This window comes from Taudactylus pleione, unplaced genomic scaffold (genome assembly GCF_031769625.1).
Source record: "Taudactylus pleione unplaced genomic scaffold, aTauple2 ptg000085l, whole genome shotgun sequence".
Lineage (NCBI taxonomy): Eukaryota > Metazoa > Chordata > Amphibia > Anura > Myobatrachidae > Taudactylus > Taudactylus pleione.
Window position 1 is genome coordinate 10,756,245 of NW_028284487.1, and position 52,142 is coordinate 10,808,386.

The 52,142-nt window shown below is 35.7% G+C and overlaps 5 non-coding genes across 5 annotated transcripts; all 5 read left to right on the top strand.

Annotated features, from left to right (window-relative positions):
• Positions 1-35,747: 35,747 nt before the first annotated feature.
• On the top strand, positions 35,748-35,821 carry TRNAI-AAU (transfer RNA isoleucine (anticodon AAU)). The gene has a single exon. It is a non-coding gene; the product is annotated as a tRNA-Ile (tRNA).
• A 1,688-nt stretch (positions 35,822-37,509) lies between these two features.
• Positions 37,510-37,583, top strand: TRNAI-AAU (transfer RNA isoleucine (anticodon AAU)). The gene has a single exon. It is a non-coding gene; the product is annotated as a tRNA-Ile (tRNA).
• A 7,828-nt stretch (positions 37,584-45,411) lies between these two features.
• Positions 45,412-45,486, top strand: TRNAI-UAU (transfer RNA isoleucine (anticodon UAU)). The gene has a single exon. It is a non-coding gene; the product is annotated as a tRNA-Ile (tRNA).
• Positions 45,487-48,938: 3,452 nt separating this feature from the next.
• TRNAN-AUU (transfer RNA asparagine (anticodon AUU)) lies at positions 48,939-49,012 on the top strand. Its single transcript has one exon. It is a non-coding gene; the product is annotated as a tRNA-Asn (tRNA).
• A 1,689-nt stretch (positions 49,013-50,701) lies between these two features.
• Positions 50,702-50,775, top strand: TRNAI-AAU (transfer RNA isoleucine (anticodon AAU)). The gene has a single exon. It is a non-coding gene; the product is annotated as a tRNA-Ile (tRNA).
• Positions 50,776-52,142: the final 1,367 nt, after the last annotated feature.

Here is a 52,142-nt window from a genome sequence, read left to right on the forward strand (position 1 = left end):
GTTTTAAGAAGAGAAGAAGAACAGACCTTTACTCTCATTAGTGCACACTGAAGAAGAAAATTCTTAAAACCAGAAAATCTTAAAACCATAGCACAAGTGATGGATCACTGCAAACTTATTGCAACTTTTCCTATTTTCAAATGTTTGACAAACATCTCTCCAGTTGAATACTGATTTGAAACAGCTTCAAAATTAGTTTGGAGTAAAGAAACCACTGAAGATGATGGGATTCATACAAAGTTTAAATATAGATAAGCTATCCTAAAATTCAACTTTAAGGAAATTGAACAAAGTTAGGTCCCACCAAGATTTGAAATCAGATTACTGGATTCAAAGTTCAAAGGGCTCACCATTACACCATGGAACCCATTATTAGAGAGTCTTCCTCTACTCAATATTGCTGATCTTTGAAATACTGAATGTTCTCCTGTTTTAGGTACATTTGGCATTTTTGTGTTTGCTGATGCTTTTATATTTGGCCGGTTAGCTCAGTTGGTTAGAGCGTGGTGCTAATAACGCCAAGGTCATGGGTTTGATCCCCATACGGGCAATGTGCTTTTTCTTGTTGTCCTACAAGAAATGTCAAGAAGGGATTTTATCCAGCGGCAAAGTGCATGAAGTGTGGGATGAATGCATTGGCTACAGTAAGCAGCCCTTGAAACTTGCTAGAGAACATCATAGACACATACCAAACAGAGAATTTTTAAATCCATGTTAGGAATAAACAAAAATGTCATCCTTTGGCTGATGCAGCATTTCTCTATATGGCATACATAGAAAACTTTTTCTCAAATATAGCAATATGGCAAATCTAAGAAATGCTAAGGCAAATTAATCAATCAGGACATTTATTTGGTGATTGAATCTAATATGGGGGACTAAGTTTTAAGAAGAGAAGAAGAACAGACCTTTACTCTCATTAGTGCACACTGAAGAAGAAAATTCTTAAAACCAGAATATCTTAAAACCATAGCACAAGTGATGGATCACTGCATTCTTATTGCAACTTTTCCTATTTTCAAATGTTTGACAAACATCTCTCCAGTTGAAAACTGATTTGAAACAGCTTCAAAATTAGTTTGGAGTAAAGAAACCACTGAAGATGATGGGATTTATACAAAGTTTAAAAATAGATAAGCTATCCTAAAATTCAACTTTAAGGAAATTGAACAAAGTAAGGTCCCACCAAGATTTGAAATCAGATTACTGGATTCAAAGTCCAAAGTGCTCACCATTACACCATGGAACCCATTATTAGAGAGTCTTCCTCTACTCAATATTGCTGATCTTTGAAATACTGAATGTTCTCCTGTTTTAGGTACATTTGGCATTTTTGTGTTTGCTGATGCTTTTATGTTTGGCAGGTTAGCTCAGTTGGTTAGAGCGTGGTGCTAATAACGCCAAGGTCATGTGTTCGATCCCCATACGGGCAATGTGCTTTTTCTTGTTGTCCTACAAGAAATGCCAAGAAGGGATTTTATCCAGCGGCAAAGTGCATGAAGTGTGGGATGAATGCATTGGCTACAGTTAGCAGCCCTTGAAACTTGCTAGAGAACATCATAGACACATACAAAACAGAGAATTTTTAAATCCATGTTAGGAATAAACAAAAATGTCATCCTTTGGCTGATGCAGCATTTCTCTATATGGCATACATAGAAAACTTTTTCTCAAATATAGCAATATGGCAAATCTAAGAAATGCTAAGGCAAATTAATCAATCAGGACATTTATTTGGTGATTGAATCTACTATGGGGGACTAAGTTTTAAGAAGAGAAGAAGAACAGACCTTTACTCTCATTAGTGCACACTGAAGAAGAAAATTCTTAAAACCAGAATATCTTAAAACCATAGCACAAGTGATGGATCACTGCAAACTTATTGCAACTTTTCCTATTTTCAAATGTTTGACAAACATCTCTCCAGTTGAAAACTGATATAAAATAGCTTCAAAATTAGTTTGGAGTAAAGAAACCACTGAAGATGATGGGATTTATACAAAGTTTAAATATAGATAAGCTATCCTAAAATTCAACTTTAAGGAAATTGAACAAAGTTAGGTCCCACCAAGATTTGAAATCAGATTATTGGATTCAAAGTTCAAAGGGCTCACCATTACACCATGGAACCCATTATTAGAGAGTCTTCCTCTACTCAATATTGCTGATCTTTGAAATACTGAATGTTCTCCTGTTTTAGGTACATTTGGCATTTTTGTGTTTGCTGATGCTTTTATGTTTGGCCGGTTAGCTCAGTTGGTTAGAGCGTGGTGCTAATAATGCCAAGGTCATGTGTTTGATCCCCATGCGGGCAATGTGCTTTTTCTTGTTGTCCTACAAGAAATGCCAAGAAGGGATTTTATCCAGCGGCAAAGTGCATGAAGTGTGGGATGAATGCATTGGCTACAGTTAGCAGCCCTTGAAACTTGCTAGAGAACATCATAGACACATACAAAACAGAGAATTTTTAAATCCATGTTAGGAATAAACAAAAATGTCATCCTTTGGCTGATGCAGCATTTCTCTATATGGCATACATAGAAAACTTTTTCTCAAATATAGCAATATGGCAAATCTAAGAAATGCTAAGGCAAATTAATCAATCAGGACATTTATTTGGTGATTGAATCTACTATGGGGGACTAAGTTTTAAGAAGAGAAGAAGAACAGACCTTTACTCTCATTAGTGCACACTGAAGAAGAAAATTCTTAAAACCAGAATATCTTAAAACCATAGCACAAGTGATGGATCACTGCAAACTTATTGCAACTTTTCCTATTTTCAAATGTTTGACAAACATCTCTCCAGTTGAAAACTGATATAAAACAGCTTCAAAATTAGTTTGGAGTAAAGAAACCACTGAAGATGATGGGATTTATACAAAGTTTAAATATAGATAAGCTATCCTAAAATTCAACTTTAAGGAAATTGAACAAAGTTAGGTCCCACCAAGATTTGAAATCAGATTATTGGATTCAAAGTTCAAAGGGCTCACCATTACACCATGGAACCCATTATTAGAGAGTCTTCCTCTACTCAATATTGCTGATCTTTGAAATACTGAATGTTCTCCTGTTTTAGGTACATTTGGCATTTTTGTGTTTGCTGATGCTTTTATGTTTGGCCGGTTAGCTCAGTTGGTTAGAGCGTGGTGCTAATAATGCCAAGGTCATGTGTTTGATCCCCATGCGGGCAATGTGCTTTTTCTTGTTGTCCTACAAGAAATGCCAAGAAGGGATTTTATCCAGCGGCAAAGTGCATGAAGTGTGGGATGAATGCATTGGCTACAGTTAGCAGCCCTTGAAACTTGCTAGAGAACATCATAGACACATACAAAACAGAGAATTTTTAAATCCATGTTAGGAATAAACAAAAATGTCATCCTTTGGCTGATGCAGCATTTCTCTATATGGCATACATAGAAAACTTTTTCTCAAATATAGCAATATGGCAAATCTAAGAAATGCTAAGGCAAATTAATCAATCAGGACATTTATTTGGTGATTGAATCTACTATGGGGGACTAAGTTTTAAGAAGAGAAGAAGAACAGACCTTTACTCTCATTAGTGCACACTGAAGAAGAAAATTCTTAAAACCAGAATATCTTAAAACCATAGCACAAGTGATGGATCACTGCAAACTTATTGCAACTTTTCCTATTTTCAAATGTTTGACAAACATCTCTCCAGTTGAAAACTGATATAAAACAGCTTCAAAATTAGTTTGGAGTAAAGAAACCACTGAAGATGATGGGATTTATACAAAGTTTAAATATAGATAAGCTATCCTAAAATTCAACTTTAAGGAAATTGAACAAAGTTAGGTCCCACCAAGATTTGAAATCAGATTATTGGATTCAAAGTTCAAAGGGCTCACCATTACACCATGGAACCCATTATTAGAGAGTCTTCCTCTACTCAATATTGCTGATCTTTGAAATACTGAATGTTCTCCTGTTTTAGGTACATTTGGCATTTTTGTGTTTGCTGATGCTTTTATGTTTGGCCGGTTAGCTCAGTTGGTTAGAGCGTGGTGCTAATAATGCCAAGGTCATGTGTTTTTTCTTGTTGTCCTACAAGAAATGCCAAGAAGGGATTTTATCGAGCGGCAAAGTGCATGAAGTGTGGGATGAATGCATTGGCTACAGTAAGCAGCCCTTGAAACTTGCTAGAGAACATCATAGACACATACAAAACAGAGAATTTTTAAATCCATGTTAGGAATAAACAAAAATGTCATCCTTTGGCTGATGCAGCATTTCTCTATATGGCATACATAGAAAACTTTTTCTCAAATATAGCAATATGGCAAATCTAAGAAATGCTAAGGCAAATTAATCAATCAGGACATTTTTTTGGTGATTGAATCTACTATGGGGGACTAAGTTTTAAGAAGAGAAGAAGAACAGACCTTTACTCTCATTAGTGCACACTGAAGAAGAAAATTCTTAAAACCAGAATATCTTAAAACCATAGCACAAGTGATGGATCACTGCATTCTTATTGCAACTTTTCCTATTTCCAAATGTTTGATAAACATCTCTCCAGTTGAAAACTGATTTGAAACAGTTTCAAAATTAGTTTGGAATAAAGAAACCACTGAAGATGATGGGATTTATACAAAGTTTAAATATAGATAAGCTATCCTAAAATTCAACTTTAAGGAAATTGAACAAAGTTAGGTCCCACCAAGATTTGAAATCAGATTACTGGATTCAAAGTCCAAAGTGCTCACCATTACACCATGGAACCCATTATTAGAGAGTCTTCCTCTACTCAATATTGCTGATCTTTGAAATACTGAACGTTCTCCTGTTTTAGGTACATTTGGCATTTTTGAGTTTGCTGATGCTTTTATGTTTGGCCGGTTAGCTCAGTTTGTTAGAGCGTGGTGCTTATAAAGCCAAGGTCATGTGTTTGATCCATGTGCTTTTTCTTGTTGTCCTACAAGAAATGCCAAGAAGGGATTTTATCCAGCGGCAAAGTGCATGAAGTGTGGGATGAATGCATTGGCTACAGTTAGCAGCCCTTGAAACTTGTTAGAGAACATCATAGACACATACAAAACAGAGAATTTTTAAATCCATGTTAGGAATAATCAAAAATGTCATCCTTTGGCTGATGCAGCATTTCTCTATATGGCATACATAGAAAACTTTTTCTCAAATATAGCTATATGGCAAATCTAAGAAATGCTAAGGCAAATTAATCAATCAGGACATTTATTTGGTGATTGAATCTACTATGGGGGACTAAGTTTTAAGAAGAGAAGAAGAATAGACCTTTACTCTCATTAGTGCACACTGAAGAAGAAAATGCTTAAAACCAGAATATCTTAAAACCATAGCACAAGTGATGGATCACTGCATTCTTATTGCAACTTTTCCTATTTTCAAATGTTTGACAAACATCTCTCCAGTTGAAAACTGATTTGAAACAGCTTCAAAATTAGTTTGGAGTAAAGAAACCACTGAAGATGATGGGATTTATACAAAGTTTAAATATAGATAAGCTATCCTAAAATTCAACTTTAAGGAAATTGAACAAAGTTAGGTCCCACCAAGATTTGAAATCAGATTACTGGATTCAAAGTCCAAAGTGCTCACCATTACACCATGGAACCCATTATTAGAGAGTCTTCCTCTACTCAATATTGCTGATCTTTGAAATACTGAACGTTCTCCTGTTTTAGGTACATTTGGCATTTTTGAGTTTGCTGATGCTTTTATGTTTGGCCGGTTAGCTCAGTTTGTTAGAGCGTGGTGCTTATAAAGCCAAGGTCATGTGTTCGATCCCCATACGGGCCATGTGCTTTTTCTTGTTGTCCTACAAGAAATGCCAAGAAGGGATTTTATCCAGCGGCAAAGTGCATGAAGTGTGGGATGAATGCATTGGCTACAGTTAGCAGCCCTTGAAACTTGCTAGAGAACATCATAGACACATACAAAACAGAGAATTTTTAAATCCATGTTAGGAATAATCAAAAATGTCATCCTTTGGCTGATGCAGCATTTCTCTATATGGCATACATAGAAAACTTTTTCTCAAATATAGCAATATGGCAAATCTAAGAAATGCTAAGGCAAATTAATCAATCAGGACATTTATTTGGTGATTGAATCTACTATGGGTGACTAAGTTTTAAGAAGAGAAGAAGAATAGACCTTTACTCTCATTAGTGCACACTGAAGAAGAAAATTCTTAAAACCAGAATATCTTAAAACCATAGCACAAGTGATGGATCACTGCATTCTTATTGCAACTTTTCCTATTTTCAAATGTTTGACAAACATCTCTCCAGTTGAAAACTGATTTGAAACAGCTTCAAAATTAGTTTGGAGTAAAGAAACCACTGAAGATGATGGGATTTATACAAAGTTTAAATATAGATAAGCTATCCTAAAATTCAACTTTAAGGAAATTGAACAAAGTTAGGTCCCACCAAGATTTGAAATCAGATTATTGGATTCAAAGTTCAAAGGGCTCACCATTACACCATGGAACCCATTATTAGAGAGTCTTCCTCTACTCAATATTGCTGATCTTTGAAATACTGAATGTTCTCCTGTTTTAGGTACATTTGGCATTTTTGTGTTTGCTGATGCTTTTATGTTTGGCCGGTTAGCTCAGTTGGTTAGAGCGTGGTGCTAATAATGCCAAGGTCATGTGTTCGATCCCCATGCGGGCAATGTGCTTTTTCTTGTTGTCCTACAAGAAATGCCAAGAAGGGATTTTATCCAGCGGCAAAGTGCATGAAGTGTGGGATGAATGCATTGGCTACAGTAAGCAGCCCTTGAAACTTGCTAGAGAACATCATAGACACATACAAAACAGAGAATTTTTAAATCCATGTTAGGAATAAACAAAAATGTCATCCTTTGGCTGATGCAGCATTTCTCTATATGGCATACATAGAAAACTTTTTCTCAAATATAGCAATATGGCAAATCTAAGAAATGCTAAGGCAAATTAATCAATCAGGACATTTTTTTGGTGATTGAATCTACTATGGGGGACTAAGTTTTAAGAAGAGAAGAAGAACAGACCTTTACTCTCATTAGTGCACACTGAAGAAGAAAATTCTTAAAACCAGAATATCTTAAAACCATAGCACAAGTGATGGATCACTGCATTCTTATTGCAACTTTTCCTATTTCCAAATGTTTGATAAACATCTCTCCAGTTGAAAACTGATTTGAAACAGTTTCAAAATTAGTTTGGAGTAAAGAAACCACTGAAGATGATGGGATTTATACAAAGTTTAAATATAGATAAGCTATCCTAAAATTCAACTTTAAGGAAATTGAACAAAGTTAGGTCCCACCAAGATTTGAAATCAGATTACTGGATTCAAAGTCCAAAGTGCTCACCATTACACCATGGAACCCATTATTAGAGAGTCTTCCTCTACTCAATATTGCTGATCTTTGAAATACTGAACGTTCTCCTGTTTTAGGTACATTTGGCATTTTTGAGTTTGCTGATGCTTTTATGTTTGGCCGGTTAGCTCAGTTTGTTAGAGCGTGGTGCTTATAAAGCCAAGGTCATGTGTTCGATCCCCATACGGGCCATGTGCTTTTTCTTGTTGTCCTACAAGAAATGCCAAGAAGGGATTTTATCCAGCGGCAAAGTGCATGAAGTGTGGGATGAATGCATTGGCTACAGTTAGCAGCCCTTGAAACTTGTTAGAGAACATCATAGACACATACAAAACAGAGAATTTTTAAATCCATGTTAGGAATAATCAAAAATGTCATCCTTTGGCTGATGCAGCATTTCTCTATATGGCATACATAGAAAACTTTTTCTCAAATATAGCTATATGGCAAATCTAAGAAATGCTAAGGCAAATTAATCAATCAGGACATTTATTTGGTGATTGAATCTACTATGGGGGACTAAGTTTTAAGAAGAGAAGAAGAATAGACCTTTACTCTCATTAGTGCACACTGAAGAAGAAAATTCTTAAAACCAGAATATCTTAAAACCATAGCACAAGTGATGGATCACTGCATTCTTATTGCAACTTTTCCTATTTTCAAATGTTTGACAAACATCTCTCCAGTTGAAAACTGATTTGAAACAGTTTCAAAATTAGTTTGGAGTAAAGAAACCACTGAAGATGATGGGATTTATACAAAGTTTAAATATAGATAAGCTATCCTAAAATTCAACTTTAAGGAAATTGAACAAAGTTAGGTCCCACCAAGATTTGAAATCAGATTACTGGATTCAAAGTCCAAAGTGCTCACCATTACACCATGGAACCCATTATTAGAGAGTCTTCCTCTACTCAATATTGCTGATCTTTGAAATACTGAACGTTCTCCTGTTTTAGGTACATTTGGCATTTTTGAGTTTGCTGATGCTTTTATGTTTGGCCGGTTAGCTCAGTTTGTTAGAGCGTGGTGCTTATAAAGCCAAGGTCATGTGTTCGATCCCCATACGGGCCATGTGCTTTTTCTTGTTGTCCTACAAGAAATGCCAAGAAGGGATTTTATCCAGCGGCAAAGTGCATGAAGTGTGGGATGAATGCATTGGCTACAGTTAGCAGCCCTTGAAACTTGTTAGAGAACATCATAGACACATACAAAACAGAGAATTTGTAAATCCATGTTAGGAATAATCAAAAATGTCATCCTTTGGCTGATGCAGCATTTCTCTATATGGCATACATAGAAAACTTTTTCTCAAATATAGCAATATGGCAAATCTAAGAAATGCTAAGGCAAATTAATCAATCAGGACATTTATTTGGTGATTGAATCTACTATGGGGGACTAAGTTTTAAGAAGAGAAGAAGAATAGACCTTTACTCTCATTAGTGCACACTGAAGAAGAAAATTCTTAAAACCAGAATATCTTAAAACCATAGCACAAGTGATGGATCACTGCATTCTTATTGCAACTTTTCCTATTTTCAAATGTTTGACAAACATCTCTCCAGTTGAAAACTGATTTGAAACAGCTTCAAAATTAGTTTGGAGTAAAGAAACCACTGAAGATGATGGGATTTATACAAAGTTTAAATATAGATAAGCTATCCTAAAATTCAACTTTAAGGAAATTGAACAAAGTTAGGTCCCACCAAGATTTGAAATCAGATTACTGGATTCAAAGTTCAAAGGGCTCACCATTACACCATGGAACCCATTATTAGAGAGTCTTCCTCTACTCAATATTGCTGATCTTTGAAATACTGAATGTTCTCCTGTTTTAGGTACATTTGGCATTTTTGTGTTTGCTGATGCTTTTATGTTTGGCCGGTTAGCTCAGTTGGTTAGAGCGTGGTGCTAATAATGCCAAGGTCATGTGTTTGATCCCCATACGGGCAATGTGCTTTTTCTTGTTGTCCTACAAGAAATGCCAAGAAGGGATTTTATCCAGCGGCAAAGTGCATGAAGTGTGGGATGAATGCATTGGCTACAGTAAGCAGCCCTTGAAACTTGCTAGAGAACATCATAGACACATACAAAACAGAGAATTTTTAAATCCATGTTAGGAATAAACAAAAATGTCATCCTTTGGCTGATGCAGCATTTCTCTATATGGCATACATAGAAAACTTTTTCTCAAATATAGCAATATGGCAAATCTAAGAAATGCTAAGGCAAATTAATCAATCAGGACATTTTTTTGGTGATTGAATCTACTATGGGGGACTAAGTTTTAAGAAGAGAAGAAGAACAGACCTTTACTCTCATTAGTGCACACTGAAGAAGAAAATTCTTAAAACCAGAATATCTTAAAACCATAGCACAAGTGATGGATCACTGCAAACTTATTGCAACTTTTCCTATTTTCAAATGTTTGACAAACATCTCTCCAGTTGAAAACTGATTTGAAACAGCTTCAAAATTAGTTTGGAGTAAAGAAACCACTGAAGATGATGGGATTTATACAAAGTTTAAATATAGATAAGCTATCCTAAAATTCAACTTTAAGGAAATTGAACAAAGTTAGGTCCCACCAAGATTTGAAATCAGATTACTGGATTCAAAGTCCAAAGTGCTCACCATTACACCATGGAACCCATTGTTCCAAAGTCTTCCTCTACTCAATATTGCTGATCTTTGAAATACTGAATGTTCTCCTGTTTTAGGTACATTTGGCATTTTTGAGTCTGCTGATGCTTTTATGTTTGGCCGGTTAGCTCAGTTTGTTAGAGCGTGGTGCTAATAAAGCCAAGGTCATGTGTTCGATCCCCATACGGGCCATGTGCTTTTTCTTGTTGTCCTACAAGAAATGCCAAGAAGGGATTTTATCCAGCGGCAAAGTGCATGAAGTGTGGGATGAATGCATTGGCTACAGTTAGCAGCCCTTGAAACTTGCTAGAGAACATCATAGACACATACAAAACAGAGAATTTTTAAATCCATGTTAGGAATAAACAAAAATGTCATCCTTTGGCTGATGCAGCATTTCTCTATATGGCATACATAGAAAACTTTTTCTCAAATATAGCAATATGGCAAATCTAAGAAATGCTAAGGCAAATTAATCAATCAGGACATTTATTTGGTGATTGAATCTACTATGGGGGACTAAGTTTTAAGAAGAGAAGAAGAACAGACCTTTACTCTCATTAGTGCACACTGAAGAAGAAAATTCTTAAAACCAGAATATCTTAAAACCATAGCACAAGTGATGGATCACTGCAAACTTATTGCAACTTTTCCTATTTTCAAATGTTTGACAAACATCTCTCTAGTTGAAAACTGATTTGAAACAGCTTCAAAATTAGTTTGGAGTAAAGAAACCACTGAAGATGATGGGATTCATACAAAGTTTAAATATAGATAAGCTATCCTAAAATTCAACTTTAAGGAAATTGAACAAAGTTAGGTCCCACCAAGATTTGAAATCAGATTACTGGATTCAAAGTTCAAAGGGCTCACCATTACACCATGGAACCCATTATTAGAGAGTCTTCCTCTACTCAATATTGCTGATCTTTGAAATACTGAATGTTCTCCTGTTTTAGGTACATTTGGCATTTTTGTGTTTGCTGATGCTTTTATGTTTGGCCGGTTAGCTCAGTTGGTTAGAGCGTGGTGCTAATAACGCCAAGGTCATGGGTTTGATCCCCATACGGGCAATGTGCTTTTTCTTGTTGTCCTACAAGAAATGCCAAGAAGGGATTTTATCCAGCGGCAAAGTGCATGAAGTGTGGGATGAATGCATTGGCTACAGTAAGCAGCCCTTGAAACTTGCTAGAGAACATCATAGACACATACAAAACAGAGAATTTTTAAATCCATGTTAGGAATAAACAAAAATGTCATCCTTTGGCTGATGCAGCATTTCTCTATATGGCATACATAGAAAACTTTTTCTCAAATATAGCAATATGGCAAATCTAAGAAATGCTAAGGCAAATTAATCAATCAGGACATTTTTTTGGTGATTGAATCTACTATGGGGGACTAAGTTTTAAGAAGAGAAGAAGAACAGACCTTTACTCTCATTAGTGCACACTGAAGAAGAAAATTCTTAAAACCAGAATATCTTAAAACCATAGCACAAGTGATGGATCACTGCATTCTTATTGCAACTTTTCCTATTTCCAAATGTTTGATAAACATCTCTCCAGTTGAAAACTGATTTGAAACAGTTTCAAAATTAGTTTGGAGTAAAGAAACCACTGAAGATGATGGGATTTATACAAAGTTTAAATATAGATAAGCTATCCTAAAATTCAACTTTAAGGAAATTGAACAAAGTTAGGTCCCACCAAGATTTGAAATCAGATTACTGGATTCAAAGTCCAAAGTGCTCACCATTACACCATGGAACCCATTATTAGAGAGTCTTCCTCTACTCAATATTGCTGATCTTTGAAATACTGAACGTTCTCCTGTTTTAGGTACATTTGGCATTTTTGAGTTTGCTGATGCTTTTATGTTTGGCCGGTTAGCTCAGTTTGTTAGAGCGTGGTGCTTATAAAGCCAAGGTCATGTGTTCGATCCCCATACGGGCCATGTGCTTTTTCTTGTTGTCCTACAAGAAATGCCAAGAAGGGATTTTATCCAGCGGCAAAGTGCATGAAGTGTGGGATGAATGCATTGGCTACAGTTAGCAGCCCTTGAAACTTGTTAGAGAACATCATAGACACATACAAAACAGAGAATTTTTAAATCCATGTTAGGAATAATCAAAAATGTCATCCTTTGGCTGATGCAGCATTTCTCTATATGGCATACATAGAAAACTTTTTCTCAAATATAGCTATATGGCAAATCTAAGAAATGCTAAGGCAAATTAATCAATCAGGACATTTATTTGGTGATTGAATCTACTATGGGGGACTAAGTTTTAAGAAGAGAAGAAGAATAGACCTTTACTCTCATTAGTGCACACTGAAGAAGAAAATTCTTAAAACCAGAATATCTTAAAACCATAGCACAAGTGATGCATCACTGCATTCTTATTGCAACTTTTCCTATTTTCAAATGTTTGACAAACATCTCTCCAGTTGAAAACTGATTTGAAACAGTTTCAAAATTAGTTTGGAGTAAAGAAACCACTGAAGATGATGGGATTTATACAAAGTTTAAATATAGATAAGCTATCCTAAAATTCAACTTTAAGGAAATTGAACAAAGTTAGGTCCCACCAAGATTTGAAATCAGATTACTGGATTCAAAGTCCAAAGTGCTCACCATTACACCATGGAACCCATTATTAGAGAGTCTTCCTCTACTCAATATTGCTGATCTTTGAAATACTGAACGTTCTCCTGTTTTAGGTACATTTGGCATTTTTGAGTTTGCTGATGCTTTTATGTTTGGCCGGTTAGCTCAGTTTGTTAGAGCGTGGTGCTTATAAAGCCAAGGTCATGTGTTCGATCCCCATACGGGCCATGTGCTTTTTCTTGTTGTCCTACAAGAAATGCCAAGAAGGGATTTTATCCAGCGGCAAAGTGCATGAAGTGTGGGATGAATGCATTGGCTACAGTTAGCAGCCCTTGAAACTTGTTAGAGAACATCATAGACACATACAAAACAGAGAATTTGTAAATGCATGTTAGGAATAATCAAAAATGTCATCCTTTGGCTGATGCAGCATTTCTCTATATGGCATACATAGAAAACTTTTTCTCAAATATAGCAATATGGCAAATCTAAGAAATGCTAAGGCAAATTAATCAATCAGGACATTTATTTGGTGATTGAATCTACTATGGGGGACTAAGTTTTAAGAAGAGAAGAAGAATAGACCTTTACTCTCATTAGTGCACACTGAAGAAGAAAATTCTTAAAACCAGAATATCTTAAAACCATAGCACAAGTGATGGATCACTGCATTCTTATTGCAACTTTTCCTATTTTCAAATGTTTGACAAACATCTCTCCAGTTGAAAACTGATTTGAAACAGCTTCAAAATTAGTTTGGAGTAAAGAAACCACTGAAGATGATGGGATTTATACAAAGTTTAAATATAGATAAGCTATCCTAAAATTCAACTTTAAGGAAATTGAACAAAGTTAGGTCCCACCAAGATTTGAAATCAGATTACTGGATTCAAAGTTCAAAGGGCTCACCATTACACCATGGAACCCATTATTAGAGAGTCTTCCTCTACTCAATATTGCTGATCTTTGAAATACTGAATGTTCTCCTGTTTTAGGTACATTTGGCATTTTTGTGTTTGCTGATGCTTTTATGTTTGGCCGGTTAGCTCAGTTGGTTAGAGCGTGGTGCTAATAATGCCAAGGTCATGTGTTTGATCCCCATACGGGCAATGTGCTTTTTCTTGTTGTCCTACAAGAAATGCCAAGAAGGGATTTTATCCAGCGGCAAAGTGCATGAAGTGTGGGATGAATGCATTGGCTACAGTAAGCAGCCCTTGAAACTTGCTAGAGAACATCATAGACACATACAAAACAGAGAATTTTTAAATCCATGTTAGGAATAAACAAAAATGTCATCCTTTGGCTGATGCAGCATTTCTCTATATGGCATACATAGAAAACTTTTTCTCAAATATAGCAATATGGCAAATCTAAGAAATGCTAAGGCAAATTAATCAATCAGGACATTTTTTTGGTGATTGAATCTACTATGGGGGACTAAGTTTTAAGAAGAGAAGAAGAACAGACCTTTACTCTCATTAGTGCACACTGAAGAAGAAAATCCTTAAAACCAGAATATCTTAAAACCATAGCACAAGTGATGGATCACTGCATTCTTATTGCCTTTTCCTATTTCCAAATGTTTGACAAACATCTCTCCAGTTGAAAACTGATTTGAAACAGCTTCAAAATTAGTTTGGAGTAAAGAAACCACTGAAGATGATGGGATTTATACAAAGTTTAAAAATAGATAAGCTATCCTAAAATTCAACTTTAAGGAAATTGAACAAAGTTAGGTCCCACCAAGATTTGAAATCAGATTACTGGATTCAAAGTCCAAAGTGCTCACCATTACAACATGGAACCCATTATTAGAGAGTCTTCCTCTACTCAATATTGCTGATCTTTGAAATACTGAATGTTGTCCTGTTTTAGGTACATTTGGCATTTTTGTGTTTGCTGATGCTTTTATGTTTGGCAGGTTAGCTCAGTTGGTTAGAGCGTGGTGCTAATAACACCAAGGTCATGTGTTCGATCCCCATTCGGGCAATGTGCTTTTTCTTGTTGTCCTACAAGAAATGCCAAGAAGGGATTTTATCCAGCGGAAAAGTGCATGAAGTGTGGGATGAATGCATTGGCTACAGTAAGCAGCCCTTGAAACTTGCTAGAGAACATCATAGACACATACAAAACAGAGAATTTTTAAATCCATGTTAGGAATAAACAAAAATGTCATCCTTTGTCTGATGCAGCATTTCTCTATATGGCATACATAGAAAACTTTTTCTCAAATATAGCAATATGGCAAATCTAAGAAATGCTAAGGCAAATTAATCAATCAGGACATTTATTTGGTGATTGAATCTACTATGGGGGACTAAGTTTTAAGAAGAGAAGAAGAACAGACCTTTACTCTCATTAGTGCACACTGAAGAAGAAAATTCTTAAAACCAGAATATCTTAAAACCATAGCACAAGTGATGGATCACTGCATTCTTATTGCAACTTTTCCTATTTCCAACTGTTTGACAAACATCTCTCCAGTTGAAAACTGATTTGAAACAGTTTCAAAATTAGTTTGGAGTAAAGAAACCACTGAAGATGATGGGATTTATACAAAGTTTAAATATAGATAAGCTATCCTAAAATTCAACTTTAAGGAAATTGAACAAAGTTAGGTCCCACCAAGATTTGAAATCAGATTACTGGATTCAAAGTCCAAAGTGCTCACCATTACACCATGGAACCCATTGTTCGAGAGTCTTCCTCTACTCAATATTGCTGATCTTTGAAATACTGAATGTTCTCCTGTTTTAGGTACATTTGGCATTTTTGAGTTTGCTGATGCTTTTATGTTTGGCCGGTTAGCTCAGTTTGTTAGAGCGTGGTGCTAATAACGCCAAGGTCATGTGTTCGATCCCCATACGGGCCACGTGCTTTTTCTTGTTGTCCTACAAGAAATGCCAAGAAGGGATTTTATCCAGCGGCAAAGTGCATGAAGTGTGGGATGAATGCATTGGCTACAGTTAGCAGCCCTTGAAACTTGCTAGAGAACATCATAGACACATACAAAACAGAGAATTTTTAAATCCATGTTAGGAATAAACAAAAATGTCATCCTTTGTCTGATGCAGCATTTCTCTATATGGCATACATAGAAAACTTTTTCTCAAATATAGCAATATGGCAAATCTAAGAAATGCTAAGGCAAATTAATCAATCAGGACATTTATTTGGTGATTGAATCTACTATGGGGGACTAAGTTTTAAGAAGAGAAGAACAGACCTTTACTCTCATTAGTGCACACTGAAGAAGAAAATTCTTAAAACCAGAATATCTTAAAACCATAGCACAAGTGATGGATCACTGCATTCTTATTGCAACTTTTCCTATTTCCAAATGTTTGACAAACATCTCTCCAGTTGAATACTGATTTGAAACAGTTTCAAAATTAGTTTGGAGTAAAGAAAGCACTGAAGATGATGGGATTTATACAAAGTTTAAATATAGATAAGCTATCCTAAAATTCAACTTTAAGGAAATTGAACAAAGTTAGGTCCCACCAAGATTTGAAATCAGATTACTGGATTCAAAGTCCAAAGTGCACACCATTACACCATGGAACCCATTGTTCCAGAGTCTTCCTCTACTCAATATTGCTGATCTTTGAAATACTGAATGTTCTCCTGTTTTAGGTACATTTGGCATTTTTGAGTCTGCTGATGCTTTTATGTTTGGCCGGTTAGCTCAGTTTGTTAGAGCGTGGTGCTAATAAAGCCAAGGTCATGTGTTCGATCCCCATACGGGCCATGTGCTTTTTCTTGTTGTCCTACAAGAAATGCCAAGAAGGGATTTTATCCAGCGGCAAAGTGCATGAAGTGTGGGATGAATGCATTGGCTACAGTTAGCAGCCCTTGAAACTTGTTAGAGAACATCATAGACACATACAAAACAGAGAATTTTTAAATCCATGTTAGGAATAATCAAAAATGTCATCCTTTGGCTGATGCAGCATTTCTCTATATGGCATACATAGAAAACTTTTTCTCAAATATAGCTATATGGCAAATCTAAGAAATGCTAAGGCAAATTAATCAATCAGGACATTTATTTGGTGATTGAATCTACTATGGGGGACTAAGTTTTAAGAAGAGAAGAAGAATAGACCTTTACTCTCATTAGTGCACACTGAAGAAGAAAATTCTTAAAACCAGAATATCTTAAAACCATAGCACAAGTGATGGATCACTGCATTCTTATTGCAACTTTTCCTATTTTCAAATGTTTGACAAACATCTCTCCAGTTGAAAACTGATTTGAAACAGTTTCAAAATTAGTTTGGAGTAAAGAAAGCACTGAAGATGATGGGATTTATACAAAGTTTAAATATAGATAAGCTATCCTAAAATTCAACTTTAAGGAAATTGAACAAAGTTAGGTCCCACCAAGATTTGAAATCAGATTACTGGATTCAAAGTCCAAAGTGCACACCATTACACCATGGAACCCATTGTTCCAGAGTCTTCCTCTACTCAATATTGCTGATCTTTGAAATACTGAATGTTCTCCTGTTTTAGGTACATTTGGCATTTTTGAGTCTGCTGATGCTTTTATGTTTGGCCGGTTAGCTCAGTTTGTTAGAGCGTGGTGCTAATAAAGCCAAGGTCATGTGTTCGATCCCCATACGGGCCATGTGCTTTTTCTTGTTGTCCTACAAGAAATGCCAAGAAGGGATTTTATCCAGCGGCAAAGTGCATGAAGTGTGGGATGAATGCATTGGCTACAGTTAGCAGCCCTTGAAACTTGTTAGAGAACATCATAGACACATACAAAACAGAGAATTTGTAAATCCATGTTAGGAATAATCAAAAATGTCATCCTTTGGCTGATGCAGCATTTCTCTATATGGCATACATAGAAAACTTTTTCTCAAATATAGCTATATGGCAAATCTAAGAAATGCTAAGGCAAATTAATCAATCAGGACATTTATTTGGTGATTGAATCTACTATGGGGGACTAAGTTTTAAGAAGAGAAGAAGAATAGACCTTTACTCTCATTAGTGCACACTGAAGAAGAAAATTCTTAAAACCAGAATATCTTAAAACCATAGCACAAGTGATGGATCACTGCATTCTTATTGCAACTTTTCCTATTTTCAAATGTTTGACAAACATCTCTCCAGTTGAAAACTGATTTGAAACAGTTTCAAAATTAGTTTGGAGTAAAGAAACCACTGAAGATGATGGGATTTATACAAAGTTTAAATATAGATAAGCTATCCTAAAATTCAACTTTAAGGAAATTGAACAAAGTTAGGTCCCACCAAGATTTGAAATCAGATTACTGGATTCAAAGTCCAAAGTGCTCACCATTACACCATGGAACCCATTATTAGAGAGTCTTCCTCTACTCAATATTGCTGATCTTTGAAATACTGAACGTTCTCCTGTTTTAGGTACATTTGGCATTTTTGAGTTTGCTGATGCTTTTATGTTTGGCCGGTTAGCTCAGTTTGTTAGAGTGTGGTGCTTATAAAGCCAAGGTCATGTGTTCGATCCCCATACGGGCCATGTGCTTTTTCTTGTTGTCCTACAAGAAATGCCAAGAAGGGATTTTATCCAGCGGCAAAGTGCATGAAGTGTGGGATGAATGCATTGGCTACAGTTAGCAGCCCTTGAAACTTGTTAGAGAACATCATAGACACATACAAAACAGAGAATTTGTAAATCCATGTTAGGAATAATCAAAAATGTCATCCTTTGGCTGATGCAGCATTTCTCTATATGGCATACATAGAAAACTTTTTCTCAAATATAGCAATATGGCAAATCTAAGAAATGCTAAGGCAAATTAATCAATCAGGACATTTATTTGGTGATTGAATCTACTATGGGGGACTAAGTTTTAAGAAGAGAAGAAGAATAGACCTTTACTCTCATTAGTGCACACTGAAGAAGAAAATTCTTAAAACCAGAATATCTTAAAACCATAGCACAAGTGATGGATCACTGCATTCTTATTGCAACTTTTCCTATTTTCAAATGTTTGACAAACATCTCTCCAGTTGAAAACTGATTTGAAACAGCTTCAAAATTAGTTTGGAGTAAAGAAACCACTGAAGATGATGGGATTTATACAAAGTTTAAATATAGATAAGCTATCCTAAAATTCAACTTTAAGGAAATTGAACAAAGTTAGGTCCCACCAAGATTTGAAATCAGATTACTGGATTCAAAGTTCAAAGGGCTCACCATTACACCATGGAACCCATTATTAGAGAGTCTTCCTCTACTCAATATTGCTGATCTTTGAAATACTGAATGTTCTCCTGTTTTAGGTACATTTGGCATTTTTGTGTTTGCTGATGCTTTTATGTTTGGCTGGTTAGCTCAGTTGGTTAGAGCGTGGTGCTAATAATGCCAAGGTCATGTGTTTGATCCCCATACGGGCAATGTGCTTTTTCTTGTTGTCCTACAAGAAATGCCAAGAAGGGATTTTATCCAGCGGCAAAGTGCATGAAGTGTGGGATGAATGCATTGGCTACAGTAAGCAGCCCTTGAAACTTGCTAGAGAACATCATAGACACATACAAAACAGAGAATTTTTAAATCCATGTTAGGAATAAACAAAAATGTCATCCTTTGGCTGATGCAGCATTTCTCTATATGGCATACATAGAAAACTTTTTCTCAAATATAGCAATATGGCAAATCTAAGAAATGCTAAGGCAAATTAATCAATCAGGACATTTTTTTGGTGATTGAATCTACTATGGGGGACTAAGTTTTAAGAAGAGAAGAAGAACAGACCTTTACTCTCATTAGTGCACACTGAAGAAGAAAATTCTTAAAACCAGAATATCTTAAAACCATAGCACAAGTGATGGATCACTGCAAACTTATTGCAACTTTTCCTATTTTCAAATGTTTGACAAACATCTCTCCAGTTGAAAACTGATTTGAAACAGCTTCAAAATTAGTTTGGAGTAAAGAAACCACTGAAGATGATGGGATTTATACAAAGTTTAAATATAGATAAGCTATCCTAAAATTCAACTTTAAGGAAATTGAACAAAGTTAGGTCCCACCAAGATTTGAAATCAGATTACTGGATTCAAAGTCCAAAGTGCTCACCATTACACCATGGAACCCATTGTTCGAGAGTCTTCCTCTACTCAATATTGCTGATCTTTGAAATACTGAATGTTCTCCTGTTTTAGGTACATTTGGCATTTTTGTGTTTGCTGATGCTTTTATGTTTGGCCGGTTAGCTCAGTTGGTTAGCGCGTGGTGCTAATAACGCCAAGGTCATGGGTTCGATCCCCATATGGGCAATGTGCTTTTTCTTGTTGTCCTACAAGAAATGCCAAGAAGGGATTTTATCCAGCGGCAAAGTGCATGAAGTGTGGGATGAATGCATTGGCTACAGTAAGCAGCCCTTGAAACTTGCTAGAGAACATCATAGACACATACAAAACAGAGAATTTTTAAATCCATGTTAGGAATAAACAAAAATGTCATCCTTTGGCTGATGCAGCATTTCTCTATATGGCATACATAGAAAACTTTTTCTCAAATATAGCAATATGGCAAATCTAAGAAATGCTAAGGCAAATTAATCAATCAGGACATTTTTTTGGTGATTGAATCTACTATGGGGGACTAAGTTTTAAGAAGAGAAGAAGAACAGACCTTTACTCTCATTAGTGCACACTGAAGAAGAAAATCCTTAAAACCAGAATATCTTAAAACCATAGCACAAGTGATGGATCACTGCATTCTTATTGCCTTTTCCTATTTCCAAATGTTTGACAAACATCTCTCCAGTTGAAAACTGATTTGAAACAGCTTCAAAATTAGTTTGGAGTAAAGAAACCACTGAAGATGATGGGATTTATACAAAGTTTAAAAATAGATAAGCTATCCTAAAATTCAACTTTAAGGAAATTGAACAAAGTTAGGTCCCACCAAGATTTGAAATCAGATTACTGGATTCAAAGTCCAAAGTGCTCACCATTACAACATGGAACCCATTATTAGAGAGTCTTCCTCTACTCAATATTGCTGATCTTTGAAATACTGAATGTTGTCCTGTTTTAGGTACATTTGGCATTTTTGTGTTTGCTGATGCTTTTATGTTTGGCAGGTTAGCTCAGTTGGTTAGAGCGTGGTGCTAATAACACCAAGGTCATGTGTTCGATCCCCATTCGGGCAATGTGCTTTTTCTTGTTGTCCTACAAGAAATACCAAGAAGGGATTTTATCCAGCGGAAAAGTGCATGAAGTGTGGGATGAATGCATTGGCTACAGTAAGCAGCCCTTGAAACTTGCTAGAGAACATCATAGACACATACAAAACAGAGAATTTTTAAATCCATGTTAGGAATAAACAAAAATGTCATCCTTTGTCTGATGCAGCATTTCTCTATATGGCATACATAGAAAACTTTTTCTCAAATATAGCAATATGGCAAATCTAAGAAATGCTAAGGCAAATTAATCAATCAGGACATTTATTTGGTGATTGAATCTACTATGGGGGACTAAGTTTTAAGAAGAGAAGAAGAACAGACCTTTACTCTCATTAGTGCACACTGAAGAAGAAAATTCTTAAAACCAGAATATCTTAAAACCATAGCACAAGTGATGGATCACTGCATTCTTATTGCAACTTTTCCTATTTCCAACTGTTTGACAAACATCTCTCCAGTTGTAAACTGATTTGAAACAGTTTCAAAATTAGTTTGGAGTAAAGAAACCACTGAAGATGATGGGATTTATACAAAGTTTAAATATAGATAAGCTATCCTAAAATTCAACTTTAAGGAAATTGAACAAAGTTAGGTCCCACCAAGATTTGAAATCAGATTACTGGATTCAAAGTCCAAAGTGCTCACCATTACACCATGGAACCCATTGTTCGAGAGTCTTCCTCTACTCAATATTGCTGATCTTTGAAATACTGAATGTTCTCCTGTTTTAGGTACATTTGGCATTTTTGAGTTTGCTGATGCTTTTATGTTTGGCCGGTTAGCTCAGTTTGTTAGAGCGTGGTGCTAATAACGCCAAGGTCATGTGTTCGATCCCCATACGGGCCACGTGCTTTTTCTTGTTGTCCTACAAGAAATGCCAAGAAGGGATTTTATCCAGCGGCAAAGTGCATGAAGTGTGGGATGAATGCATTGGCTACAGTTAGCAGCCCTTGAAACTTGCTAGAGAACATCATAGACACATACAAAACAGAGAATTTTTAAATCCATGTTAGGAATAAACAAAAATGTCATCCTTTGTCTGATGCAGCATTTCTCTATATGGCATACATAGAAAACTTTTTCTCAAATATAGCAATATGGCAAATCTAAGAAATGCTAAGGCAAATTAATCAATCAGGACATTTATTTGGTGATTGAATCTACTATGGGGGACTAAGTTTTAAGAAGAGAAGAACAGACCTTTACTCTCATTAGTGCACACTGAAGAAGAAAATTCTTAAAACCAGAATATCTTAAAACCATAGCACAAGTGATGGATCACTGCATTCTTATTGCAACTTTTCCTATTTCCAAATGTTTGACAAACATCTCTCCAGTTGAAAACTGATTTGAAACAGTTTCAAAATTAGTTTGGAGTAAAGAAAGCACTGAAGATGATGGGATTTATACAAAGTTTAAATATAGATAAGCTATCCTAAAATTCAACTTTAAGGAAATTGAACAAAGTTAGGTCCCACCAAGATTTGAAATCAGATTACTGGATTCAAAGTCCAAAGTGCACACCATTACACCATGGAACCCATTGTTCCAGAGTCTTCCTCTACTCAATATTGCTGATCTTTGAAATACTGAATGTTCTCCTGTTTTAGGTACATTTGGCATTTTTGAGTCTGCTGATGCTTTTATGTTTGGCCGGTTAGCTCAGTTTGTTAGAGCGTGGTGCTAATAAAGCCAAGGTCATGTGTTCGATCCCCATACGGGCCATGTGCTTTTTCTTGTTGTCCTACAAGAAATGCCAAGAAGGGATTTTATCCAGCGGCAAAGTGCATGAAGTGTGGGATGAATGCATTGGCTACAGTTAGCAGCCCTTGAAACTTGCTAGAGAACATCATAGACACATACAAAACAGAGAATTTTTAAATCCATGTTAGGAATAAACAAAAATGTCATCCTTTGGCTGATGCAGCATTTCTCTATATGGCATACATAGAAAACTTTTTCTCAAATATAGCAATATGGCAAATCTAAGAAATGCTAAGGCAAATTAATCAATCAGGACATTTATTTGGTGATTGCATCTACTATGGGGGACTAAGTTTTAAGAAGAGAAGAAGAACAGACCTTTACTCTCATTAGTGCACACTGAAGAAGAAAATTCTTAAAACCAGAATATCTTAAAACCATAGCACAAGTGATGGATCACTGCAAACTTATTGCAACTTTTCCTATTTTCAAATGTTTGACAAACATCTCTCTAGTTGAAAACTGATTTGAAACAGCTTCAAAATTAGTTTGGAGTAAAGAAACCACTGAAGATGATGGGATTCATACAAAGTTTAAATATAGATAAGCTATCCTAAAATTCAACTTTAAGGAAATTGAACAAAGTTAGGTCCCACCAAGATTTGAAATCAGATTACTGGATTCAAAGTTCAAAGGGCTCACCATTACACCATGGAACCCATTATTAGAGAGTCTTCCTCTACTCAATATTGCTGATCTTTGAAATACTGAATGTTCTCCTGTTTTAGGTACATTTGGCATTTTTGTGTTTGCTGATGCTTTTATGTTTGGCCGGTTAGCTCAGTTGGTTAGAGCGTGGTGCTAATAACGCCAAGGTCATGGGTTTGATCCCCATACGGGCAATGTGCTTTTTCTTGTTGTCCTACAAGAAATGCCAAGAAGGGATTTTATCCAGCGGCAAAGTGCATGAAGTGTGGGATGAATGCATTGGCTACAGTTAGCAGCCCTTGAAACTTGCTAGAGAACATCATAGACACATACAAAACAGAGAATTTTTAAATCCATGTTAGGAATAAACAAAAATGTCATCCTTTGGCTGATGCAGCATTTCTCTATATGGCATACATAGAAAACTTTTTCTCAAATATAGCAATATGGCAAATCTAAGAAATGCTAAGGCAAATTAATCAATCAGGACATTTATTTGGTGATTGAATCTACTATGGGGGACTAAGTTTTAAGAAGAGAAGAAGAACAGACCTTTACTCTCATTAGTGCACACTGAAGAAGAAAATTCTTAAAACCAGAATATCTTAAAACCATAGCACAAGTGATGGATCACTGCAAACTTATTGCAACTTTTCCTATTTTCAAATGTTTGACAAACATCTCTCCAGTTGAAAACTGATTTGAAACAGCTTCAAAATTAGTTTGGAGTAAAGAAACCACTGAAGATGATGGGATTCATACAAAGTTTAAATATAGATAAGCTATCCTAAAATTCAACTTTAAGGAAATTGAACAAAGTTAGGTCCCACCAAGATTTGAAATCAGATTACTGGATTCAAAGTTCAAAGGGCTCACCATTACACCATGGAACCCATTATTAGAGAGTCTTCCTCTACTCAATATTGCTGATCTTTGAAATACTGAATGTTCTCCTGTTTTAGGTACATTTGGCATTTTTGTGTTTGCTGATGCTTTTATGTTTGGCCGGTTAGCTCAGTTGGTTAGAGCGTGGAGCTAATAAAGCCAAGGTCATGTGTTCGATCCCCATACGGGCCATGTGCTTTTTCTTGTTGTCCTACAAGAAATGCCAAGAAGGGATTTTATCCAGCGGCAAAGTGCATGAAGTGTGGGATGAATGCATTGGCTACAGTTAGCAGCCCTTGAAACTTGCTAGAGAACATCATAGACACATACAAAACAGAGAATTTTTAAATCCATGTTAGGAATAAACAAAAATGTCATCCTTTGGCTGATGCAGCATTTCTCTATATGGCATACATAGAAAACTTTTTCTCAAATATAGCAATATGGCAAATCTAAGAAATGTTAAGGCAAATTAATCAATCAGGACATTTATTTGGTGATTGAATCTACTATGGGGGACTAAGTTTTAAGAAGAGAAGAAGAACAGACCTTTACTCTCATTAGTGCACACTGAAGAAGAAAATTCTTAAAACCAGAATATCTTAAAACCATAGCACAAGTGATGGATCACTGCATTCTTATTGCAACTTTTCCTATTTTCAAATGTTTGACAAACATCTCTCCAGTTGAAAACTGATTTGAAACAGCTTCAAAATTAGTTTGGAGTAAAGAAACCACTGAAGATGATGGGATTCATACAAAGTTTAAATATAGATAAGCTATCCTAAAATTCAACTTTATTGAAATTGAACAAAGTTAGGTCCCACCAAGATTTGAAATCAGATTACTGGATTCAAAGTTCAAAGGGCTCACCATTACACCATGGAACCCATTATTAGAGAGTCTTCCTCTACTCAATATTGCTGATCTTTGAAATACTGAATGTTCTCCTGTTTTAGGTACATTTGGCATTTTTGTGTTTGCTGATGCTTTTATGTTTGGCCGGTTAGCTCAGTTGGTTAGAGCGTGGTGCTAATAATGCCAAGGTCATGGGTTTGATCCCCATACGGGCAATGTGCTTTTTCTTGTTGTCCTACAAGAAATGCCAAGAAGGGATTTTATCCAGCGGCAAAGTGCATGAAGTGTGGGATGAATGCATTGGCTACAGTAAGCAGCCCTTGAAACTTGCTAGAGAACATCATAGACACATACCAAACAGAGAATTTTTAAATCCATGTTAGGAATAAACAAAAATGTCATCCTTTGGCTGATGCAGCATTTCTCTATATGGCATACATAGAAAACTTTTTCTCAAATATAGCAATATGGCAAATCTAAGAAATGCTAAGGCAAATTAATCAATCAGGACATTTATTTGGTGATTGAATCTACTATGGGGGACTAAGTTTTAAGAAGAGAAGAAGAACAGACCTTTACTCTCATTAGTGCACACTGAAGAAGAAAATTCTTAAAACCAGAATATCTTAAAACCATAGCACAAGTGATGGATCACTGCATTCTTATTGCAACTTTTCCTATTTTCAAATGTTTGACAAACATCTCTCCAGTTGAAAACTGATTTGAAACAGCTTCAAAATTAGTTTGGAGTAAAGAAACCACTGAAGATGATGGGATTTATACAAAGTTTAAAAATAGATAAGCTATCCTAAAATTCAACTTTAAGGAAATTGAACAAAGTAAGGTCCCACCAAGATTTGAAATCAGATTACTGGATTCAAAGTCCAAAGTGCTCACCATTACACCATGGAACCCATTATTAGAGAGTCTTCCTCTACTCAATATTGCTGATCTTAGAAATACTGAATGTTCTCCTGTTTTAGGTACATTTGGCATTTTTGTGTTTGCTGATGCTTTTATGTTTGGCAGGTTAGCTCAGTTGGTTAGAGCGTGTTGCTAATAACGCCAAGGTCATGTGTTCGATCCCCATACGGGCAATGTGCTTTTTCTTGTTGTCCTACAAGAAATGCCAAGAAGGGATTTTATCTTGTTGTCCTACAAGAAATGCCAAGAAGGGATTTTATCCAGCGGCAAAGTGCATGAAGTAAGCAGCCCTTGAAACTTGCTAGAGAACATCATAGACACATACCAAACAGAGAATTTTTAAATCCATGTTAGGAATAAACAAAAATGTCATCCTTTGGCTGATGCAGCATTTCTCTATATGGCATACATAGAAAACTTTTTATCAAATATAGCAATATGGCAAATCTAAGAAATGCTAAGGCAAATTAATCAATCAGGACATTTATTTGGTGATTGAATCTACTATGGGGGACTAAGTTTTAAGAAGAGAAGAAGAACAGACCTTTACTCTCATTAGTGCACACTGAAGAAGAAAATTCTTAAAACCAGAATATCTTAAAACCATAGCACAAGTGATGGATCACTGCATTCTTATTGCAACTTTTCCTATTTTCAAATGTTTGACAAACATCTCTCCAGTTGAAAACTGATTTGAAACAGCTTCAAAATTAGTTTGGAGTAAAGAAACCACTGAAGATGATGGGATTTATACAAAGTTTAAAAATAGATAAGCTATCCTAAAATTCAACTTTAAGGAAATTGAACAAAGTAAGGTCCCACCAAGATTTGAAATCAGATTACTGGATTCAAAGTCCAAAGTGCTCACCATTACACCATGGAACCCATTATTAGAGAGTCTTCCTCTACTCAATATTGCTGATCTTTGAAATACTGAATGTTCTCCTGTTTTAGGTACATTTGGCATTTTTGTGTTTGCTGATGCTTTTATGTTTGGCAGGTTAGCTCAGTTGGTTAGAGCGTGTTGCTAATAACGCCAAGGTCATGTGTTCGATCCCCATACGGGCAATGTGCTTTTTCTTGTTGTCCTACAAGAAATGCCAAGAAGGGATTTTATCTTGTTGTCCTACAAGAAATGCCAAGAAGGGATTTTATCCAGCGGCAAAGTGCATGAAGTGTGGGATGAATGCATTGGCTACAGTAAGCAGCCCTTGAAACTTGCTAGAGAACATCATAGACACATACAAAACAGAGAATTTTTAAATCCATGTTAGGAATAAACAAAAATGTCATCCTTTGTCTGATGCAGCATTTCTCTATATGGCATACATAGAAAACTTTTTCTCAAATATAGCAATATGGCAAATCTAAGAAATGCTAAGGCAAATTAATCAATCAGGACATTTTTTTGGTGATTGAATCTACTATGGGGGACTAAGTTTTAAGAAGAGAAGAAGAACAGACCTTTACTCTCATTAGTGCACACTGAAGAAGAAAATTCTTAAAACCAGAATATCTTAAAACCATAGCACAAGTGATGGATCACTGCATTCTTATTGCCTTTTCCTATTTCCAAATGTTTGACAAACATCTCTCCAGTTGAAAACTGATTTGAAACAGCTTCAAAATTAGTTTGGAGTAAAGAAACCACTGAAGATGATGGGATTCATACAAAGTTTAAATATAGATAAGCTATCCTAAAATTCAACTTTAAGGAAATTGAACAAAGTTAGGTCCCACCAAGATTTGAAATCAGATTACTGGATTCAAAGTTCAAAGGGCTCACCATTACACCATGGAACCCATTATTAGAGAGTCTTCCTCTACTCAATATTGCTGATCTTTGAAATACTGAATGTTCTCCTGTTTTAGGTACATTTGGCATTTTTGTGTTTGCTGATGCTTTTATGTTTGACCGGTTAGCTCAGTTGGTTAGAGCGTGGTGCTAATAACGCCAAGGTCATGGGTTTGATCCCCATACGGGCAATGTGCTTTTTCTTGTTGTCCTACAAGAAATGCCAAGAAGGGATTTTATCCAGCGGCAAAGTGCATGAAGTGTGGGATGAATGCATTGGCTACAGTAAGCAGCCCTTGAAACTTGCTAGAGAACATCATAGACCAAACAGAGAATTTTTAAATCCATGTTAGGAATAAACAAAAATGTCATCCTTTGGCTGATGCAGCATTTCTCTATATGGCATACATAGAAAACTTTTTCTCAAATATAGCAATATGGCAAATCTAAGAAATGCTAAGGCAAATTAATCAATCAGGACATTTATTTGGTGATTGAATCTACTATGGGGGACTAAGTTTTAAGAAGAGAAGAAGAACAGACCTTTACTCTCATTAGTGCACACTGAAGAAGAAAATTCTTAAAACCAGAATATCTTAAAACCATAGCACAAGTGATGGATCACTGCATTCTTATTGCCTTTTCCTATTTCCAAATGTTTGACAAACATCTCTCCAGTTGAAAACTGATTTGAAACAGTTTCAAAATTAGTTTGGAGTAAAGAAAGCACTGAAGATGATGGGATTTATACAAAGTTTAAATATAGATAAGCTATCCTAAAATTCAATTTTAAGGAAATTGAACAAAGTTAGGTCCCACCAAGATTTGAAATCAGATTACTGGATTCAAAGGCAAAAGTGCTCACCATTACACCATGGAACCCATTATTAGAGAGTCTTCCTCTACTCAATATTGCTGATCTTTGAAATACTGAATGTTCTCCTGTTTTAGGTACATTTGGCATTTTTGTGTTTGCTGATGCTTTTATGTTTGGCAGGTTAGCTCAGTTGGTTAGAGCGTGGTGCTAATAACGCCAAGGTCATGTGTTCGATCCCCATACGGGCAATGTGCTTTTTCTTGTTGTCCTACAAGAAATGCCAAGAAGGGATTTTATCCAGCGGCAAAGTGCATGAAGTGTGGGATGAATGCATTGGCTACAGTTAGCAGCCCTTGAAACTTGCTAGAGAACATCATAGACACATACAAAACAGAGAATTTTTAAATCCATGTTAGGAATAAACAAAAATGTCATCCTTTGGCTGATGCAGCATTTCTCTATATGGCATACATAGAAAACTTTTTCTCAAATATAGCAATATGGCAAATCTAAGAAATGCTAAGGCAAATTAATCAATCAGGACATTTATTTGGTGATTGAATCTACTATGGGGGACTAAGTTTTAAGAAGAGAAGAAGAACAGACCTTTACTCTCATTAGTGCACACTGAAGAAGAAAATTCTTAAAACCAGAATATCTTAAAACCATAGCACAAGTGATGGATCACTGCAAACTTATTGCAACTTTTCCTATTTTCAAATGTTTGACAAACATCTCTCCAGTTGAAAACTGATTTGAAACAGCTTCAAAATTAGTTTGGAGTAAAGAAACCACTGAAGATGATGGGATTCATACAAAGTTTAAAAATAGATAAGCTATCCTAAAATTCAACTTTAAGGAAATTGAACAAAGTAAGGTCCCACCAAGATTTGAAATCAGATTACTGGATTCAAAGTCCAAAGTGCTCACCATTACACCATGGAACCCATTATTAGAGAGTCTTCCTCTACTCAATATTGCTGATCTTTGAAATACTGAATGTTCTCCTGTTTTAGGTACATTTGGCATTTTTGTGTTTGCTGATGCTTTTATGTTTGGCAGGTTAGCTCAGTTGGTTAGAGCGTGGTGCTAATAACGCCAAGGTCATGTGTTCGATCCCCATACGGGCAATGTGCTTTTTCTTGTTGTCCTACAAGAAATGCCAAGAAGGGATTTTATCCAGCGGCAAAGTGCATGAAGTGTGGGATGAATGCATTGGCTACAGTTAGCAGCCCTTGAAACTTGCTAGAGAACATCATAGACACATACAAAACAGAGAATTTTTAAATCCATGTTAGGAATAAACAAAAATGTCATCCTTTGGCTGATGCAGCATTTCTCTATATGGCATACATAGAAAACTTTTTCTCAAATATAGCAATATGGCAAATCTAAGAAATGCTAAGGCAAATTAATCAATCAGGACATTTATTTGGTGATTGAATCTACTATGGGGGACTAAGTTTTAAGAAGAGAAGAAGAACAGACCTTTACTCTCATTAGTGCACACTGAAGAAGAAAATTCTTAAAACCAGAATATCTTAAAACCATAGCACAAGTGATGGATCACTGCAAACTTATTGCAACTTTTCCTATTTTCAAATGTTTGACAAACATCTCTCCAGTTGAAAACTGATTTGAAACAGCTTCAAAATTAGTTTGGAGTAAAGAAACCACTGAAGATGATGGGATTCATACAAAGTTTAAAAATAGATAAGCTATCCTAAAATTCAACTTTAAGGAAATTGAACAAAGTAAGGTCCCACCAAGATTTGAAATCAGATTACTGGATTCAAAGTCCAAAGTGCTCACCATTACACCATGGAACCCATTATTAGAGAGTCTTCCTCTACTCAATATTGCTGATCTTTGAAATACTGAATGTTCTCCTGTTTTAGGTACATTTGGCATTTTTGTGTTTGCTGATGCTTTTATGTTTGGCAGGTTAGCTCAGTTGGTTAGAGCGTGGTGCTAATAACGACAAGGTCATGTGTTCGATCCCCATACGGGCAATGTGCTTTTTCTTGTTGTCCTACAAGAAATGCCAAGAAGGGATTTTATCCAGCGGCAAAGTGCATGAAGTGTGGGATGAATGCATTGGCTACAGTAAGCAGCCCTTGAAACTTGCTAGAGAACATCATAGACACATACAAAACAGAGAATTTTTAAATCCATGTTAGGAATAAACAAAAATGTCATCCTTTGTCTGATGCAGCATTTCTCTATATGGCATACATAGAAAACTTTTTCTCAAATATAGCAATATGGCAAATCTAAGAAATGCTAAGGCAAATTAATCAATCAGGACATTTTTTTGGTGATTGAATCTACTATGGGGGACTAAGTTTTAAGAAGAGAAGAAGAACAGACCTTTACTCTCATTAGTGCACACTGAAGAAGAAAATTCTTAAAACCAGAATATCTTAAAACCATAGCACAAGTGATGGATCACTGCATTCTTATTGCCTTTTCCTATTTCCAAATGTTTGACAAACATCTCTCCAGTTGAAAACTGATTTGAAACAGTTTCAAAATTAGTTTGGAGTAAAGAAAGCACTGAAGATGATGGGATTTATACAAAGTTTAAATATAGATAAGCTATCCTAAAATTCAATTTTAAGGAAATTGAACAAAGTTAGGTCCCACCAAGATTTGAAATCAGATTACTGGATTCAAAGTCCAAAGTGCTCACCATTACACCATGGAACCCATTATTAGAGAGTCTTCCTCTACTCAATATTGCTGATCTTTGAAATACTGAATGTTCTCCTGTTTTAGGTACATTTGGCATTTTTGTGTTTGCTGATGCTTTTATGTTTGGCAGGTTAGCTCAGTTGGTTAGAGCGTGGTGCTAATAACGCCAAGGTCATGTGTTCGATCCCCATACGGGCAATGTGCTTTTTCTTGTTGTCCTACAAGAAATGCCAAGAAGGGATTTTATCCAGCGGCAAAGTGCATGAAGTGTGGGATGAATGCATTGGCTACAGTTAGCAGCCCTTGAAACTTGCTAGAGAACATCATAGACACATACAAAACAGAGAATTTTTAAATCCATGTTAGGAATAAACAAAAATGTCATCCTTTGGCTGATGCAGCATTTCTCTATATGGCATACATAGAAAACTTTTTCTCAAATATAGCAATATGGCAAATCTAAGAAATGCTAAGGCAAATTAATCAATCAGGACATTTATTTGGTGATTGAATCTACTATGGGGGACTAAGTTTTAAGAAGAGAAGAAGAACAGACCTTTACTCTCATTAGTGCACACTGAAGAAGAAAATTCTTAAAACCAGAATATCTTAAAACCATAGCACAAGTGATGGATCACTGCAAACTTATTGCAACTTTTCCTATTTTCAAATGTTTGACAAACATCTCTCCAGTTGAAAACTGATTTGAAACAGCTTCAAAATTAGTTTGGAGTAAAGAAACCACTGAAGATGATGGGATTCATACAAAGTTTAAATATAGATAAGCTATCCTAAAATTCAACTTTAAGGAAATTGAACAAAGTTAGGTCCCACCAAGATTTGAAATCAGATTACTGGATTCAAAGTTCAAAGGGCTCACCATTACACCATGGAACCCATTATTAGAGAGTCTTCCTCTACTCAATATTGCTGATCTTTGAAATACTGAATGTTCTCCTGTTTTAGGTACATTTGGCATTTTTGTGTTTGCTGATGCTTTTATGTTTGGCAGGTTAGCTCAGTTGGTTAGAGCGTGGTGCTAATAACGACAAGGTCATGTGTTCGATCCCCATACGGGCAATGTGCTTTTTCTTGTTGTCCTACAAGAAATGCCAAGAAGGGATTTTATCCAGCGGCAAAGTGCATGAAGTGTGGGATGAATGCATTGGCTACAGTAAGCAGCCCTTGAAACTTGCTAGAGAACATCATAGACACATACAAAACAGAGAATTTTTAAATCCATGTTAGGAATAAACAAAAATGTCATCCTTTGTCTGATGCAGCATTTCTCTATATGGCATACATAGAAAACTTTTTCTCAAATATAGCAATATGGCAAATCTAAGAAATGCTAAGGCAAATTAATCAATCAGGACATTTTTTTGGTGATTGAATCTACTATGGGGGACTAAGTTTTAAGAAGAGAAGAAGAACAGACCTTTACTCTCATTAGTGCACACTGAAGAAGAAAATTCTTAAAACCAGAATATCTTAAAACCATAGCACAAGTGATGGATCACTGCATTCTTATTGCCTTTTCCTATTTCCAAATGTTTGACAAACATCTCTCCAGTTGAAAACTGATTTGAAACAGTTTCAAAATTAGTTTGGAGTAAAGAAAGCACTGAAGATGATGGGATTTATACAAAGTTTAAATATAGATAAGCTATCCTAAAATTCAATTTTAAGGAAATTGAACAAAGTTAGGTCCCACCAAGATTTGAAATCAGATTACTGGATTCAAAGTCCAAAGTGCTCACCATTACACCATGGAACCCATTATTAGAGAGTCTTCCTCTACTCAATATTGCTGATCTTTGAAATACTGAATGTTCTCCTGTTTTAGGTACATTTGGCATTTTTGTGTTTGCTGATGCTTTTATGTTTGGCAGGTTAGCTCAGTTGGTTAGAGCGTGGTGCTAATAACGCCAAGGTCATGTGTTCGATCCCCATACGGGCAATGTGCTTTTTCTTGTTGTCCTACAAGAAATGCCAAGAAGGGATTTTATCCAGCGGCAAAGTGCATGAAGTGTGGGATGAATGCATTGGCTACAGTTAGCAGCCCTTGAAACTTGCTAGAGAACATCATAGACACATACAAAACAGAGAATTTTTAAATCCATGTTAGGAATAAACAAAAATGTCATCCTTTGGCTGATGCAGCATTTCTCTATATGGCATACATAGAAAACTTTTTCTCAAATATAGCAATATGGCAAATCTAAGAAATGCTAAGGCAAATTAATCAATCAGGACATTTATTTGGTGATTGAATCTACTATGGGGGACTAAGTTTTAAGAAGAGAAGAAGAACAGACCTTTACTCTCATTAGTGCACACTGAAGAAGAAAATTCTTAAAACCAGAATATCTTAAAACCATAGCACAAGTGATGGATCACTGCAAACTTATTGCAACTTTTCCTATTTTCAAATGTTTGACAAACATCTCTCCAGTTGAAAACTGATTTGAAACAGCTTCAAAATTAGTTTGGAGTAAAGAAACCACTGAAGATGATGGGATTCATACAAAGTTTAAATATAGATAAGCTATCCTAAAATTCAACTTTAAGGAAATTGAACAAAGTTAGGTCCCACCAAGATTTGAAATCAGATTACTGGATTCAAAGTTCAAAGGGCTCACCATTACACCATGGAACCCATTATTAGAGAGTCTTCCTCTACTCAATATTGCTGATCTTTGAAATACTGAATGTTCTCCTGTTTTAGGTACATTTGGCATTTTTGTGTTTGCTGATGCTTTTATGTTTGGCAGGTTAGCTCAGTTGGTTAGAGCGTGGTGCTAATAACGACAAGGTCATGTGTTCGATCCCCATACGGGCAATGTGCTTTTTCTTGTTGTCCTACAAGAAATGCCAAGAAGGGATTTTATCCAGCGGCAAAGTGCATGAAGTGTGGGATGAATGCATTGGCTACAGTAAGCAGCCCTTGAAACTTGCTAGAGAACATCATAGACACATACAAAACAGAGAATTTTTAAATCCATGTTAGGAATAAACAAAAATGTCATCCTTTGTCTGATGCAGCATTTCTCTATATGGCATACATAGAAAACTTTTTCTCAAATATAGCAATATGGCAAATCTAAGAAATGCTAAGGCAAATTAATCAATCAGGACATTTTTTTGGTGATTGAATCTACTATGGGGGACTAAGTTTTAAGAAGAGAAGAAGAACAGACCTTTACTCTCATTAGTGCACACTGAAGAAGAAAATTCTTAAAACCAGAATATCTTAAAACCATAGCACAAGTGATGGATCACTGCATTCTTATTGCCTTTTCCTATTTCCAAATGTTTGACAAACATCTCTCCAGTTGAAAACTGATTTGAAACAGTTTCAAAATTAGTTTGGAGTAAAGAAAGCACTGAAGATGATGGGATTTATACAAAGTTTAAATATAGATAAGCTATCCTAAAATTCAATTTTAAGGAAATTGAACAAAGTTAGGTCCCACCAAGATTTGAAATCAGATTACTGGATTCAAAGGCAAAAGTGCTCACCATTACACCATGGAACCCATTATTAGAGAGTCTTCCTCTACTCAATATTGCTGATCTTTGAAATACTGAATGTTCTCCTGTTTTAGGTACATTTGGCATTTTTGTGTTTGCTGATGCTTTTATGTTTGGCAGGTTAGCTCAGTTGGTTAGAGCGTGGTGCTAATAACGCCAAGGTCATGTGTTCGATCCCCATACGGGCAATGTGCTTTTTCTTGTTGTCCTACAAGAAATGCCAAGAATGGATTTTATCCAGCGGCAAAGTGCATGAAGTGTGGGATGAATGCATTGGCTACAGTTAGCAGCCCTTGAAACTTGCTAGAGAACATCATAGACACATACAAAACAGAGAATTTTTAAATCCATGTTAGGAATAAACAAAAATGTCATCCTTTGGCTGATGCAGCATTTCTCTATATGGCATACATAGAAAACTTTTTCTCAAATATAGCAATATGGCAAATCTAAGAAATGCTAAGGCAAATTAATCAATCAGGACATTTATTTGGTGATTGAATCTACTATGGGGGACTAAGTTTTAAGAAGAGAAGAAGAACAGACCTTTACTCTCATTAGTGCACACTGAAGAAGAAAATTCTTAAAACCAGAATATCTTAAAACCATAGCACAAGTGATGGATCACTGCAAACTTATTGCAACTTTTCCTATTTTCAAATGTTTGACAAACATCTCTCCAGTTGAAAACTGATTTGAAACAGCTTCAAAATTAGTTTGGAGTAAAGAAACCACTGAAGATGATGGGATTCATACAAAGTTTAAATATAGATAAGCTATCCTAAAATTCAACTTTAAGGAAATTGAACAAAGTTAGGTCCCACCAAGATTTGAAATCAGATTACTGGATTCAAAGTTCAAAGGGCTCACCATTACACCATGGAACCCATTATTAGAGAGTCTTCCTCTACTCAATATTGCTGATCTTTGAAATACTGAATGTTCTCCTGTTTTAGGTACATTTGGCATTTTTGTGTTTGCTGATGCTTTTATGTTTGGCCGGTTAGCTCAGTTGGTTAGAGTGTGGTGCTAATAACGCCAAGGTCATGGGTTCGATCCCCATACGGGCAATGTGCTTTTTCTTGTTGTCCTACAAGAAATGCCAAGAAGGGATTTTATCCAGCGGCAAAGTGCATGAAGTGTGGGATGAATGCATTGGCTACAGTAAGCAGCCCTTGAAACTTGCTAGAGAACATCATAGACACATACAAAACAGAGAATTTTTAAATCCATGTTAGGAATAAACAAAAATGTCATCCTTTGTCTGATGCAGCATTTCTCTATATGGCATACATAGAAAACTTTTTCTCAAATATAGCAATATGGCAAATCTAAGAAATGCTAAGGCAAATTAATCAATCAGGACATTTTTTTGGTGATTGAATCTACTATGGGGGACTAAGTTTTAAGAAGAGAAGAAGAACAGACCTTTACTCTCATTAGTGCACACTGAAGAAGAAAATTCTTAAAACCAGAATATCTTAAAACCATAGCACAAGTGATGGATCACTGCATTCTTATTGCCTTTTCCTATTTCCAAATGTTTGACAAACATCTCTCCAGTTGAAAACTGATTTGAAACAGTTTCAAAATTAGTTTGGAGTAAAGAAAGCACTGAAGATGATGGGATTTATACAAAGTTTAAATATAGATAAGCTATCCTAAAATTCAATTTTAAGGAAATTGAACAAAGTTAGGTCCCACCAAGATTTGAAATCAGATTACTGGATTCAAAGGCAAAAGTGCTCACCATTACACCATGGAACCCATTATTAGAGAGTCTTCCTCTACTCAATATTGCTGATCTTTGAAATACTGAATGTTCTCCTGTTTTAGGTACATTTGGCATTTTTGTGTTTGCTGATGCTTTTATGTTTGGCAGGTTAGCTCAGTTGGTTAGAGCGTGGTGCTAATAACGCCAAGGTCATGTGTTCGATCCCCATACGGGCAATGTGCTTTTTCTTGTTGTCCTACAAGAAATGCCAAAAAGGGATTTTATCCAGCGGCAAAGTGCATGAAGTGTGGGATGAATGCATTGGCTACAGTTAGCAGCCCTTGAAACTTGCTAGAGAACATCATAGACACATACAAAACAGAGAATTTTTAAATCCATGTTAGGAATAAAGAAAAATGTCATCCTTTGGCTGATGCAGCATTTCTCTATATGGCATACATAGAAAACTTTTTCTCAAATATAGCAATATGGCAAATCTAAGAAATGCTAAGGCAAATTAATCAATCAGGACATTTATTTGGTGATTGAATCTACTATGGGGGACTAAGTTTTAAGAAGAGAAGAAGAACAGACCTTTACTCTCATTAGTGCACACTGAAGAAGAAAATTCTTAAAACCAGAATATCTTAAAACCATAGCACAAGTGATGGATCACTGCAAACTTATTGCAACTTTTCCTATTTTCAAATGTTTGACAAACATCTCTCCAGTTGAAAACTGATTTGAAACAGCTTCAAAATTAGTTTGGAGTAAAGAAACCACTGAAGATGATGGGATTCATACAAAGTTTAAATATAGATAAGCTATCCTAAAATTCAACTTTAAGGAAATTGAACAAAGTTAGGTCCCACCAAGATTTGAAATCAGATTACTGGATTCAAAGTTCAAAGGGCTCACCATTACACCATGGAACCCATTATTAGAGAGTCTTCCTCTACTCAATATTGCTGATCTTTGAAATACTGAATGTTCTCCTGTTTTAGGTACATTTGGCATTTTTGTGTTTGCTGATGCTTTTATGTTTGGCCGGTTAGCTCAGTTGGTTAGAGCGTGGTGCTAATAACGCCAAGGTCATGGGTTCGAACCCCATATGGGCAATGTGCTTTTTCTTGTTGTCCTACAAGAAATGCCAAGAAGGGATTTTATCCAGCGGCAAAGTGCATGAAGTAAGCAGCCCTTGAAACTTGCTAGAGAACATCATAGACACATACCAAACAGAGAATTTTTAAATCCATGTTAGGAATAAACAAAAATGTCATCCTTTGGCTGATGCAGCATTTCTCTATATGGCATACATAGAAAACTTTTTCTCAAATATAGCAATATGGCAAATCTAAGAAATGCTAAGGCAAATTAATCAATCAGGACATTTATTTGGTGATTGAATCTACTATGGGGGACTAAGTTTTAAGAAGAGAAGAAGAACAGACCTTTACTCTCATTAGTGCACACTGAAGAAGAAAATTCTTAAAACCAGAATATCTTAAAACCATAGCACAAGTGATGGATCACTGCATTCTTATTGCAACTTTTCCTATTTTCAAATGTTTGACAAACATCTCTCCAGTTGAAAACTGATTTGAAACAGCTTCAAAATTAGTTTGGAGTAAAGAAACCACTGAAGATGAAGGGATTTATACAAAGTTTAAAAATAGATAAGCTATCCTAAAATTCAACTTTAAGGAAATTGAACAAAGTAAGGTCCCACCAAGATTTGAAATCAGATTACTGGATTCAAAGTCCAAAGTGCTCACCATTACACCATGGAACCCATTATTAGAGAGTCTTCCTCTACTCAATATTGCTGATCTTTGAAATACTGAATGTTCTCCTGTTTTAGGTACATTTGGCATTTTTGTGTTTGCTGATGCTTTTATGTTTGGCAGGTTAGCTCAGTTGGTTAGAGCGTGGTGCTAATAACGCCAAGGTCATGTGTTCGATCCCCATACGGGCAATGTGCTTTTTCTTGTTGTCCTACAAGAAATGCCAAGAAGGGATTTTATCCAGCTGCAAAGTGCATGAAGTGTGGGATGAATGCATTGGCTACAGTTAGCAGCCCTTGAAACTTGCTAGAGAACATCATAGACACATACAAAACAGAGAATTTTTAAATCCATGTTAGGAATAAACAAAAATGTCATCCTTTGGCTGATGCAGCATTTCTCTATATGGCATACATAGAAAACTTTTTCTCAAATATAGCAATATGGCAAATCTAAGAAATGCTAAGGCAAATTAATCAATCAGGACATTTTTTTGGTGATTGAATCTACTATGGGGGACTAAGTTTTAAGAAGAGAAGAAGAACAGACCTTTACTCTCATTAGTGCACACTGAAGAAGAAAATTCTTAAAACCAGAATATCTTAAAACCATAGCACAAGTGATGGATCACTGCATTCTTATTGCAACTTTTCCTATTTTCAAATGTTTGACAAACATCTCTCCAGTTGAAAACTGATTTGAAACAGCTTCAAAATTAGTTTGGAGTAAAGAAACCACTGAAGATGATGGGATTTATACAAAGTTTAAAAATAGATAAGCTATCCTAAAATTCAACTTTAAGGAAATTGAACAAAGTAAGGTCCCACCAAGATTTGAAATCAGATTACTGGATTCAAAGTCCAAAGTGCTCACCATTACACCATGGAACCCATTATTAGAGAGTCTTCCTCTACTCAATATTGCTGATCTTTGAAATACTGAATGTTCTCTTGTTTTCGGTACATTTTTCATTTTTGTGTTTGCTGATGCTTTTATGTTTGGCAGGTTAGCTCAGTTGGTTAGAGCGTGGTGCTAATAACGCCAAGGTCATGTGTTCGATCCCCATACGGGCAATGTGCTTTTTCTTGTTGTCCTACAAGAAATGCCAAGAAGGGATTTTATCCAGCTGCAAAGTGCATGAAGTGTGGGATGAATGCATTGGCTACAGTTAGCAGCCCTTGAAACTTGCTAGAGAACATCATAGACACATACAAAACAGAGAATTTTTAAATCCATGTTAGGAATAAACAAAAATGTCATCCTTTGGCTGATGCAGCATTTCTCTATATGGCATACATAGAAAACTTTTTCTCAAATATAGCAATATGGCAAAACTAAGAAATGCTAAGGCAAATTAATCAATCAGGACATTTTTTTGGTGATTGAATCTACTATGGGGGACTAAGTTTTAAGAAGAGAAGAAGAACAGACCTTTACTCTCATTAGTGCACACTGAAGAAGAAAATTCTTAAAACCAGAATATCTTAAAACCATAGCACAAGTGATGGATCACTGCATTCTTATTGCCTTTTCCTATTTCCAAATGTTTGACAAACATCTCTCCAGTTGAAAACTGATTTGAAACAGTTTCAAAATTAGTTTGGAGTAAAGAAACCACTGAAGATGATGGGATTTATACAAAGTTTAAATATAGATAAGCTATCCTAAAATTCAATTTTAAGGAAATTGAACAAAGTTAGGTCCCACCAAGATTTGAAATCAGATTACTGGATTTAAAGTCCAAAGTGCTCACCATTACACCATGGAACCCATTATTAGAGAGTCTTCCTCTACTCAATATTGCTGATCTTTGAAATACTGAATGTTCTCCTGTTTTAGGTACATTTGGCATTTTTGTGTTTGCTGATGCTTTTATGTTTGGCAGGTTAGCTCAGTTGGTTAGAGCATGGTGCTAATAACGCCAAGGTCATGTGTTCGATCCCCATACTGGCAATGTGCTTTTTCTTGTTGTCCTACAAGAAATGCCAAGAAGGGATTTTATCCAGCGGCAAAGTGCATGAAGTGTGGGATGAATGCATTGGCTACAGTAAGCAGCCCTTGAAACTTGCTAGAGAACATCATAGACACATACAAAACAGAGAATTTTTAAATCCATGTTAGGAATAAACAAAAATGTAATCCTTTGGCTGATGCAGCATTTCTCTATATGGCATACATAGAAAACTTTTTCTCAAATATAGCAATATGGCAAATCTAAGAAATGCTAAGGCAAATTAATCAATCAGGACATTTTTTTGGTGATTGAATCTACTATGGGGGACTAAGTTTTAAGAAGAGAAGAAGAACAGACCTTTACTCTCATTAGTGCACACTGAAGAAGAAAATTCTTAAAACCAGAATATCTTAAAACCATAGCACAAGTGATGGATCACTGCATTCTTATTGCAACTTTTCCTATTTTCAAATGTTTGACAAACATCTCTCCAGTTGAAAACTGATTTGAAACAGCTTCAAAATTAGTTTGGAGTAAAGAAACCACTGAAGATGATGGGATTTATACAAAGTTTAAAAATAGATAAGCTATCCTAAAATTCAACTTTAAGGAAATTGAACAAAGTAAGGTCCCACCAAGATTTGAAATCAGATTACTGGATTCAAAGTCCAAAGTGCTCACCATTACACCATGGAACCCATTATTAGAGAGTCTTCCTCTACTCAATATTGCTGATCTTTGAAATACTGAATGTTCTCTTGTTTTCGGTACATTTTTCATTTTTGTGTTTGCTGATGCTTTTATGTTTGGCAGGTTAGCTCAGTTGGTTAGAGCGTGGTGCTAATAACGCCAAGGTCATGTGTTCGATCCCCATACGGGCAATGTGCTTTTTCTTGTTGTCCTACAAGAAATGCCAAGAAGGGATTTTATCCAGCTGCAAAGTGCATGAAGTGTGGGATGAATGCATTGGCTACAGTTAGCAGCCCTTGAAACTTGCTAGAGAACATCATAGACACATACAAAACAGAGAATTTTTAAATCCATGTTAGGAATAAACAAAAATGTCATCCTTTGGCTGATGCAGCATTTCTCTATATGGCATACATAGAAAACTTTTTCTCAAATATAGCAATATGGCAAAACTAAGAAATGCTAAGGCAAATTAATCAATCAGGACATTTTTTTGGTGATTGAATCTACTATGGGGGACTAAGTTTTAAGAAGAGAAGAAGAACAGACCTTTACTCTCATTAGTGCACACTGAAGAAGAAAATTCTTAAAACCAGAATATCTTAAAACCATAGCACAAGTGATGGATCACTGCATTCTTATTGCCTTTTCCTATTTCCAAATGTTTGACAAACATCTCTCCAGTTGAAAACTGATTTGAAACAGTTTCAAAATTAGTTTGGAGTAAAGAAACCACTGAAGATGATGGGATTTATACAAAGTTTAAATATAGATAAGCTATCCTAAAATTCAATTTTAAGGAAATTGAACAAAGTTAGGTCCCACCAAGATTTGAAATCAGATTACTGGATTTAAAGTCCAAAGTGCTCACCATTACACCATGGAACCCATTATTAGAGAGTCTTCCTCTACTCAATATTGCTGATCTTTGAAATACTGAATGTTCTCCTGTTTTAGGTACATTTGGCATTTTTGTGTTTGCTGATGCTTTTATGTTTGGCAGGTTAGCTCAGTTGGTTAGAGCATGGTGCTAATAACGCCAAGGTCATGTGTTCGATCCCCATACTGGCAATGTGCTTTTTCTTGTTGTCCTACAAGAAATGCCAAGAAGGGATTTTATCCAGCGGCAAAGTGCATGAAGTGTGGGATGAATGCATTGGCTACAGTAAGCAGCCCTTGAAACTTGCTAGAGAACATCATAGACACATACAAAACAGAGAATTTTTAAATCCATGTTAGGAATAAACAAAAATGTAATCCTTTGGCTGATGCAGCATTTCTCTATATGGCATACATAGAAAACTTTTTCTCAAATATAGCAATATGGCAAATCTAAGAAATGCTATGGCAAATTAATCAATCAGGACATTTATTTGGTGATTGAATCTACTATGGGGGACTAAGTTTTAAGAAGAGAAGAAGAACAGACCTTTACTCTCATTAGTGCACACTGAAGAAGAAAATTCTTAAAACCAGAATATCTTAAAACCATAGCACAAGTGATGGATCACTGCAAACTTATTGCAACTTTTCCTATTTTCAAATGTTTGACAAACATCTCTCCAGTTGAAAACTGATTTGAAACAGCTTCAAAATTAGTTTGGAGTAAAGAAACCACTGAAGATGATGGGATTCATACAAAGTTTAAATATAGATAAGCTATCCTAAAATTCAACTTTAAGGAAATTGAACAAAGTTAGGTCCCACCAAGATTTGAAATCAGATTACTGGATTCAAAGTTCAAAGGGCTCACCATTACACCATGGAACCCATTATTAGAGAGTCTTCCTCTACTCAATATTGCTGATCTTTGAAATACTGAATGTTCTCCTGTTTTAGGTACATTTGGCATTTTTGTGTTTGCTGATGCTTTTATGTTTGGCCGGTTAGCTCAGTTGGTTAGAGTGTGGTGCTAATAACGCCAAGGTCATGGGTTCAATCCCCATACGGGCAATGTGCTTTTTCTTGTTGTCCTACAAGAAATGCCAAGAAGGGATTTTATCCAGCGGCAAAGTGCATGAAGTGTGGGATGAATGCATTGGCTACAGTAAGCAGCCCTTGAAACTTGCTAGAGAACATCATAGACACATACAAAACAGAGAATTTTTAAATCCATGTTAGGAATAAACAAAAATGTCATCCTTTGTCTGATGCAGCATTTCTCTATATGGCATACATAGAAAACTTTTTCTCAAATATAGCAATATGGCAAATCTAAGAAATGCTAAGGCAAATTAATCAATCAGGACATTTTTTTGGTGATTGAATCTACTATGGGGGACTAAGTTTTAAGAAGAGAAGAAGAACAGACCTTTACTCTCATTAGTGCACACTGAAGAAGAAAATTCTTAAAACCAGAATATCTTAAAACCATAGCACAAGTGATGGATCACTGCATTCTTATTGCCTTTTCCTATTTCCAAATGTTTGACAAACATCTCTCCAGTTGAAAACTGATTTGAAACAGTTTCAAAATTAGTTTGGAGTAAAGAAACCACTGAAGATGATGGGATTTATACAAAGTTTAAATATAGATAAGCTATCCTAAAATTCAATTTTAAGGAAATTGAACAAAGTTAGGTCCCACCAAGATTTGAAATCAGATTACTGGATTTAAAGTCCAAAGTGCTCACCATTACACCATGGAACCCATTATTAGAGAGTCTTCCTCTACTCAATATTGCTGATCTTTGAAATACTGAATGTTCTCCTGTTTTAGGTACATTTGGCATTTTTGTGTTTGCTGATGCTTTTATGTTTGGCAGGTTAGCTCAGTTGGTTAGAGCGTGGTGCTAATAACGCCAAGGTCATGTGTTCGATCCCCATACGGGCAATGTGCTTTTTCTTGTTGTCCTACAAGAAATGCCAAGAATGGATTTTATCCAGCGGCAAAGTGCATGAAGTGTGGGATGAATGCATTGGCTACAGTTAGCAGCCCTTGAAACTTGCTAGAGAACATCATAGACACATACAAAACAGAGAATTTTTAAATCCATGTTAGGAATAAACAAAAATGTCATCCTTTGGCTGATGCAGCATTTCTCTATATGGCATACATAGAAAACTTTTTCTCAAATATAGCAATATGGCAAATCTAAGAAATGCTAAGGCAAATTAATCAATCAGGACATTTATTTGGTGATTGAATCTACTATGGGGGACTAAGTTTTAAGAAGAGAAGAAGAACAGACCTTTACTCTCATTAGTGCACACTGAAGAAGAAAATTCTTAAAACCAGAATATCTTAAAACCATAGCACAAGTGATGGATCACTGCATTCTTATTGCCTTTTCCTATTTCCAAATGTTTGACAAACATCTCTCCAGTTGAAAACTGATTTGAAACAGCTTCAAAATTAGTTTGGAGTAAAGAAACCACTGAAGATGATGGGATTTATACAAAGTTTAAAAATAGATAAGCTATCCTAAAATTCAACTTTAAGGAAATTGAACAAAGTAAGGTCCCACCAAGATTTGAAATCAGATTACTGGATTCAAAGTCCAAAGTGCTCACCATTACACCATGGAACCCATTATTAGAGAGTCTTCCTCTACTCAATATTGCTGATCTTTGAAATACTGAATGTTCTCCTGTTTTAGGTACATTTGGCATTTTTGTGTTTGCTGATGCTTTTATGTTTGGCAGGTTAGCTCAGTTGGTTAGAGCGTGGTGCTAATAACGCCAAGGTCATGTGTTCGATCCCCATACGGGCAATGTGCTTTTTCTTGTTGTCCTACAAGAAATGCCAAGAAGGGATTTTATCCAGCTGCAAAGTGCATGAAGTGTGGGATGAATGCATTGGCTACAGTTAGCAGCCCTTGAAACTTGCTAGAGAACATCATAGACACATACAAAACAGAGAATTTTTAAATCCATGTTAGGAATAAACAAAAATGTCATCCTTTGGCTGATGCAGCATTTCTCTATATGGCATACATAGAAAACTTTTTCTCAAATATAGCAATATGGCAAAACTAAGAAATGCTAAGGCAAATTAATCAATCAGGACATTTTTTTGGTGATTGAATCTACTATGGGGGACTAAGTTTTAAGAAGAGAAGAAGAACAGACCTTTACTCTCATTAGTGCACACTGAAGAAGAAAATTCTTAAAACCAGAATATCTTAAAACCATAGCACAAGTGATGGATCACTGCATTCTTATTGCCTTTTCCTATTTCCAAATGTTTGACAAACATCTCTCCAGTTGAAAACTGATTTGAAACAGTTTCAAAATTAGTTTGGAGTAAAGAAACCACTGAAGATGATGGGATTTATACAAAGTTTAAATATAGATAAGCTATCCTAAAATTCAATTTTAAGGAAATTGAACAAAGTTAGGTCCCACCAAGATTTGAAATCAGATTACTGGATTTAAAGTCCAAAGTGCTCACCATTACACCATGGAACCCATTATTAGAGAGTCTTCCTCTACTCAATATTGCTGATCTTTGAAATACTGAATGTTCTCCTGTTTTAGGTACATTTGGCATTTTTGTGTTTGCTGATGATTTTATGTTTGGCAGGTTAGCTCAGTTGGTTAGAGCATGGTGCTTATAACGCCAAGGTCATGTGTTCGATCCCCATACTGGCAATGTGCTTTTTCTTGTTGTCCTACAAGAAATGCCAAGAAGGGATTTTATCCAGCGGCAAAGTGCATGAAGTGTGGGATGAATGCATTGGCTACAGTAAGCAGCCCTTGAAACTTGCTAGAGAACATCATAGACACATACAAAACAGAGAATTTTTAAATCCATGTTAGGAATAAACAAAAATGTAATCCTTTGGCTGATGCAGCATTTCTCTATATGGCATACATAGAAAACTTTTTCTCAAATATAGCAATATGGCAAATCTAAGAAATGCTATGGCAAATTAATCAATCAGGACATTTATTTGGTGATTGAATCTACTATGGGGGACTAAGTTTTAAGAAGAGAAGAAGAACAGACCTTTACTCTCATTAGTGCACACTGAAGAAGAAAATTCTTAAAACCAGAATATCTTAAAACCATAGCACAAGTGATGGATCACTGCATTCTTATTGCCTTTTCCTATTTCCAAATGTTTGACAAACATCTCTCCAGTTGAAAACTGATTTGAAACAGTTTCAAAATTAGTTTGGAGTAAAGAAACCACTGAAGATGATGGGATTTATACAAAGTTTAAATATAGATAAGCTATCCTAAAATTCAACTTTAAGGAAATTGAACAAAGTTAGGTCCCACCAAGATTTGAAATCAGATTACTGGATTCAAAGTTCAAAGTGCTCACCATTACACCATGGAACCCATTATTAGAGAGTCTTCCTCTACTCAATATTGCTGATCTTTGAAATACTGAATGTTCTCCTGTTTTAGGTACATTTGTCATTTTTGAGTTTGCTGATGCTTTTATGTTTGGCCGGTTAGCTCAGTTTGTTAGAGCGTGGAGCTAATAAAGCCAAGGTCATGTGTTCGATCCCCATACGGGCCATGTGCTTTTTCTTGTTGTCCTACAAGAAATGCCAAGAAGGGATTTTATCCAGCGGCAAAGTGCATGAAGTGTGGGATGAATGCATTGGCTACAGTTAGCAGCCCTTGAAACTTGCTAGAGAACATCATAGACACATACAAAACAGAGAATTTTTAAATCCATGTTAGGAATAAACAAAAATGTCATCCTTTGGCTGATGCAGCATTTCTCTATATGGCATACATAGAAAACTTTTTCTCAAATATAGCAATATGGCAAATCTAAGAAATGCTAAGGCAAATTAATCAATCAGGACATTTATTTGGTGATTGAATCTACTATGGGGGACTAAGTTTTAAGAAGAGAAGAAGAACAGACCTTTACTCTCATTAGTGCACACTGAAGAAGAAAATTCTTAAAACCAGAATATCTTAAAACCATAGCACAAGTGATGGATCACTGCATTCTTATTGCAACTTTTCCTATTTTCAAATGTTTGACAAACATCTCTCCAGTTGAAAACTGATTTGAAACAGCTTCAAAATTAGTTTGGAGTAAAGAAACCACTGAAGATGATGGGATTTATACAAAGTTTAAAAATAGATAAGCTATCCTAAAATTTAACTTTAAGGAAATTGAACAAAGTTAGGTCCCTCCAAGATTTGAAATCAGATTACTGGATTCAAAGTCCATAGTGCTCACCATTACACCATGGAACCCATTATTAGAGAGTCTTCCTCTACTCAATATTGCTGATCTTTGAAATACTGAATGTTCTCCTGTTTTAGGTACATTTGGCATTTTTGTGTTTGCTGATGCTTTTATGTTTGGCCGGTTAGCTCAGTTTGTTAGAGCGTGGTGCTAATAAAGCCAAGGTCATGTGTTCGATCCCCATACGGGCCATGTGCTTTTTCTTGTTGTCCTACAAGAAATGCCAAGAAGGGATTTTATCCAGCGGCAAAGTGCATGAAGTGTGGGATGAATGCATTGGCTACAGTTAGCAGCCCTTGAAACTTGCTAGAGAACATCATAGACACATACAAAACAGAGAATTTTTAAATCCATGTTAGGAATAAACAAAAATGTCATCCTTTGGCTGATGCAGCATTTCTCTATATGGCATACATAGAAAACTTTTTCTCAAATATAGCAATATGGCAAATCTAAGAAATGCTAAGGCAAATTAATCAATCAGGACATTTATTTGGTGATTGAATCTACTATGGGGGACTAAGTTTTAAGAAGAGAAGAAGAACAGACCTTTACTCTCATTAGTGCACACTGAAGAAGAAAATTCTTAAAACCAGAATATCTTAAAACCATAGCACAAGTGATGGATCACTGCATTCTTATTGCAACTTTTCCTATTTTCACATGTTTGACAAACATCTCTCCAGTTGAAAACTGATTTGAAACAGCTTCAAAATTAGTTTGGAGTAAAGAAACCACTGAAGATGATGGGATTTATACAAAGTTTAAAAATAGATAAGCTATCCTAAAATTCAACTATAAGGAAATTGAACAAAGTTAGGTCCCACCAAGATTTGAAATCAGATTACTGGATTCAAAGTCCAAAGCGCTCACCATTACACCATGGAACCCATTGTTTGAGAGTCTTCCTCTACTCAATATTGCTGCTCTTTGAAATACTGAATGTTCTCCTGTTTTAGGTACATTTGGCATTTTTGTGTTTGCTGATGCTTTTATGTTTGGCTGGTTAGCTCAGTTGGTTAGATCGTGGTGCTAATAACGCCAAGGTCATGTGTTCGATCCCCATACGGGCAATGTGCTTTTTCTTGTTGTCCTACAAGAAATGCCAAGAATGGATTTTATCCAGCGGCAAAGTGCATGAAGTGTGTGATGAATGCATTGGCTACAGTAAGCATCCCTTGAAACTTGCTAGAGAATATCATAGACACATACAAAACAGAGAATTTTTAAATCCATGTTAGGAATAAAGAAAAATGTCATCCTTTGGCTGATGCAGCATTTCTCTATATGGCATACATAGAAAACTTTTTCTCAAATATAGCAATATGGCAAATCTAAGAAATGCTAAGGCAAATTAATCAATCAGGACATTTATTTGGTGATTGAATCTACTATGGGGGACTAAGTTTTAAGAAGAGAAGAAGAACAGACCTTTACTCTCATTAGTGCACACTGAAGAAGAAAATTCTTAAAACCAGAATATCTTAAAACCATAGCACAAGTGATGGATCACTGCATTCTTATTGCAACTTTTCCTATTTTCAAATGTTTGACAAACATCTCTCCAGTTGAAAACTGATTTGAAACAGCTTCAAAATTAGTTTGGAGTAAAGAAACCACTGAAGATGATGGGATTTATACAAAGTTTAAAAATAGATAAGCTATCCTAAAATTCAACTTTAAGGAAATTGAACAAAGTTAGGTCCCTCCAAGATTTGAAATCAGATTACTGGATTCAAAGTCCAAAGTGCTCACCATTACACCATGGAACCCATTATTAGAGAGTCTTCCTCTACTCAATAATGCTGATCTTTGAAATACTGAATGTTCTCCTGTTTTAGCTACATTTGGCATTTTTGTGTTTGCTGATGCTTTTATGTTTGGCCGGTTAGCTCAGTTGGTTAGAGTGTGGTGCTATTAATGCCAAGGTCATGGGTTCGATCCCCATATGGGCCTTGTGCTTTCTCTTGTTGTCCTACAAGAAATGCCAAGAAGGGATTTTATCCAGCGGCAAAGTGCATGAAGTCTGGGATGAATGCATTGGCTACAGTTAGCAGCCCTTGAAGCTTGCTAGAGAACATCATAGACACATACAAAACAGAGAATTTTTAAATCCATGTTAGGAATAAACAAAAATGTCATCCTTTGGCTGATGCAGCATTTCTCTATATGGCATACATAGAAAACTTTTTCTCAAATATAGCAATATGGCAAATCTAAGAAATGCTAAGGCAAATTAATCAATCAGGACATTTATTTGGTGATTGAATCTACTATGGGGGACTAAGTTTTAAGAAGAGAAGAAGAACAGACCTTTACTCTCATTAGTGCACACTGAAGAAGACAATTCTTAAAACCAGAATATCTTAAAACCATAGCACAAGTGATGGATCACTGCATTCTTATTCCAACTTTTCCTATTTCCAAATGTTTGACAAACATCTCTCCAGTTGAAAACTGATTTGAAACAGTTTCAAAATTAGTTTGGAGTAAAGAAACCACTGAAGATGATGGGATTTATACAAAGTTTAAATATAGATAAGCTATCCTAAAATTCAACTTTAAGGAAATTGAACAAAGTTAGGTCCCACCAAGATTTGAAATCAGATTACTGGATTCAAAGTCCAAAGTGCTCACCATTACACCATGGAACCCATTATTAGAGAGTCTTCCTCTACTCAATAATGCTGATCTTTGAAATACTGAATGTTCTCCTGTTTTAGCTACATTTGGCATTTTTGTGTTTGCTGATGCTTTTATGTTTGGCTGGTTAGCTCAGTTGGTTAGAGTGTGGTGCTAATAATGCCAGTTTCAAGGGTTCGATCCCCATATGGGCCTTGTGCTTTTTCTTGTTGTCCTACAAGAAATGCCAAGAAGGGATTTTATCCAGCGGCAAAGTGCATGAAGTCTGGGATGAATGCATTGGCTACAGTTAGCAGCCCTTGAAACTTGCTAGAGAACATCATAGACACATACAAAACAGAGAATTTTTAAATCCATGTTAGGAATAAACAAAAATGTCATCCTTTGGCTGATGCAGCATTTCTCTATATGGCATACATAGAAAACTTTTTCTCAAATATAGCAATATGGCAAATCTAAGAAATGCTAAGGCAAATTAATCAATCAGGACATTTATTTGGTGATTGAATCTACTATGGGGGACTAAGTTTTAAGAAGAGAAGAAGAACAGACCTTTACTCTCATTAGTGCACACTGAAGAAGAAAATTCTTAAAACCAGAATATCTTAAAACCATAGCACAAGTGATGGATCACTGCATTCTTATTGCAACTTTTCCTATTTCCAAATGTTTGACAAACATCTCTCCAGTTGAAAACAGACTTGAAACAGCTTCAAAATTAGTTTGGAGTAAAAAAAACACTGAAGATGATGGGATTTATACAAAGTTTAAATATAGATAAGCTATCCTAAAATTCAACTTTAAGGAAATTGAACAAAGTTAGGTCCCACCAGGATTTGAAATCAGATTACTGGATTCAAAGTCCAAAGTGCTTACAATTACACCATGGAACCCATTATTAGAGAATCTTCCTCTACTCAATATTGCTGATCTTTGATATACTGAATGTTCTCCTGTTTTAGCTACATTTTGCATTTTTGTGTTTGCTGATGCTTTTATGTTGGCCGGTTAGCTCAGTTGGTTAGAGCGTGGTGCTAATAACGCCAAGGTCATGGGTTCGATCCCCATATGGGCCCTGTGCTTTCTCTTGTTGTCCTACAAGAAATGCCAAGAAGGGATTTTATCCAGCGGCAAAGTGCATGAAGTCTGGGATGAATGCATTGGCTACAGTTAGCAGCCCTTGAAACTTGCTAGAGAACATCATAAACACATACAAAACAGAGAATTTTTAAATCCATGTTAGGAATAAACAAAAATGTCATCCTTTGGCTGATGCAGCATTTCTCTATATGGCATACATAGAAAACTTTTTCTCAAATATAGCAATATGGCAAATCTAAGAAATGCTAAGGCAAATTAATCAATCAGGACATTTATTTGGTGATTGAATCTACTATGGGGGACTAAGTTTTAAGAAGAGAAGAAGAACAGACCTTTACTCTCATTAGTGCACACTGAAGAAGAAAATTCTTAAAACCAGAATATCTTAAAACCATAGCACAAGTGATGGATCACTGCATTCTTATTGCAACTTTTCCTATTTTCAAATGTTTGACAAACATCTCTCCAGTTGAAAACTGATTTGAAACAGTTTCAAAATTAGTTTGGAGTAAAGAAACCACTGAAGATGAAGGGATTTATACAAAGTTTAAATATAGATAAGCTATCCTAAAATTCAACTTTAAGGAAATTGAACAAAGTTAGTTCCCACCAAGATTTGAAATCAGATTACTGGATTCAAAGTCCAAAGTGCTTACAATTACACCATGGAACCCATTATTAGAGAATCTTCCTCTACTCAATATTGCTGATCTTTGAAATACTGAATGTTCTCCTGTTTTAGGTACATTTGGCATTTTTGTGTTTGCTGATGCTTTAATGTTTGGCCGGTTAGCTTAGTTGGTTAGAGCGTGGTGCTAATAACGCCAATTTCATGGGTTCGATCCCCATATGGGCCTTGTGCTTTTTCTTGTTGTCCTACAAGAAATGCCAAGAAGGGATTTTATCCAGCGGCAAAGTGCATGAAGTCTGGGATGAATGCATTGGCTACAGTTAGCAGCCCTTGAAACTTGCTAGAGAACATCATAAACACATACAAAACAGAGAATTTTTAAATCCATGTTAGGAATAAACAAAAATGTCATCCTTTGGCTGATGCAGCATTTCTCTATATGGCATACATAGAAAACTTTTTCTCAAATATAGCAATATGGCAAATCTAAGAAATGCTAAGGCAAATTAATCAATCAGGACATTTATTTGGTGATTGAATCTACTATGGGGGACTAAGTTTTAAGAAGAGAAGAAGAACAGACCTTTACTCTCATTAGTGCACACTGAAGAAGAAAATTATTAAAACCAGAATATCTTAAAACCATAGCACAAGTGATGGATCACTGCATTCTTATTGCAACTTTTCCTATTTTCAAATGTTTGACAAACA